The sequence below is a fragment of the Nicotiana tomentosiformis genome, chromosome 3 (genome assembly GCF_000390325.3).
Source record: "Nicotiana tomentosiformis chromosome 3, ASM39032v3, whole genome shotgun sequence".
Classification (NCBI taxonomy): Eukaryota; Viridiplantae; Streptophyta; class Magnoliopsida; order Solanales; family Solanaceae; genus Nicotiana; species Nicotiana tomentosiformis.
In genome coordinates this window covers 143,020,300-143,078,321 of record NC_090814.1, presented here as the reverse complement: position 1 = coordinate 143,078,321, position 58,022 = coordinate 143,020,300, and the positions used below count along the sequence as shown (strand labels likewise).

Sequence of the window (58,022 nt, the reverse complement as noted above, 5' to 3'; positions counted from 1 at the left end):
CCGCGCTATAGTCGGCCGGGTATAGCACCTATTGTGCAACCACTGATCAGTTGGGTTTTACCGAGCTCCACGTGGCCGGGTACGATTCTACCGAGCCCTATGATGGCCGAGTACGTTTTACCGAGCCTATTACGACCGGGTACGATATAATAATGGTGATGCCCACAAAGACGTATGTTTTAAAAGTTTATGTATATATATGTATGTATCATGTATTTCATGTCAGTAGCCCTCAGAGGTACCCAGATGTCACAGGTTGTATATTCTCTATCCCTGTTTACATTACTGTTCTTACTTATGCTTTCCTGCCTCACATACTCAGTACTTTATTCGTACTGACGTCCTTTTTATTTGTGGACGTTGCATGTCGTGCTGCAGGTCCTGATAGACAGGTAGACGCAGCTCCCCCACCACAGTAGGCTGTCCAGTTCAGCAGTTATTGGCGAGATCCCTTCTCCGGATTTGCCGTGGTCTTGGTATGCATTTTTGTTATAGACATTATGGGTATGTCGGGGCCCTGTTCCGGCAATGTTGTAGCACTTATGTTCCTTTAGAGGCTCATAGACAGGTGTCGACTTATGTATGGTTTAGAATGCCTTGTCGGCTGATTTTTGTTGTATAGTCTTTCATGGCAGCATGGTAGCTCGTACCTTATATATAGTTTCTTGACAGTCTTGTCGTCCCATGTTATATATGTTCATGACATTATCTTTCATTGTTGGATGTTCATGATCCATGTCTACTATTTATATTGATCTTGTCGGCCCTTAAAGATAATAAGGAAGGTTAGATAAAATGTACGTTGGTGCTCGGCAAGTATGGCCCGGGTGCTAGTCATGACCCTCCCGTTAGGTCGTGACAAACTTTATATCAGAGCAAGTCTGTCCTAGGGGTTGTCTATGAGCCGTGTCTAGTAGAGTTTTGATTATGGATGTGTAGCACGCCACATTTATAATCAGGAGGCTACATGACATCTAGGGTTGTTACCTTCTTCCTAAATCTAGATCGTGCGTAGAGTTGAGTCGTAAGTGTTCATATCTAATAATCACCTTATTTTCTTTCAGCGATGCCTTCGAGTAGGAAGCAAGCGATTAGTAAACGGCTTGATACAGCTGTGGGAGAGGGTAACATTCAGGTGCCTCTAGCCCGAGCAGGCCAAAGTGAGGTTCAGAGTGAGATGCCGTCTCATACTTCTCCGTCTCCTCCAGAGGATATTAGGAGGCACCCAGTACATCCAGTTCCTCCGTCTGGCACTACAATCCACGATATGCGCAGTGCGGTGCAATTGTTGACTAGCTTGGTAGCTGCTTAGGCTCAGAGGCATAATACCGGTGCTGCTGATAAACCGGTTAGTGCGAGAGTTTGTGATTTTATAATCTAGACCCTCCAGTGTTTACCGGATCAGACCCCAAGGAGGACCCACAAATATTTATTGATCAGGTTCATCGTACATTGCGGGTTATGCATGCTAGTGATACGGAGGCAGTAGAGTTGGCTTCTTATCGGTTACGGGATTTAGCAGTTTTCTGGTATGATAGTTGGGAGAGATCTAGGGGTCCGAACGTTCCTCCAACCGTGTGGAAGGAATTTTCTGAGGCCTTTCTTCGTCACTACTTGCCAGTTGAGATACGACGAGCTAGAGCTGATAAGTTCTTGAACCTTCGACAGGGTAATATGAGTGTACGAGAGTATAGTATACAATTTGATTCTTTATCATGCTCCCCATATGGTGGCCGAGATGAGTGATAAGGTGCATCTCTTCGTGAACGGGTTGGGACCACATCTGATAAATGAGTGCACAACAACCTCCTTGGTAGAGGGCATGGATATTTCCCGTATTCAGGCTTATGCCCAGACCCTAGAGGATCGTAAGCGCCAGCAAAGGGCAGATAGGGAGCAGGATAGGGGCCAGCATAAGAGGGCGAGATTTACAGGGTATTCTGATGAGTTCGTAGGCAGTATCAGGCCCCAATCTTCGAGGAGTTCGGCGCCACCTGTAGCTAGTGCTCCTCCACAGTTTCAGAGGCCTCAATATGATCAATTTACCTATTCTAGTTCAGGTCAGAGTTCAAGGGCATCAGGCTCACAATTTCATAGAGATACTAGTCAGACGAGACCCCCAACACCTCGTTGTGATCAGTGCGGCAAGGCCCACTTTGGACTGTGCCGTCGAGGTTCCGATGCATGCTATTCTTGCGGACAGCCTGGCCATATGATGCGGGATTGTCCTAAGAGAGGAGGTGGTGGTATGGCTCAGCCGACTGGATCTGTGTCTGGTTCTTCCTCATCAGTTCGACCTCCAGCACAAGGTTTTCAACAGTCGACAGGTCGTGGTAGAGGTAAAGGTTTAGTGTCGAGTTCGAGTGGTGCTCAAAATCGAACCTATGCTCTAGTAGGTCGATAAGATCTCGAGTCATCTCCGGATGTTGTTACAGGTATATTGTTTGTGTTTTCTTATGATGTATATGCGCTAATTGATCCAGGATCTACCTTATCATATGTTACAACCTTTGTGGCTAATAAGTTTGGCATTGAACCTGAATTGATAAGTAAACCACTTGCGGTATCCACTCCGATAGGAGATTCTGTGATTGCTAGAAGGGTATATAAAGGTTGCACTGTGATGATTTGTACTCGTCAAACCTCGGCAAATTTATTTGAGTTAGAAATGGTTGATTTCGATGTGATAATGGGAATGGACTGGTTGGCCTCATGCTATGCAAATGTTGACTGTCGTACGAAGATGGTTAGGTTTCAGTTTCCTGGTGAACCCGCCATTGAATGGAAAGGGAACATTGCTACGCCGAAAGGTAGGTTTATTTCCTATCTTAAGGCAAGGAAAATGATCTCAAAAGGTTACATTTATCATCTTGTTCGCGTTAGGGATGTGGAGGCGAAGCCGCCTACTCTACAATTAATCCCCGTGGTCCATGAATTTCCAGATATTTTCCCAGATGAACTCCCAGGCCTTCCTCCTGAAAGGGAGATTGAGTTTAGCATTGATGCATTGCCTGACACTCAACCGATCTCTATCCCTCCATACAGGATGGCCCCGACAGAGTTGCGAGAGTTGAAGGCGCAGTTGAAGGACTTGCTGGATAAGGGTTTCATTAGGCCTAGCACTTCACTTTGGGGTGTGCCAGTCTTGTTCGTGCGGAAGAAAGATGGGTCGTTAAGGATGTGTATCGATTATCGACAGTTGAATAAGTTTACAATAAAGAACAAGTATCCACTTCCAAGAATTGATGACCTGTTTGACCAACTCCAGGGTGCCAAGTATTTCTCCAAGATTGACTTGCATTCAGGGTATCATCAGGTGAGGGTTAAGGAGAAGGATATTCCAAATACGGCCTTCCGGACAAGATATGGGCATTTTGAGTTCTTGGTGATGTCGTTCGGGCTAACAAATGCCCCAGCAGCTTTTATGGATCTCATGAATAGTGTATTCAGGCCCTATCTTGATGTGTTCATGATCGTATTCATTGATGACATTCTGGTGTATTCTCGTTCGGAGGCGGAACATGCGGGCCACTTGCGGATAGTATTACAGACCCTTCAGGATCATAAGTTATATGCTAAGTCTCTAAATGTGAATTCTGGTTGAACTCAGTAGCATTCCTTGGCCATGTGATATCTGATGAGGGTATTAGTGTCGACACTCAGAAGATCGATGCAGTGAAGAATTGGCCGAGACCTACAACACCGTCAGAAGTCCGCAGCTTCCTGGGGCTAGCAGGATATTATAGGCGGTTTGTAGAAGGGTTTTCCTCTATATCAGCACCATTGACTAAGTTAACACAGAAAGCTACCAAGTTCCAGTGGTCTGATGCTTGTGAACATAGTTTTCAGGAGCTAAAGAATCGATTGACATCTGTGCCAGTGCTCACTCTCCCAGAAGGAACAGAAGGTTATGTGGTATATTGTGATGCCTCAGGTATAGGTTTGGGGTGCATATTGATGCAACGTGGGAAGGTGATTGCTTATGCATCAAGACAATTGAAGAAGCATGAAAAGAATTACCCGACTCATGATTTGGAATTGGCTGCAGTAATATATGCTTTGAAAATATGGCGGCACTACTTATAAGGCGTCCATGTTGACATCTACACAGATCACAAGAGTTTACAATACATCTTCAAGCAGAAGGAGTTGAATTTGAGGCAGCGTAGGTGGCTTGAATTACTGAAAGACTACGATGTCGAGATATTGTACCATCCCGGTAAAGCCAATGTTGTGGCAGACGCTCTCAGCCGTAAGTCAATGGGAAGCTTAATACATATTGAGGCAGGTAGACAAGGGTTGACCAAAGAGCTTCACCAGCTGGCCAATATGAGAATCAGATTGTTGGACTCTGATGACGGAGGTGTTACTGTACAGGATACAATAGAATCATCTTTGGTAGCCGAGGTAAAAGCACGGCAATATGAAGATCCTACCTTAGTAAGATTGAGAGAGGGAATTCAGCAGTGTAAGATTACAACTTTCAAGATCGGAGGAGATGGGACACTGAGATACTAGGGCCGATTATGTGTGCCTAGTGTGGCAGGGTTGCGAGAGAAGATTATGATTGAGATTCATCAGTCCCGATATTCTATCCATCCTGGCTCGACAAAGATGTATCATGACGTTAAGGAGCAGTATTGGTGGGATAACATGAAGAAGTCTATTGCAGAATTTGTAGCCCAGTGTCCTAATTGTCAACAAGTAAAGATCGAGCATCAGAAACCTAGTGGATTGATTCAGAATATAGAGATTCCGACCTGGAAATGGGAGGTGATTAATATGGACTTCATTATTGGATTACCTCGCTCTTATCATAAGTTTGACTCCATCTGGGTGATAGTTGATCGACTTACAAAATCTGCCCATTTTCTGCCAGTTAAGATAACTTACACGGTTGAAGATTATGCGAAGTTGTATATCAAGGAGATTGTTAGGCTTCATGGTGTGCCGGTATCTCTTATATCAGACCGAGGAGCTCAATTTACGGCTAACTTTTGGAGGTCTTTTCAGAAGGGTTTAGGCACACAAGTAAATCTCAGCACTGCATTCCATTCGCAGACTGATGGACAGGCTGAACGTACCATTCAGACGCTTGAAGATATGCTACGAGCATGTGTTCTAGATTTCAAGGGGAATTGGGATGACCATCTTGCACTTAATAGAATTTGCCTACAATAATAGCTACCATTCCAGTATTAAAATGGCCCCGTATGAGGCACTGTACGGGAGGAGATGTAGATCACCAGTTGGATGGTTCGAAGTCGGTGACACAGAATTATATGGGCCAGATTTGATTCACCAAGCCATTGAGAAGGTGAAAGTGATACAAGAGCGACTGAGGACGGTACAAAGCAGGCAAAAGTCTTATTCCGATGTCCGGCGTCGTGATCTGGAATTTGAGGTTGGTGATTGGGTTTTCCTGAAGATCTCGCCGATGAATGGTGTTATGCATTTTAGGAAGAAGGGGAAGTTGATTTCGCGGTATATTGGGCCGTACAAAATTCTTCGACGAATTGGACAGGTTGCTTACGAGTTAGAATTGCCATCTGAATTGGAATTTGTCCACCCGGTATTCCATGTATCTATGTTGAGGAAATGTATTGGAGACCCTTCTCGGGTCGTCCCTATCAAAGATGTACAAGTTACAAAGGATCTATCATATGATGAAGTGCCAGTGGCTATATTAGATCGACAAGTCCGCAAGCTGAGAACAAAGGATGTAGCTTCCGTCAAAGTATTATGGAGGAACAAGAATATAGAAGAAATGACATGGGAAGCAGAAGAGGAGATGAAGTCTAAATACCCTTACCTATTCCAGAGTGAAGATAACGAGGATGCCGGGGAAAGAAGGATGCATTATAAGGTGAAACAGCTCTATGAGGTAAGCAATAGCTTGTAAATACTCTTTTTTTTAAATATAAAATGGTGATATAGTGATATGCAGATAATGTACATATCCATAATGCTTTGTATAGTCTTGTAAGGCCATAGGTTGGGTTTAACTGCTTGCAAGTTTGGCTAGTGTCCATTTTATAGGGGAAACTCAGCCGGAAATCTCCGTCGGAATCCACGATGAGTTAGACACCCCATAAACCCTTACATTCGAGGACGAATGTTCCTAAGGGGGAGAGGGTGTTACAACCCACATTCGCGTACCTTAGATCACGTCATAAGTTAGTCGACGTAAATCGAAGAAGAGATTATCTTTGAGATGATAAGAAGTTAATCCTATTGGTCTTAAACGATACAAGGGTGTATAAGAGTGGTTAACAAGTATTTGAAGTTAAACGAATCAAGGATGTTGTAACCCATATTTTCGGGTAACACTAGAGGTGATTAATTGTCCCAAGAGGTCATGTTTTAATGTATTTGAATCATATAATATCCGTATCATAAGTCTTGAAATCAAGCGAGTTATGAAACAAAAGTCGATAAAAGTTGTCGCAACTTACGTTTATAATTTTACTTAAACTTTAGGTCAAATGTTACTACATTTTTCTCCCAATGTACTAGGAACTATGGGGTGATATACCTATCAAATTGAATATCTATGAGTCTAGTTTCCAACATATTAAACCGTTCGTCGATACGATCTCTGAATAGAGAGATATACGCGTTTTTGCGAGAGTGCGCCAAACAGCTCTCTATGGGGCCCACATAGGTGGTTTAAGATATATGGATATATATATATGATACCTCAACCCCATTTTAAGTCATTAGTTTTCAGTATATTCAGACCTTAGAACCCTAAAAATAGTCTCTCAAGGTTCTCTCATGATCCAAGACCCAAACAAAGGGCAAACAACACAAATCAAATGTCGGGAATCCCGTGGCGCTAGTAAGTTTCTTGTTCTTCTTGTTGTTGCTGATTTTTGTGTTGTTCCAGCTCGTGTGGGAGGTTGTTTTAAGTGTTTTATGTTCTGTAAATACACCTTAAAGTTTTTAATATCAACCCTAGGTGATTTCAAGTCTTCTAAAGTAATTCTAGTACCGAAAAACCCGAATTAATTGCTAGTTTCGCTTCCTTGTTCTTGTGGCAGAATTGGAGGGATATTTCGTGGAAAATTAAGGTCAAATTGGAGTTTTTCTTTCTGTTTAAAGGTAAGGAACCTCTTACTCTATATATATTTAAGATTATCCAAGTTGCGGCTAAGTCGTTGAAGCTAGAACTTGTGAAATATATATCGAAAGGATTGGTAGTAATGTTGTTGGTTGGTGGACTATTTTGGAGGCTCAATATGATTATTAATGATATTTTTTGGACTATTTGGTGATTGTATTGACTTGTGGGAAGTCTTATAAATAGGGGAGGTGCTGTCCGTTTCATCGTAAAATAGATTGCGGTCGATACATAATAGTTACGACGCTTAAACGATAATGATAGTGTCATTTGTCTTATTGTAGACTAAAGAGTCGTGACATTTGCATAGCTTGAGGTTGGGCAGTATATACAAGGTATGTGAGGCTATCCCCTTCATTCTTTTGCATGACTCCGATTGTACATAATTTAATGAACGAACTCCCAAAGATACTCTACTCTTAGAAGCTAGCAGTACTTACATTGCTGCCCCTTCTTATGAAACGATTGATATTGATGTTACTTCTCTTATTCTTATATTATCAATGTTGTTGGTAGTTCCTAATTCTTATAAGATTCTTGATGAAGAGTTAATCCTAATAACGTGTACGAAGGATACTGACCTTACATCACTCCGAAAGGTTCAAAATGTGATTCCAATGAGTCCAGCATGCATCATAGAGCCGCGCTATAGTCGGCCGGGTATGGCACCTATTGTGCAACCACTGATCAGTTGGGTTTTACCGAGCTCCACGTGGCCGAGTACGATTCTACCGAGCCCTATGATGGCCGGGTACGTTTTATCGAGCCTATTACGGCCGGGTACGATATGATGATGGTGATGCCCACAAAGACGTATGTTTTAAAAGTTTATGTATATATATATGTATGTATCATGTATTTCATGTCAGTAGCCCTCAGAGGTACCCAGATGTCACAGGTTGTATATTCTCTATCCCTGTTTACATTACTGTTCTTACTCATGCTTTCCTGCCTCACATACTCAGTACTTTATTCGCACTGACGTCCTTTTTATTTGTGGACGCTGCATGTCGTGCTGCAGGTCCTGATAGACAGGTAGACGCAGCTCCCCCACCACAGTAGGCTGTCCAGTTCAGCGGTTATTGGCGAGATCCCTTCTCCGGATTTGCCGTGGTCTTGGTATGCATTTTTGTTATAGACATTATGGGTATGTCGGGGCCCTGTTCTGGCAATGTTGTAGCACTTATGTTCCTTTAGAGGCTTATAGACAGGTGTCGACTTATATATGGTTTAGAATGCCTTGTCGGCTGATTTTTGTTGTATAGTCTTTCATGGCAGCATGGTAGCTCGTACCTTATATATAGTTTCTTGACAGTCTTGTCGTCCCATGTTATGTATGTTCATGACATTATCTTTCATTGTTGGATGTTCATGATCCATGTCTACTATTTATATTGATCTTGTCGGCCCTTAAAGATAATAAGGAAGGTTAGATAAAATGTACGTTGGTGCTCGGCAAGTATGGCCCGGGTGCTAGTCATGACCCTCCAGTTGGGTCGTGACAAACTTGGTATCAGAGCAAGTCTGTCCTAGGGGTTGTCTATGAGCCGTGTCTAGTAGAGTTTTGATTATGGATGTGTAGCGCGCCACATTTATAATCAGGAGGCTACGTGACATCTAGGGTTGTTACCTTCTTCCTGAATCTAGATCGTGCGTAGAGTTGAGTAGTAGGACAAGGTTTAGGAACCTTTTTTTCTCTTAGGCCAAATTCATCGCATCTTTTAAAATATTCTCTAAGTCTACTTCTACGGTTTGAATAAAAAAGCCAATTAAGAGCCATTTTAACCTTTTCAATTTCAACATTTAAAATTCGCATACCATCACCCACAATTAAATAGTAAATATGACAAATACATCTAACATGAAAAATGTTACTAAATGCAGGACTTAGTGTAGTGGTAAGCAAGGCTACAACATTTATGTTACTAGTAGCATTATCATTGAAACTGACATTATTTTATCACTAATGCAAAAATATCTACAAATATCCGTAATCGTGCTAGAAATAAACTGCCCTGTGTGACGTGAATTAATTATTCTATAAGCAATAATGCGCTTTTGCATTATCCAATCCTCATCAATCCAATGACTGGTAATAGTAAGGTAATCACAGTCATTACCACTTCTACCAATATCAGTTGTAATAGCAACACGACAATTTATATGAGTAAATAAATAGCGCAAATATTGTTCATATTCATGTTTATATTTATAAATATCACTCTTTACGGTTGTGCGAGGAAAACCTTTATAAGTAGGATTATAAACTTTTCTAATATAATGCACAAAGTGAGGGTTAGAAGGAAAACTATAGGGTAAGCACATAACAGTAACCATTTTTGCCAATTCTTCCCGATCTTTTTTTGGATCATAATATAAAATACCACCGGTAACAGTGTTAATTCTCGGTTGAAATTGATTTGACCCGGTACTAAGGTCAACCTGACTAGGTGCGCTTGTCCCCTCGGCCAAAGCTTTCATACGAAAATATCTAGCTTTATCTTGAGGGTGTAGCAATATGTGTCTAGTCAAACTCTCCCCCTCCCCCCCCCCCGACTTTCAACATATTTAAAAACTAACTCTTTGCCACAAGTTTTACACTTAGCCCTATTTTTTTCTCTTAGTTGAGTAAAAAATGACCAAACAAGAGATATTTTCTGCCCGTTTAGAAGGTTGTCTAGAAAAAGTAGGGGCAGTAACAGGAGGGTCAGACGGGGGATCATTTGGATTATTATTAGTTGGGTTAACTTCAAGAGCAGGACTAGTGGGTGTATCGTCATCCGGTTGCGTTTCATCAAAATCTATTTCTTCATCATCATTTTCATCAATAGTTGGATTACCATAAAAAGCATTCATATATTCATGGTTTAATTGTTCACCGGGTGCAATATTATGGCAAAATTGACTCTCGGTAAATTATAATAAACTATTATCGCTCTCAAGAATAGGAGGTGTAGGACGGGTAACAGGTTTGGGCCGGGGAGCCGGGGGAAGTGGAGGAGGAACAGATTGGCCACTAGATTCACCATTCTTGGATTTTTTCTTATTTTTACTAAATATTTTTTTTAAGGAATAAGCCATCTTAATTAATCAAGCAAAGTAAATAAAACAAACAAAACTATAATATTAAAACTTAAGAGTTGGAACGAGTTTACCGAATTGACGAACAACTTGTTGAAAAATAATTATCGTTGAAGACTTCAATTCACCAACTTCACAATTTTGCACAAATTGTAACAATTAAGTAAGCAATTATAGAAGAATATTAGAGAGAGATTGATGATTTTGTGAGAAAAATAAAAGAATGAGGGGGTATTTATAGTTGAAAATAGGAAAAAAGTATAATTATAAAAAGTTTGGGGTTAAAATAAAATTTGGGGGGTTAAATGGCTATTTTGGCAGACCAAACGGCTAGTTTTTAAATGGCCAAACAGTCATTTTTTTTTTTTAAAAAAAAATTTATCCGTTGGCCCCGGATAGGACTGTTTAGGACCACTTGAACCGGCCCACTTCTCAGCCCGTCCCGGTCCCAAACGGTCCCGGTCTCGCGGACCTCGCCTATGAGACCGGCCCACTACCCGGCCCACCACCCCACGGTCCCGGTCCTATCCGGTTAGGACCGTTTAGGCCCACCGCCTATGTGGACTTGCGGTCCTGGGCCGGTCTCGGACCTAACCGTCCCACATACCACCCTTAGTTAAGAGTAACAACAAAGCTCTCGTCTTTTTAAATCTCAAAAATCACACATAGAGATGAGCTGGTTCATAAGAGTTTAAAAAACCCTGCATTTTAATTGGTTGTTTACCATATATATATAGAAAAGGAATATTAACTAATGAAACAACTGAAGTAATAAATTAGAAACCCTTGGGTGACAACAAGTAATGAAACAACTGAAGTAATAAATTAGAAACCCTTGGGTGACAACAAGCAATACATGTATAGGTAATAAAAAAGGAGTTTTTTTTACATTATATGTTACTACCGAGAAGGGTAAATAACTTTTTGAGTCACTTTTTTGGTTTTCACCCGATATACAATAGACTTTAAATTAATTTAAATTCGCGGATAATCCCACTTTAGAAGTAAAACGTTCTATACCCAAAGCAATTTCTTACTCGGGACTTGAAGTCAAGGCATAGACACAAATCATAATTGGACGAATTAAGGACCAAATGTCATGACCCGCCACATCATCATGCTACGTAGGTGCCATTTGGCATATATTAATGTCATGTGAAAGCTTACATATGAAATAGACTAGCACATATGGGAAGGTTCTAGAAAAATATGAAGATTTCTCATGTAAGATCTTATAACCCTATGGAATTGTTAGAAAAGTCCTTAGAAGATTCTAGCTATGTAGAATATTCTAGAGAAGGGACTTACTTGTAAATAATAAGGGTCTTGTGTATAATTATTATTTACTCACTAGCCCCTATGAAACTAGTATATAAATGGGGTTATTCATTTGTAACTCATCAAGCAAAACAATCAAGTTCTCTTTAATATAAAAGCTTCCTTTGGCAATTCTCCCGTGTTCTAACATTCCTTATCGATCTTGAGTGTAGTAAGGCTAACTTGGCATAGCAAGAACGTGAGCAAGTTGTGCAAGATCGTGAGCGAGTTGTCAAGTGCCGCACGTGTACTTAGTTAAATACTAAGGGCGTGACAACGTGGTATCAGAGCCAGATTATGACTAAAGGAATGTTAGAAAGAATACAAGAGATTGCTAGAAGGAAGCTTTGTAGGGAACCATGGTCGGAATTACCAAGGGCGTGGTACTTGCAAAAGGGACAAATGTGAAGGTCCTTAAGCAAAAGGAGTATGAAGGTGCACGGGGCGCACGCGAGGTGGGTGACTTACTTTGGATGGACAAGTACTTTGAGGTAGTCAAGGAGGATGGAGAAGTTGTTAAGGTACGCAACGCTGCCTCAATGTACTTGACCGAGGTTGCCTATGGTGGCGTCGAAAGTGTGCTGACATGGAGAAGGGGCTATGCAAGTTTGAGACACGGGAGCAGTTCAAGAAAGAGTTGAAGAAGCAATTCTACTCGATAAATGTGGTGTACAAGGCTAGGCGGAAGCTAAGGGAGTTTTGACAGATGACCACAATTCGGGAGTATGTGTGCGAGTTCATTTCCTTAATGCTGCAAATCTCGTCGTTGTCCGAGGAAGATTCTCTCTTCTACTTCATGGATGGGTTGCAAAATTGGGCAAATCAGGAGTTAAGAAGACATTAAGTAGCAAACGTGGACAAGGCCATAGCGGTAGCCGAGTCACTCGTTGACTTCAAGATGGAGCCTGCCAAGTCTAAAGAAGGCAACGCCGAGAGGGGTGGGGCAGAAACGACAAGGGGCCGAAAAACAATAGCGAGTACGAGCCTAAAAGAAGGTTGCTACTTCTGTAAAGAATCACATCGGGCAAGTGAAGGTCCAGAGTTCGGGAAGCTTGCAGCAATGATCGGGAACTTTGCTTAGGCACATAAGAGTGATACAGGAGAAACCACCTGCATTGAGGTAATGCACTTGGAATCTAAGCCTAAAGAAGGGAATTCCAAAGCCTATCTTGGCGCCATGCAAATGGAGCATGGTGGCAACAAGAAAAGTTGCGCAGACATAGTTGAAGCGGATGGCGAGTTACAAAGTGATGGCACGCTATCGGACTTAGACAAAGCACCAAGCAGAGGGGTCAAGTTTGCCAGTAAAGCTGTGACTACGGAGGGCAGCTAAATAGGGAGTGGAAGTATGTACCCGATGCTTGAGAAGCTGCTAGACTTGGTCGAGTCATAGGGAGATTCAGGCCAAGAGCAAGGAGAGGCATCCGATGGGCGGATGATCGAGGCCATCATTGCTAGCCGTCCAAAGTACAAACATGGCAAGAAGAAAGGTGACTAGTACCTTATGACATGGGAAGACGAACCCCTCCATAGAGCATCATGGCTAATGGACAAAGATCTCCGACGACATTAAGGCGAGGTGCGTGCATACATGTCGATGCTTTGTGCCGAGGGCGTCACAAAATTGGGTGGGGGAGAGTGTCATGACCCGCCACATCATCATGCCACGTAGGTGCCATTTGACATATATTAATGCCATGTGGAAGCTTACATATGAAATAGACTAGCACATGTGGGAAGGTTCTAGAGAAATATGGAGATTTCTCATGGAAAACCTTAGAACCCTATGGAATTGCTAGAAAAGTCCTTAGAAGATTCTAGCTATGTAAAATATTTTAGAGAAGGGTCCTACTTGTAATAATAAGAGTCTTGTGTATAATTATTATTTACTCACTAGACCCTATGAAACTAGTATATAAAGGGGGTTATTCATTTGTAACTCATCAAGCAAAACAATCAAGTTCTCTTTAATACAAAAGCTTCCTTTGGCAATTCTCCTGTGTTCTAATATTCCTTAGCGATCTTGAGTGTAGTAAGACTGACTTGGCATAGCAAAAACACGAGCAAATTGTGCAAGATCATGAGTGAGTTGTCAAGTGTCATACGTTTATTTAGTTAAATACCAAGGACATTACACAAATGTGTACAAATAAGTAAACAGGGTGTGAGAAAAAATGAAGTAAACAAGGTGAATAGACCTCGTTTACATCTCCCTCTTGGACAGTGAGGGGACATTGTGTTCTTTTTGTAGTCCTTTCTGGCGTGACAGGGGCCCAAAAAAAAACTGCTTTCTAATGTTATTTTCATGGCCCCATAAGAACATTGAAAACCTATAATTTGTCACGTTCTAACACTCAATTTTTCGCCAAAAGTGTTTTTTGTCATAATTTTTTTTTTTTTTAAGTTAAGACGTTTGGCTAAAATTTTTAATGAAAAAAATGTACTTTTGGATAGAAGTAAAAATAATTTTTTTAAAAAAAAAAAAATTAATTTTTTTCAAAAATATTTTTTTGAAAAATATTTTTAAAAAATATATATTTAAAAATATTTTTTAAAAATTTAGCGCTCAAATTTTTTTTTTAAATTAATTAGTCAAAACGTAAACTTACTTTTTTAAATAGCACTCTTCAAAATAGGTCAATTTTATAAGTCAGCCAAAAAAAAAGGCTATAAATCCTGAATGAATATTTAATATTTATGCATGCCATCAGTAACAGCAACATCTGCGCTTATGAGTTCCTAAAACCAAAAATTTCTCTCATTTTCTGTTCCTTTAATTTTTCACATATGGATCTTCTACCGGGTCTTCCCAATGATATTGCTCTTGAATGTCTCATTCGTCTTCCTCTCGACCAATTCTTTAAAGCTGCTTCTGTATGCAGCAATTGGAAAAACGAGATTAAGCACCCTGCCTTTCGTCAACGACGAAAATCTTCGGGCTTTACCCGACCCGTTTTTGCTTTGGCCCAAGCCATGGTTACTACCATCAGAAAACCTCATGGTGTTACGACTCTCTCGTCTACCCAATTCTATCGCCTCTCTCTTTACGATCCAGAAAAAGGAAATTGGTACGATTTGCCGCCCATACCCGAGTTAGTCGAGGGGTTACCCATGTTTTGCCGGGTTGTCGGAGTTGGGTCGGATTTAATTGTGATCGGCGGGTGTGACCCGGTTAATTGGCGGGTTATGGACTCTGTGTTTATCTACAATTTCATATCAGGTTCGTGGCGTCGTGGGGCCGACATGCCCGGGGATCAAAGGTTGTTCTTCGGATGCGGTTCGGATTTTGAGAGATTTGTGTTAGTCGCCGGTGGACATGACGACGGGAAAAATGCATTAAAATCGGTTTTGTTATATGACGTGGCAAAAGACGAGTGGGTTACGCTGCCGGAAATGGCGATGGAGCGAGACGAGTGTAAGTGCGTATTTCACCGAGGGAAATTCCACGTCATTGGCGGCTATCCTACGCATGCACAAGGTCAGTTCCAGCGTAGCGCTGAGGTGTTCGATCTCGCCACGCAGCAGTGGTGCCTCGAAGAGGACTTTCTAGGTGCTGACACGTGTCCTCAAACTTGCTTAGAAGGCGATGATGGGAGATTATACATGTGCCAAGATGGTGACGTGATGGTAAAATGTGATGCCACGTGGAGACACGTGGCTGAATTGCCTGCTGAGATTTCTAACGTGTCATATTTGACAGCGTGGCAGGGCAAGTTGCTAACCGTGGGCAATGCCAGATTCGATGAACTCCACAGAGGTTATGAACTTCATTTGAGTAATATTAGTACTAGTAGTAAAGAAAAGACATGGACCAAAGTGGACATACCAGATGAATATTGTGGCCATATTCAATCAGTTTGTTGTTTAGAGATATGAAACTTTCAAAGAGCAACGTGTACTTCTCTCGTGTCTTTTTGTTTCGTTTGTGAATTTTTTTAGGTCAGGGTTTCGAGCAATAAATGAAGCTATTAATTTGTTTTAAGTTTGACTGTCTACGTTATCTTTTGGGGTCTGATTTTTTCTCTGATCTTGCCTGAACGTGAGATCCTTTGTGTATCAGATTGTCCGTTTTGTAGTAGACGTAAGCAGTGGCGAAATTAGAATTTTTTTTAAGGGTGTACAAATTTAAAAGATATAAATTTTTTTCCGATAAAGTGTGTTCAATATGTGTTAATATATATATATATATATATATATATATATATATATATATATATATATATATATATATATATATATATACTTCTTAAATGTAATATTTTACCTATAGGTTATATAACAGTTCAATATGTGAATTGTTATCCAAAAAAATTGATAACAATTAAATTTGTTTGTGGTTTTAAGGATATATGGGTTAATTCGACACAAATGATAAATTGCGATAGATTAAACGGATAAAGGAGGTAATAAATTATCAAATCACTTGAGGAGGGTGATTGCGGACTTAACAACAGCTTTAATAAAATATCCGTCATCGATCCCGGACTCACAATGACCAAGCACTGATGAACAAGAATAAAATTTTTAAATAATAAAAAAAATAATAGTATATTGCCTTGATATGTGTGTTACAGTGTCTAATGAATAATCAGATCCCTTTTTATATAGTAGGAGAGTCTTACCCTAGGTACAATTCCATAAAAGATAAAAATCTTCCGTTTAACTAATCACTCGATTTCTACTGGTATGTATCGAGATCCGCGCCGTGATACCCGGCTGGTCACGAATGCCACGACCTTCTGTTAATCGTGCTCGATTGCCTGACAACGCTTTCTGAAGTCTTTTGGGATTTGAACCGATCCCAAGGTCATGGCCCCGATATTCTCAAGGGAGGGCGTTGTACCCCAGACCCTGGCTCGATGAGAGTCTCGCCTCTATTCCGATTTCTTATCATCACGTTTCTTACTCGATTTGCCTTACTTGATTTACTTTATTAAAAATTATGGTGTCCCATGGGCCCGATTTCACCCGTATACTTCGTCACCGGATGAGAGTGAGCTCTGTTAGAAAATTGTTTCTCCTTTTGTCCAGTAGTGTTTTCTGTTTCATTACCATATGTCAGCTGCCAACGGCTTGCTACTTATTTTGGCGTTGTTTGTTTCTCCTTTTGACAAAGTCTTTCAGACGCATGGCCTACATTTGATTGGCAATTACGGTAAGCGTCAGACTTAATATATAGAATGTAATTAATCAGTGTATACATCATAATTTAAGATCTAACCATGTTATAGAATTCGTCGTTCTATTAGTTAACCCATATATAAAACTGATTCTTACATCTTCAACTTCAAGTAATATCTTATTGACATGTATTATACAAGCAAATGATACTTAGTACTTTACTTGAAAATGGAAGGTTTAGAGCAAAGAGGATCCACAACATCACTGCTTTGAGTAAATCAAGATATTCAGCGCTACTAATTAATTCAATTATTCTACTACAATATAACGTAAAGACTTGACTTTATATTGGGATAAAGACAAATATAAACACTCTTTAGGGGTCCAATGACATGATATACACATCCACAACGATGAGCAAATACAGGGCCAACAAACTATTTAATGCGGGAAGACTTGCACACCGATAAAACTAGCATTAATAAATACGAAAAGAAAATAAATTTGCATACTTCTGGAAAACAGAATTGACGTCTATATTTATGACTTGTTCTATATTTTGATTCTATTTTGTGTATCTACGTTACCTAAGCAATATTATCCACAATCATAATAATTTTATTTCCCTTTCAGTGGCTTAATTTAATTCAGACGATATCCTTAAAAATAAAAAGGAAACAAAACACCTAGCTCGTAGACCACAACTTAATCATATCCTCTTTAATTTCTATTCAGTAAACATCGTTCCCCATGCTTCTATCGGAAGTTTGGATGAATCCAAAACATTTATTAATGTACGTCGGCAGGAAAACTAACTCAAATTAGCCCATATTTTAGGTTGCGTTTTTGGATGTATTAGGCCATATTAGGTTTTAAAAAGATTAATTACTTCAGATTAATCTAGTTTAGAAACGACATATTTTTTTGTCTAGATAGTGAACCAATATCACTGTAGATGAGAGTATTTCCACAGACGTCACGATGTTACAAAAATGAAATATTCCTAAATAATTTGCAATCTCTTTCGACTTTCAATAACGTCAAAAAAGGTCGTTTTTCTCATTGACAGGTCCATATATCCATTTGATGCAATTTATACAATTCACAGTTTTTTTTTGCCATAAAAAACTTAACCTCTGATTCGTGGTTAGACATTGACAGCGTTAACGTTCCGTATCCAACTCTGATTCAGTTATTCGACTTTGCCAGACAACAAGGAAAGAACAAACACAAAATCTATTTAAAAAAGAAGAGGGAAAATTGAGAATTACTTGTCAAAAGGAGGGACATTTGCTTCCTTTCTCCTCTCTACTCAGCATTATTTTTTGCGCACTACTTGTTCTCAGCAATAAGATCATTTACTTGCTTTTCTTTACCTTCAGTTTGTCAATTCTTGCATATATAGCTCCTGTAATACGTTTCATCTTATTTTAAAACGCTTTATTATTAACCAGTGTAGTTCAACATTTACAGTATACTAAATCGATTTTTCGTTCAATATTTATTTTAGGCATGAAAACTCAACTAATCAGTCTAAAGCACAACAAAACAAAATAACAGCACATCAAACACACCCACAAACATTGTGTGATAGGTTTCTCGTAGACTTGTTCTCCTCCTTTAATTTTCCTTCTAGACTAGAACAACTCAAAAGTGGTCTATATTTAATACCATATATATAGCAGCATCAACTCAACAACGTATAAAGAAGGTAGCCGAACTCATTAGCTTTGGTCTAAATATAAACTTAATTTAAATTCATTATATACGTATAAATTTTTAATTTAAAACCCAATAACTTAAAAAAAATTATAATTATTTGTATACGGGTGAAACCGAGCCCATTGGATACCTCGATTCTCGATGGAGTAGACGGAGCATAGACATGAGCATAAGAAACCGGAATCGGGGCAAGGAGCCCCTCGAGTCGGAGTCCGGGCAAAACACCTGCCCTTGGAAGAATCGGGGCCACATCCCCAGGTCCGATTCGAATCCCAAAACTTCGGAGAGCATTACCAGATAATCGAGCACGGCTAGCAAAGGGCCGTGATATCCGCGCCAAGCTGGATGTCACGGCGTAAATCTCGGCACGTATCGACAGAAAATCTGTGATTAGCAATACAAAAGATTTTTACCTTTTATGAAATTGTACTTAGGGTAAAACTCTCCTACTATATAAAGAGGAGTCTGACTATTCATTAAACACACTGTAACACGTATATCAAGACAATATATTCTTATTTTCTATGTTATTCAAAGTTCTTATTTTTGTTCATCATTTCTACATTGTTGTGAGCATGAGATCGCAGGCAGGCAATACATTAAGCTGTTACTGAGTCCGGAATCACTCCCCTTAATTGGTTTGACAATTTATTACATCCTTTATCTGTTTAATCTAACGCTTTTTATTATTTGTATTGAATTAATCCACATATCCTTAAAAATTACATATAAATTCAATTGTTATCCGTTTTTTTAGGGTAAACAATTTGGCGCCCATCGCGGGGCTAAGGATAATAGTGACCATTAGATACAAATTTTCATAACACACTCTATTTTACACTTATTCTTTGAGCTTTTAATTTCAGGTCAAATTAAAAATGTCAAACTCCCAATCTGCCCATTTGAACGTTGATGCTGAGTCCGGCCACCACGGCGAGAACAACAATGTGGTGCCCAGCAACGAGGTGCCCCATGTTGACCCCAACGGAATCCCAGTCGTGGATCCAATTGATGCTAACTCACACGTGGCTATCAAAGCAAACCTTCCTACTACCCCGAAAACAGCATTCGCGAAGGAGCCTAGTCGATAGCCTGAAGTACACACGACGACAAAGGTGATGTGATCAACTTGCAGGTGATCTTCGAAATGTTACAGGCTCAACAGGTAGCGATAGCCTAATTGCAGAACCAAAGCCGCGCCCCCAGCAGAGTCGAGCCCGAACCATCCGGGGAAAGTGCTCACAGAAATGGACCAGCCACTGAAAGGCAGGGTGAAGCAGAATCCGGAACCAACCCCGAGATAATAAAGATGCTTGAGGAACTGACAAAACGGGTGGAATCGGGAGAAAAGAAAATCGAAGCCAACGACCAAAAATGGAGACCTATAACTCGAGGGTCGATCAAATACCAAGAGCACCACCGATACTGAAGGTCCTAGATTCCAAAAAATTTGTCCAAAAGCCTTTCCCTCCGAGCGCTGCTCTGAAGCCGATCACAAAGAAGTTCTGTATGCCCGAAATTCCGAAGTACAATGGAACAACTGATCCAAATGAATATGTGACCTCCTACACGTGCGCCATCAAGGGGAACGACTTGGAAGATGACGAAATCGAATCCGTTCTGCTGAAAAAGTTCGGAAAGACTTTGTCAAAAGGAGCAAATGCTGAAGTACGAATCGAACCCAAGCAACAAACTACAAGTCAAGTTGTGTCACTCCCAAATCGTCTTATACAACTACCTAAGCTAGATCTTAGAGTGTTAATTAAAATATGTACTCCACCTATTATTTATGATATATACACATAAATACATACTCTATATTTTTTGGGAATTTATCAGGGGCTCGTGACCCTTTGCCCAAAACCCCATAAAATGGGTTTATCATACACTTACTGGTCCATTTACTTCTAGAAGAACTCTAAAAGAGTGTTGTTTTCTATATAAAGCAAAACACCATATATATATTCGTCGATTCACCATAACCACTAGAAGCACTTTTTGCATCTAATCCTTTAAATTCTTCCACGCCCATAAAAAGGTTGAGCCAAATTGTCCATGATATTCCAAAGACGAAAGAAAAAAATAAGTCAAGGGTCCCTCCCTAAAAAGAATAGTCTAGTCCAAACATCAGTATCCTTCTAGAAGCTTGCATTCTTCTTTTGCTCGTGACTAGTTGTAATTCGAAATATCTAGCTAAAAAGTAATCTAGATTCCACATCCCATTGAATTCAGTTCACATACTCCATAATTCAAGATTACCATATATATATGTCAGCTGCCAACGTTTGTTATATATATTTAGTTTGGCATTGTCTGTTATCTCCTTTTGACAAAGTATTTGAGACGCATGTCCCACATATTGTCATTTGATTGGCAATATAAAGTCATTGCCGGTCCGACTTGCAAATTAGAGTGTATTTTTAATAAGTGCATACATCATAATATATGGTTCCAACTTATGTTAAGTGATATCTTATTGGCATTTAAAGTCATGGTGCATGTTTACTAGCAAACGATACTAGTACTATTTGAAAATGGAAGGTTAATTTAGAAGATCGATGATATCAGTGCTTTGAGTAAATCAAGATACTCAGCTCTTTTTAATTCAATTATTCTACAACAATATAACGTAAAGAGTTGACTTTATATAGAGATTGGCCTAAGATACACACTCTTTAGGGGGCTTGTCTATGTACATTACGTAGGTAATAAACCCCACAATCACATAATGAAGTTTTTCTCCCTTCTAGAAGCTAATGCCATGTCTTACGCCTTGTATATATCCAGTGAGTCCTATAGTCACTTTCAGTTGCCGATAGTCCTCGAAAAGAAAATTAAAAGAAACAATTAGCTCGTAGATCACGAGTTGATAGTTTGGATAAATTCCAAACATTTGTTAATGTATGTTAGCTTTGTAGATTAGCTTCTAGGTCGTGTTTTATATGTTTTTTGGCTCTCTCTTAGCTAGGCTATGTATATTTGGTCTTTAAAAGATTAATTCAGATCATATTCTAATTTTAAATAAATTTTTTGTCCAGAATAGTGGAATAATCACTATGTATTAGAGGCTTAGAGCTTTTCCATTGCCAAATTGCCATTGGCCAGAACCTCCAGTAGCCTATATTCCTGATGTGTGTATATGTGTTTTTTCTTCTTTCTTTATTCCCAGTTCTTCTCTTCTTCTCTATTCCAATTTATTTCGAGTGTCAATAACGCCAAGAAAATCATGCTTTCCTCATTGACGTGCAAATTATAAAATTCACAATTACTTTTGCTATTAAAAACTAATCGTCTGATTCTGTTTATAAGTGTTTATTAATTAGCTATTTGACGACGTTCCGTATCCAACTCTTTGCTTCAATTATTCGCCTTTGCTAGACAACAAGAAAAGAATAAACACAATATCATTAAGAAAGCAGAAGAAATTACCATCGAATGAATTCATCTTATGTTGAATTTTTGTTTTCGTGTTTTGGTTTTATTTTTATGACCAAAGTTATATTATTGAACTTGCAAAAACCAAGATTGATAATACTCCAATCACAGGATGTAGCAGTCCGTAATTAATTGGTACCTCTTAATTTAGCAATCCAAAAACCATAAAACTTTTTGTAGTACACTAGGTAGATTTTTCATTTACAATTTATTTAATTTGAAAATTGCCAAACTCAACAAATCCGTCGAAGGCACAAAACAAAAAGAACAAAATATTCTGGTCTTTTTCCTTCTAGAAGAACTCAAAAATATCCTATATAATAGTATAGTGTATGTATCGTATTGCAGCATGACCGTAACCACTAACCAGGCTTCTCGTCCTTCTTACGTAATTTTTTCACGCCCATAAAAAGGCTGATCCAAACTGTCCAGAAAAAGTCTAAACACTAAAGAAAAGTTGTATGAGTCATGGTCCCAAACATCACTTTCCTTCTAGAAGCTTGCTTTCTCCTTTTCCGAGTTCGGAACCAAAGTAACACGCAATTTAACTCGAGCAATCAAAATAATGTGAAAAAAAACATCTCCCTCCACTAATTCTTTATTCCTCGTGTCTCTCTCTTTCTCTTCTGCTTGTCATATAAAATCCACTTACTTATCTTAATTTCTCTGTGTCTCTCTGACTTAAAAACCATGGATCTAATTCCCTGTCTTCCTTACGACATAGGACTAGAATGTCTTATCCGAGTCCCCTACCACAATTTCTCGTCTGTTACATCCGTCTGCAAAAACTGGAAGCAACTAATTGAACTTCCACAGTTTTGGAAGCTAAGAAGAGCTACTGGCTTCACCCGCCAAGTAATCTTAATGGCCCAAGCCCGAATTGATGACCCGAAAATAAAACTCGGGTCATCCAAATACTCAGTTTTTCCAGTTTACAGGCTAACGCTTTTTGAGCCGGATTCGGGTTATTGGGCCGAATTACCACCGCTTCCTGGCAACTCCGATGGGCTGCCGATGTTTTGCCAGCTCGTCGGAGTTGGGTTGAGCTTAGTGGTAATCGGCGGCTGGAACCCTATTACTTGGGAGCCTTCTAACGCCGTTTTTGTTTATAACTTTGTGACTGCCACGTGGCGCCGGGGAGCTGAAATGCCGGGTTGCCGGAGATCCTTTTTTGGCTGTGCGTCGGATTCTGAACGGACGGTGTACGTTGCAGGTGGGCATGACAAGGAGAAGAACGCGCTTAAATCGGCCATGGCGTATGACGTGGCAATTGATGAGTGGGTCCCGATGCCTGACATGGCAAGCGAACGCGACGAATGTAAGTGCACTTTTTATCAAGGCAAATTCCACGTCATTGGCGGATATGAAACGAGCATGCAAGGCCGGTTCGGGACAACTGCCGAGTCATTTAATACTTCCACGCGGCAGTGGGACCAAATCAATGAACATTTCTTTGATTCTGCCACGTGTCCGAGAACTTGTGTTGAGGGTGGTGACGGAAAAGTGTACTTGTGCCCGGACGGCGATGTGCTGGCACTCCAAGATTTCACGTGGCAAGCTGCGGCGGCGATTCCGGCGGAACTCCGGAACGTAGTCTTTGTGACATCGTGGCGGGGTAAAATTCTGATGACTGGTTCTATGGGATTTAATGAGCCCCACAACACTTATATTCTGGATTTACAGAATTACAAGTGGACAAAAATGGATACTCCGGTAAACTTCTCCGGCCATGTTCAATCTGGCTGTTGCCTCGAGATGTAACATTTTTAAGGTTCTTCCACTTTGTGTTGATTGTACAGTTAGAAAATTAGAAAGATTTTGCATATAGTATTTCATTTGCCAACTTGAGTAAGTGTCAAATTTGCCACTATACTACTTGAAATTGAGAAACTTTGAACTGAGTAGCGGAGTCAGGATTTTCATTAAGAGGGGCCAAAATATAAAGAAATAAACTCACCAAAGAGTCAAAGGGTGTCAACATAGTATATATATTTAGATTAGTAGTTAGCTTAAAACAGCTTAGTAGCTAAACTCGGCAATTAAGTGGTTAGTTAGTTAAGTTGTTAGTGATTAGTTGACATCAGGATGTGAGCTGTCCAATTAGTTAGTCATTAGACTTAATTATAAATAGAGTTATACAGTAGTTCGTTAACATCAATATACAACAGTAGCTTCTTCTTCTGAACTCACTCTCTGCGCCTCCATGGATGAACTAAGATATGAAGCTCCATACAGTGAGAAAATCAACATGGTATCAGAGCGGTGATTCGATCGCATGCTCGTTGTGAGTTTTTCTTTCATTAATCAATTTCGTGGTTAGCTCGTCTTTAATTTCTTCTTCTATACGGGATTTCTCTGTTCTGCGGCAATGGCGAATGTTGATGAAGTTGGAGAGAAAATTGATCATACACATCCTTTGTATGTTCATCCTTCTGATACACCTGGTTCGATCCTAATTCCAGTGAAATTAACAGGATCTGAGAATTATGGGCTTTGGCGAAGGTCAATGCGAATTGCACTACAAGCTAAGCGAAAATTAGGTTTCGTGACTGATACATGTAGAAATGATCAATTTAGGACTGAATTGCATGAGGATTGGGAAACCTGTAACGCAATTGTCCTGTCTTGGATCATGAACACTGTATTGCCGGACCTCACTAGTGGAATTGTGTACGCATCTAGTGCTCATTTGGTTTGGAAGGATCTAATGGAACGTTTTGATAAGGTGAATTGTGTTCGCATCTTCCAATTACATAGGGAGATTGCCACAATTTTGCAGGGGACTGACTCAGTAACGACCTATTTCACCAAACTGAAGAAACTTTGGGCAGAGTATGATGCTCTTGTTCCTTCTCCTGGTTGTGACTGTCCTAATTCGAGGGACTATATTGAGCATTTGCAGCAATGCTTCAATTTCTCAGTGGTTTAAATGAGTCATATGAGCAGGCTCACAGACAAATACTTATGAAGACAATAGAATCCAACTTGAATCAAGCATATGCTATGATTGTAGAGGATGAGAGTCAAAGGTCACAACCTTTTCCACCTTTGACAGGGAAGATTGATCCTATGGCTATGCATGTAGGCCGCGGACAACCATATAAAGGAAAGAAGCCTTATATGCAATGTGAGTATTGCAATATGAAGGGGCATTTGAAGGAGAATTGTTACAAGCTGATTGGCTACCCGGCTGACTTTAAGGCAAAGAATAAGTTTGTTGTCAATAATACAATTGGGAACAATGTGGTAGACAAGAGGTCTCAGGCAGTGGAAGGTGAGGTTGCTAATGAACCTGCAAAAGGTGGATATTTCTTCACAGAAGAGCAGTACAATCAGATTCTTGACATGCTGAATGGGAACAAGGATGTTGTTGCACCTCAAGTTAATTTGGCAGGTATTGCCACATCTTTTATGGCAGATTTAGGCACTACTGAGTGGATTGTAGATTCTGGTGCCTCTCACCATATTATTGCTTCACATAACACCTTAACAGATGTTAGTGAATTGAGTTCTAAAGAAGAAGTTCACTTACCTAATGGAGCTAAATCAAATATAACACACATAGGAATTGTTGAATTCCTTGAAAGTATGAAGGCTAAAGATGTGCTATATGTTCCAGATTTCAGATACAATCTGTTGTCTGTATCCAAACTGACCAAAAAGTCTCTCTTGTGTTGCCATGTTGTTTCCTGATTTATGCATTTTTCAGGACCTCTTCACTGGCAACATGAAGGGGGTTGGTAAAGAGCAAGGAGGTCTATACATTGTGAGGCAAAGGAACAATCAAAACAGTGTAAAGAATCTAGTGAAGAGTGCAGTAGTACAAGGAAAACAATAGACAGTAGTCTTTGGCATCGAAGGCTGGGGCATGCTTCAATCAAGACTATGAAGCAAATGTCATTCCTACAGGATAAAGTTTTAGATGTAGCTACCAATAAAGATTGTTCTATTTGCCCGCTAGCTAAGAAAAGCAGGTTAATGTTTCCTACTAGTCATACTGTTAGTGAAAAGCCTTTAGAATTGATTCACATGGATGTAGGGGGTCCTTATAAGACACCTACTCATGATAGAAAGCATTTTTTCCTTACTATAGTAGATGATCATACCAGATTTACATGGGTCTACTTGTTACAAATGAAGAGTGATGTTGCTACTGTACTAAGGTTGTTTCTCCCATTAATAAAGACTCAGTTTTCTACTGTTATTAAGGTGGTTAGAACTGACAATGGAACTGAATTTTTTAACAAAGTGTGTACTGATTTGTTCAATTCATATGGTATAATTCACCAAAGCAGTTGTATGTATACCCCTCAGTAGAATAGGTTAGCTAAGAGAAAACACAGGCACATTTTAGACATTGCTCGAGCATTAAAGTTTCAAGCTCAAGTTTCAACTAGATACTGGGGAGAATGTGTCAAGGGGGCTGTCTACTTGATTAATAGACTGCCTACTAAAGTTCTACAAGGCAAATCACCTCATGAATTATTGCATGGAAGGCCACCATCTCTTGATTATTTACGAGTGTTTGGATGTCTTTGCTATGCCACCACTATTGTCAGAAATGACAAGTTTGGTGCAAGGGCAAGAGCAACAGTTTTCTTAGGATATTCCACTACTCAAAAGGGTTACAAACTCGTAGATCTCAGTAGCAACGGTTTTTTTGTGAGTCGTGATGTTGTTTTCAAAGAACACATATTTCCCTTTGCTAAGCCAACTGAAGCTCACTTGTTTGTTTCTGATTCTTATCCTGTCTTTGATGTAGCCCCTGAGAGGGGGAGATCTCTTGACACTCAGGTAGCTCATCAACAGAACAATCAACAAGCTCATGGGCATCAAGATATACACAGTATAGATGCAGATGCAACAGTAGATGCAGCAGATGCAAATTCACCCGCAGATACTGATACAGTTGCAGATGTTGATACAGTTCCTAATCAAGCTGATATTGATTATGTTGAATATGAACATCTTGACAATGCTGAGGTTGAAGAAATGGCTGAAATACTTGATAGTGTACCAGCAACTGATAATGCTAGAGATGAAGTTCATGATGCCAGCTCAACAAACACTAACCTGAGGAGGTCTGGTAGAACTACTAAAGCACCACTATGGCTTGAAGACTATGTTACAACAGGAAAACAGAAGGACATTGCATATCCATTATCAAACTACATTTCCTATCACAAGTTGTCTGCACAAGGCAGGAAGTTAGTAGCAAAAATCTCAACAATCATAGAACCACAAACATTTCAGGAGGCTTCAAAGGATGAGAGGTGGATAGAAGCTATGAAGCTGGAGATCAAAGCTCTAGAAGACAATAACACATGGGAGATAGTTAATCTTCCCAAAGGCAAGAATGCAATTAGATCAAAAATGGGTATACAAGGTAAAATACAAAGCTGATGGTGAAATTGAGAGGTTCAAAGCAAGACTAGTTGCAAAAGGCTACATCCAAAAAGTGGGATTGGACTATCATGAAACATTCTCACCAGTCACTAAAATGGTGACAGTCAGGTCTGTCATTGCATTGGCAGCCTCAAGGAACTGGAACATTTTTCAAATGGATGAGTATAATGCATTTCTACAGGGAGACTTATTTGAGGAGGTTTATATGGAGCTTCCTCAAGGCTTCAGGAGAAAGGGGGAGACAAAGGTGTGCAAACTAGTGAAATCTTTGTATGGTCTGAAGCAAGCTTCAAGACAATGGAACATAAAACTGCCAGAGGCTTGTTGATGCAGGCTACTGTCAAAGCTTACATGACTATTCTATGTTCACTAAGAAAGAAAAGGGTGACATATTGGTGGTGTTAGTATATGTAGATGATCTTTTGATCACAATAAGCAATGATAGTCTAATTCAACACACCAAGAGAGTATTGCATCAGAAGGTTAAGGTGAAAGATCTTGGAGAATTGAAGTTTTTTCTTGGGATAGAAGTGCTGAGATCACATAAGGGAATCCTGTTGAACCAAAGGAAATATGCATTGCAATTGATATCAGACTTAGGATTGGGAGGAGCCAAACCAGTCTCAACACCTTTGGACACAAATCAGAAGTTCACCTCAATAGAGCATGACAAATATTTGGGTGTTTCAAGGGATGAGCCATTGGAAGATGTGACAGCCTACCAGAGACTAATAGAGAGATTGTTGTACTTAACAATCACAAGACCAGACATCAGTTTTGCAGTACAAACACTGAGTCAATTCATGCAAGTTCCAAAAAAATCACACTGGGATGCAACATTAAGGATTGTGAAGTATGTAAAACTGGAACCAGGAATGGGCATAATGATGAATAATGGAGTAGCAGACAGCCTTACTTGTTTCTGTGATGCAGATTGGGCAGCATGTCCCAACACTAGGAGATCAGTCACATGATTTATAGTTAAGTTTGGGGACTCCATGATATCTTGCAAGTCAAAGAAACAACAAACTGTGTCAAGGAGCTCAGCTGAAGCAGAATACAGAAGTCTAGCTGCAGCAACTTCAGAAGTAGTTTGGCTCTTAGGGGTATTTGCAGAATTGGGAGTGCAGATCAAGTAGCCTGTGAACATATTTTGTGATAGCAAAGCAGCACTTCCAATTGCAGCAAATCCTATCTTTCATGAACGGACTAAGCACATAGAGATCAATTGCCACTTTATAAGAGACAAGATCAAGGAAAGAAAGCTGAAAATACATTATGTGGGGACTAGAGATCAACAGGCAGACTTGCTGACAAAAGGGCTTGGGAGAGTTCAACATTTGTACTTGTTAGGCAAGCTGGGAGTACTCAACATTTTATACCATCCAGCTTGGGGGGGGGGGGGGGGTATTAAGATTATTAGTTAGCTTAAAACAGCTTAGTAGCTAAACTGGACAGTTAAGTGGTTAGTTAGTTAAGTTGTTAGTGGTTAGTTGACAGTTAGATGTGAGCTGTCCAATTAGTTAGTCATTAGACTTAATTATAAATAGAGTTGTACAATAGTTCGTTAACATCAATATACTACAATAGCTTCTTTTTCTGAACTCACTCTCTGCGCCTCCATGGATGAGCTAAGATATGAAGCTCCATACAGTGAGAAAATCAACAATATATACATTTTTTTTAAAATTACCTAGCTAGACAGTATAATTTTCCGACTAATTGGTGGCCACTGTTTGACCTCCGTTACATTGAATGTAATATTGACCTGCCTTAAAGAAAAAAATCTGGTTGTGCTTGACCCCTAGTGGAGATCCAACTTAAAAGAATAACGATGATCTTAAATCATAGTAAAAAATAAAGCAGAAAATTTGAACAATTTTCGTTTAGGTATTTTGACACCTGGAGTACGCCCATTTCTCGCAAAAGTTCCATTAATGGCAAAAGCAAATTCAGAACGATTTTCAAGAATTATGATTTATGAATGGACCCAAACTATATTTTTATGGACTCGGGGCTAAAATTGAATGATTTCAGATAGTAGTAGAACAAGTTTAAACCTTTTTCCTAACGTTTATAATCTGATGGCCTTCAGAAAGCCAACCGATGGATATATTTCAACTTTCAAGCAAATTAGACAAGTTGGCAAAGTAAAATCTAAAAGAAGTCGGATCTCTATCAGTAAACACTAACTAAATTTCGTACTGTCAAAAGGCGTTGACTCTTAATCTGGTTTTCTCGGGGAAGAAGATAGTGGAAAGACCAACAGCAGTACTGGAAAATTGTACAATCGAAAAAGAATGAAAAATGCCCTATATCCGGTGCTATTTTATTCTCATGCAGTCGTATAATACTTCTCCGAATTTCTTGTACATATGCTTCTTTAGGTACATATCTTCTACCTTCTTTCTTCCATTACTTCCCATTCGCCGCCTTTCTGATGGGTTATTCAGCAAATGCTGAAGATTCTGGGTCAGAACTTGAGCGCCTGGACGTCCCAAAGGATGGAGAAGACCTGTTACGTTATGTTCAACGATCTCCTTCGTGCCCCCAGCATCTGTTCCCAGTACCTGTATCAAAATCATACGCCAAATCCACTTGCTTTAGCCCTATCTTTAATAATGAGGTGATTTAGCAAGTAAAATACAAAACAGTTTTAGATTCTGTGATGATTAAATCTAAGAATGCATGACGCAAAGAACTGCCAGAGATTCCTACTTACTTGAGATTCACAAATTTTTTGCAGTTTTATATCTCAGTGCAGGTTTTGTATATGCAACCATACCAACTAATTAAGCTCAGAACGCAGAGGATTCAGCGCGATTAAAATAACTCTTTAGTTCGACTTAGCTTCTTCCTGGTGTGTTTAAAAGAAACAACTAATTTTTGTTCCAAACATGACTGCTTTGATGGCATGCAAGTACATGCATTATCTAAAGGTGACCACAATATACTATTGGCAGTACGGGATTGAGAATCTTACAGGAAGACCAAATGCCATTGCTTCAATTGTTACTCTCCCAAATGTTTCTCCAAGTCCCTGCAAATAGTAAGCAATCATTGCATAAAAATGTGTAGCAAATGAACTAAGCAACTATCCCTCAAAATATAAGTGTGTCAATTGAAGTAAGCAACCATGCTCAAGAAACAGAAGTATCAACTGAACCAGTACATTCTATCTTCTTCCCTCTAGAGAACTAGTCGTGAACAGAAGATTTTTAAAAAAAATATCCATGCTCTTTAGCACGATACCTCATATACACCCAAGTTGAATTCATAAAGGGATACATCAAGCCAGCTAACCCAGTTTGTCAATTTCATTGGGAGGCCCACAGTTTATACTGCTCAAATGGCATGACTTGGTACTCATTATAGCAAAAAGATTCATGTTGCTACGTAATCTTTACATTCACTGAGAACTCTTTACAAGATAGCAGAGCCTTACTGTGCTGTCAATTCATTTCAATCTAAGTATCACCAATCATGAAGATAATTTAGATATGCGGAGCATAGATATAATAAGAAACCCCTGCCCTCTCTATCTATGTCTATTTACTTGACCTACATTTTTTTTTCTCTTCCAGTCTGATTTACTCACAGTTCTAGCTAAAATCAGAATCTCTTTTCTTAGTACGTAACTTTATTCATCAAAAAAGAAAATATACTGTTTCTTAGTTCTTCACTTCTCAAACTATATTTAACCTTTCTTTTTTAAAAAGTAAAACCATCATTCAATCGGTTATTTAATCTTTTTTTATGAAATAAGTTGTATTTCATTAACAAGAAGCATCCAGAGGATGCATAGGTTACAATCAGTTATTTAATCTTGACATCTGTATCCTCCTTTTTACGCCATCCATGTGTACTTGACCTATATTCTCTTTTTCTTTTTTATCTATCCAGTTCACTTGCCCTACTTTCTAAAAGCAGAAACTATATTTCTTACTTTTTCACCTTCTCACTGTTACATAAACTTCCCTGTTAAACTCTTGTTTAATATTAATATCTAACAAAAGCATAGCCATTCTACATTTCCTGAAACTGAACCGTAATTAAGTTAGATAGAGTAGTAAAGGCTCACCTGAGAATTCATTACATAAGCATCTGCAGCAGCATAAAGTGCAGCGACACGAGTGGTTGCTGAAGTCCATAGTACCGTGTTTGACAAGTTAGAATGCTGAGATAGAAAGTTGAGAAGCGCTTTAACATAAGGCACCTTATTGCTCTTGGATCCAACTGAGCCAATAAGAACCTTAAGCTTCTCTCCCTGCTTTCCTTCAGTCACCGAGAAAAGCTTCCGAGTTCTGCTATCTTCATCAATTCCAGCTTCATAGTTAACTCCCTTAATGAAAAGCTGTGGTAGCTGCATCACTTTCCTTTTCAGGTTATTTTCCAAGGTAGAAGATTCGTTTTCCAATTCACCAAATTGTTTCCAGTTATGAAGCAATGCCCTTTTCTGATAAGCTTGACTTTTAACAGCAGATCCTCCCTCAATCAGCAAACGTGTTGATTCAAGAAGCAGAAACTGACCCTTTCCAGGGTTTATACTACTCAAGGACATGACGAGCATGTCATCGTCTGTCAACCCGATCTCTTTCCTAACAAAATTTCTCAGTAGCTGCCTCTTTTCCAGCATCTTCTCAGGACTGAATAGCGGAGTGCTTAGTGAGCACGGGATGCCTGCTACAAAAGCCAGTTCATCACTAACGGAAAGTGGAACCAGCGCAGGCTGGGTTTTCAGCTTTATATGTTCTTCCTCACACCAAGCTAGCCAACGTTTAGACTGTGATTCAGAAAGAAAGACAAGCTTTTTCACTCGGTTGAAAGCTAGTTTTGCCCTATCAAAGTATTCCCGCCGGTTTTCCATGATCCACCAAGCAATTTGACTTGAACCTAGCACAGTACGTGCTGCATATTGTTCTGAAAGAGAGATATTAATTGTCAGAAGTTAGCCAAGGCATGCAAAGAAAGAAAAGAACAGAAGCAGATTCATAGAGTTTATTACGGCTAAATCAAGGAAATTAAGACTCTAAAGAAAAAAAAGAAAAAAAAAAAACACAGACTCTTGATGAAGCAAAAGAAGTGAATTGATCAATAAAGATCTATCAAGAAGATTGCATCGCAAACTAGAAAAAAAGGGATCTTTTATTCAAATAATGAGAATCGAAATTTTAGATTATAGCTAAGAGTGTGGTACTTAGTGGACCAAAATGTATAAGGATCATTAAAAGTAGCATTAGTGGAGTACGGTAAAGTGAATAATATGCAGATCTATCAATTGAACATGATATGCTGCAGCTGTTCTATCGGTGAAGAATGAAGATCACAATACAAGCACAACTTGCCACATTGGACTCTATAGCAGATAGATACAGTGATGATAGTATATGTGAAAGCGCTTACCTATCCATGATGCACACACTGCAGAGCCTGCAATAATAAGATCTGCTTTCATGGCCGTTTTGAAACTGAGGTCCGATTTGTCTTCTAGCACTTTGATCTTTCTTCTAGACAGTTCTGACATCAGACCACCCCTTCTGCTGAGAGGTACTACATAAACTGTGGCCCCACAGCTCAAAAGCTCAGTCGCCAATTCCAACATGGCAAGTGGAGCTCCAGTCATCGAGAGTTCATGGAGTATAAGCACAAACTTCCTAGACCAAACAAGACGTGCAAACTGACTTTTCCTATCGCAGGTTCCTGACCGCTTCTCAGGACTCCACTCCAAAATCTTGTCCTCTATTGACCCAAATGGACCAACAAGCAGGCCGTAGGTAGTATTTCGTTTTGGTATTTCCTCTTCTTCGACTTCAGCATTATCATTTTTGACTTCCGCTACCACCTTCTTCTTACCACGAGTCTTCCTACGAGAAGCACGTGTAGATTTCTTGGTCTTCTTCTTAGAAGATGCAACCTTGTCCGATACCACCACACTGTTTCTCTGTTTGGCCAAGACGACATCCATGTCCCTTGAATTGGCCTTTGTTTTATTACTTGGAGCCTTGATTGCTAAAGAATCCTCACTTGCAACTAGAATTCGTTCAACTTTTTCCTCTGGTAGAGAAATTTCATTTCCTACAGATCCTCCGAAGATGCCTTCCTTGTTGTCTCCATGGGCCCACCTTGACTGAACATAAAATCCTCCATAGGCCCAAAGAGTAATCAAAAGCAGCCAAAGTACAATGCGGTTACTTCTAAACCACTGAGAACTGAAGGAATTGCTTTTACCATCTCTTCGCGGGGTACGTCCAGAGTTCAATCTCCTGAAGGAAGGTGATCCTCGAGGAGTTGACCTTCCTGACAATGTGGACTTCACGGGACCAGTCCTCAAAGGCGACAGTCTTACTATATTCAGATCCTCCATTATTTGAACTATGTATGCTAAAAATGTTCATACAAGATTAATTGCATCAACACCGTCCCTAAAAATAGGTGCCAATTTCATGTACAACTATTGAGTTGAATAGCTTCTTCAATACCATACCTAAAAAGCAAACAAATTTCAGAGCCTTTTTGTGAATACAAGAATGGTTTCTTTAATTTGCAGAGATTAAAAGAACAGAACTTGTTACATAACTCAGAATACTAATGCACGACACATAAAATTGATTCAGAGAAGTATAGTACTAATTACTTGTTTTTTTGTGGTTCACTCGGCAAAAGAAAATAAACTACTAAATACTATACTAAATATTCCTAGCTAACACTTGGGCATTCAAATCTTGGAATCAAATCTCAATACTACTAAATAAACAACAAGTAAATGCTTCTTATGCAACTAAAGCAAACTCCTTCTTCAGCTCCTTTCGCAAACGAAATATAAAAAATAAAAAAAAACAAAATAAAAACTAAAGATTGGCAACTTCAAGAACATACTTACAAGATTACAAAATAAAGATTGGCAACTTCAAGAACATACTTACAAGATTACAAAATAAAATGCTTATACATCAACAATTAATCAACTAGCCTCAATTCGAATTAGCTAGGAAGATCAAAGACTTAGTGAAAATTGTAAAAATACTTACAAAATTGAAGAAAATGATGACGTGAAGCAAGACAGAACAAGTGCTCTTCTCAGCTGAAAATCCAACTAAACTCTACTCTGAAAAATAAACTTCTGTTTCAAGATCTCCGTTTGAATTGACAAAGAAATTGTTACGATGTGGATCTTCTTGATAAAACACGAAATAGTCCAAATGATTACTGTCACAGTGAAAGAGACTCACTCTTTGTATTCAAGAAAATGAAGAAAGTGGAGAAATGGCAAACGGGTATTGAAAAAGAGAAACTTAAGTTCAAGAGCAGTGCAATAAAAATGATGAGTACAGTCCCACAACAGACACCCAAGAAAGAAAGAGAGAGAGACCAATGTCTGAAGAAAACTGAATTGAAGATCTTCTAGTTGTTTATATTTTCCTTTTTTGGATATTTTTTTTCTGTACCTTTTATTCATTTAATGAGGTAAGTGCCACGGTCACCGACGTTTTATCTTTGAAATGAACAGTTAAGATATGTAAAAAAGACGTCACCCGCTATTTTTTCCTTCTTTTCTTAGACAATAAAAAAAAGATTTTTACCTTCCTATAATACATATAAAAAATTTTTACTTTCCCTAATCAAGTTTTAACTTAATTACATGATCATATACAATTTATCAATTATATACAAATTAATTTTAAATGGATAACCCCTTATATAAGAAATTGAATAAGGAATCAGTTATTTCCCATCCTTGTTCTCTCCTGCGCTCTCTCTCCGTCTCTCTTCGTCTCTCTGTCTCTTATTCTCTGTTCTTTCCCCAATTTTTCTTCCTCTAATATTCTCTATTTTTTGTCCTTTCATGTTGTATATATTTTTAATGGAATTCATCAAAAAATTTCAATCGTTTTACTATAGAGTTTTAACTTAGCAATTTTCTTTCATGTTACACAATTGGTGTTCAAATTGAAATTGTCAATTAATAAATTTTGAAGGTATTTGACTTTCCACCATTGACAGCCATTAAAAAGCTTTGAAACTTTGAATTCGAATTTGGGTTTTCAAAAATCATTATTTGTTTGGATTGTGTGTTGTTACAAACAATTGAGAATATTGTTTGGAGTTTATATCTCAATTTTGAGGGTGTTTGATGAAGATTAGACTTGATTTTGGTGAAGAAGAAGAAGAAGAAGAAGAACACATGACATACAATATACTTACAAAATTATAGTTAAGTTTGTATGTAAATTGTATTCAGTTGTAGTTATATATTTTTTATTTGAATATTGTATGAAAGTTAAAAAATAGCTGTATAATATATGAATCGTTGTATAAAATTTGTATTTAAGTTATCAATACTATCTTTTTTACATAAAGTTGTTGATGTGTATCAAAATTGTATTAAGAGAGTTTTGATTGGAATTTTAGAGAGGAAGAAGCACACACCACATACAAAATATATACAAAAGACATATTGTATAAAATTTGTATGAAAATTATATTTAAGTTGTATGATGTTGTAGTTGTATTTAACTGGGTAGAAATAATGTATGAAAGTTATAGATAAGTTGTAAGTAAGTTGTATACGATATAATTAGTTGTATAAATTTATTTTTACTATATATGTTGTTGTAGATATTTAAATTTGTAATAAATTTATACGAATTTTATTTTTAATTTGTATGTTGATGTACCATACATTGTTCTTTTCTCAGTTGATTTATTAAGGAAAGAAAAATAGAGAATGAATTCCAAATCGACTCATGTGCACTGATTCATATTTGTTTGAACAAAAAAAACTTGAATATTGATGGGAACTGAATGATTTTGGTGGAGAAATTTCGAATTTTACATTAAAAGCGCCATCGTCGCACTACGGAGAAACTGAGTTTTATGTGAGATTTAAATTTTGTGTGAGAAATTAATTGGGTAGCATAGATTCTTGTTGGAAATACTAATACAAAGTTGAATCCGAAGTTTGGAGGCGATTGAATTTAATTTGAAATTTGCTAAAGCTGTGAATCTGCTCAATTATGCTTTAAGTTGTATGATATTATATTTAAGTTGTATGATGTTGTAGTTGCAAGATCGGCAACCTAGGTCTACTTCTCCTAATAAAATTGGACCAAAGGAAAAAGAAGTTGGGCATGAATTACGCTGCAAATTCTAGTTACAACAAGGAAGTTGCTGGGATTTTGAATTGTTATGAGACCAGGTTAAATGAGGATGAATTGGGTAAAGCTATAAAGACAAGTAGTGAGAAAGGTTTAACTGTTGTGTCAAGCAATATTATTTCAAGTAGAGATAGAGAGTAGAGTTATTGTTTCTAAAGTTAGTACGTAGAGTTTTCCTTTGCATGTTCATAATTAGTAATTGATTTGCATGTTCATAATTAGTAATTGACCTAAGTCTTCTCAATTAGTAATTGACCTTGTAAGAAAAGAAAAATACAACAAAGCGCCTAATACATTAATCATCTGAACCAAACAAGAAATTCTTAATGATTTTATTGAACTTTCCTCTCTGTTCTAGTTGGCGTACATGAGAGGCATTCTTAATGATTTTCAATCTAGCCTTCTCTCCTAGAAACCTACAGTTTATGAATCAAATAACAATCATCTAAATAGGGGATTTTAGTTTTTCTATAGCTAATTACGGACAGGAGGAGATTGGGGTTGCCAATGATAAGGAAATGTAACTGAGTAGGTGGTAGAGAACATGGAAAGAAAAGAGGAGAGAAAATAGGAAAAAGATATAACTAAATCCCCTAATTTAAGGCATTAATAATGGATTGTATATAATTTATAAGTAATCCTTATTTAGGGCGGGTAATATACAAAATTAGGATAATTTTGGTAAATAAATTTTAAATATTGTATAAGAAAAAAAAAATCCCAAAAAATAACAAAGTTGAAATTGCTTGACTTTTGCGAGTAATCATTGGAAGGAAAAATTTCACATAAATGTCACGATCCAAATCGATGGGTCATGACGAGTGGCCGAGTCCTACCTGTCGAACACCCCTAAGCATACGTCTAAGATATAAACATGAAATAGGGTTAAGTCATGCATAACATGACTTTTATTTTACTATATATGTTGTTGTAGATATTTAAATTTGTAATAAATTTATACGAATTTTATTTTTAATTTGTATGTTGATGTACCATACATTGTTCTTTTCTCAGTTGATTTATTAAGGAAAGAAAAATAGAGAATGAATTCCAAATCGACTCATGTGCACTGATTCATATTTGTTTGAACAAAAAAAACTTGAATATTGATGGGAACTGAATGATTTTGGTGGAGAAATTTCGAATTTTACATTAAAAGCGCCATCGTCGCACTACGGAGAAACTGAGTTTTATGTGAGATTTAAATTTTGTGTGAGAAATTAATTGGGTAGCATAGATTCTTGTTGGAAATACTAATACAAAGTTGAATCCGAAGTTTGGAGGCGATTGAATTTAATTTGAAATTTGCTAAAGCTGTGAATCTGCTCAATTATGCTTTAAGTTGTATGATATTATATTTAAGTTGTATGATGTTGTAGTTGCAAGATCGGCAACCTAGGTCTACTTCTCCTAATAAAATTGGACCAAAGGAAAAAGAAGTTGGGCATGAATTACGCTGCAAATTCTAGTTACAACAAGGAAGTTGCTGGGATTTTGAATTGTTATGAGACCAGGTTAAATGAGGATGAATTGGGTAAAGCTATAAAGACAAGTAGTGAGAAAGGTTTAACTGTTGTGTCAAGCAATATTATTTCAAGTAGAGATAGAGAGTAGAGTTATTGTTTCTAAAGTTAGTACGTAGAGTTTTCCTTTGCATGTTCATAATTAGTAATTGATTTGCATGTTCATAATTAGTAATTGACCTAAGTCTTCTCAATTAGTAATTGACCTTGTAAGAAAAGAAAAATACAACAAAGCGCCTAATACATTAATCATCTGAACCAAACAAGAAATTCTTAATGATTTTATTGAACTTTCCTCTCTGTTCTAGTTGGCGTACATGAGAGGCATTCTTAATGATTTTCAATCTAGCCTTCTCTCCTAGAAACCTACAGTTTATGAATCAAATAACAATCATCTAAATAGGGGATTTTAGTTTTTCTATAGCTAATTACGGACAGGAGGAGATTGGGGTTGCCAATGATAAGGAAATGTAACTGAGTAGGTGGTAGAGAACATGGAAAGAAAAGAGGAGAGAAAATAGGAAAAAGATATAACTAAATCCCCTAATTTAAGGCATTAATAATGGATTGTATATAATTTATAAGTAATCCTTATTTAGGGCGGGTAATATACAAAATTAGGATAATTTTGGTAAATAAATTTTAAATATTGTATAAGAAAAAAAAAATCCCAAAAAATAACAAAGTTGAAATTGCTTGACTTTTGCGAGTAATCATTGGAAGGAAAAATTTCACATAAATGTCACGATCCAAATCGATGGGTCATGACGAGTGGCCGAGTCCTACCTGTCGAACACCCCTAAGCATACGTCTAAGATATAAACATGAAATAGGGTTAAGTCATGCATAACATGACTTTTATTTTACTATATATGTTGTTGTAGATATTTAAATTTGTAATAAATTTATACGAATTTTATTTTTAATTTGTATGTTGATGTACCATACATTGTTCTTTTCTCAGTTGATTTATTAAGGAAAGAAAAATAGAGAATGAATTCCAAATCGACTCATGTGCACTGATTCATATTTGTTTGAACAAAAAAAACTTGAATATTGATGGGAACTGAATGATTTTGGTGGAGAAATTTCGAATTTTACATTAAAAGCGCCATCGTCGCACTACGGAGAAACTGAGTTTTATGTGAGATTTAAATTTTGTGTGAGAAATTAATTGGGTAGCATAGATTCTTGTTGGAAATACTAATACAAAGTTGAATCCGAAGTTTGGAGGCGATTGAATTTAATTTGAAATTTGCTAAAGCTGTGAATCTGCTCAATTATGCTTTAAGTTGTATGATATTATATTTAAGTTGTATGATGTTGTAGTTGCAAGATCGGCAACCTAGGTCTACTTCTCCTAATAAAATTGGACCAAAGGAAAAAGAAGTTGGGCATGAATTACGCTGCAAATTCTAGTTACAACAAGGAAGTTGCTGGGATTTTGAATTGTTATGAGACCAGGTTAAATGAGGATGAATTGGGTAAAGCTATAAAGACAAGTAGTGAGAAAGGTTTAACTGTTGTGTCAAGCAATATTATTTCAAGTAGAGATAGAGAGTAGAGTTATTGTTTCTAAAGTTAGTACGTAGAGTTTTCCTTTGCATGTTCATAATTAGTAATTGATTTGCATGTTCATAATTAGTAATTGACCTAAGTCTTCTCAATTAGTAATTGACCTTGTAAGAAAAGAAAAATACAACAAAGCGCCTAATACATTAATCATCTGAACCAAACAAGAAATTCTTAATGATTTTATTGAACTTTCCTCTCTGTTCTAGTTGGCGTACATGAGAGGCATTCTTAATGATTTTCAATCTAGCCTTCTCTCCTAGAAACCTACAGTTTATGAATCAAATAACAATCATCTAAATAGGGGATTTTAGTTTTTCTATAGCTAATTACGGACAGGAGGAGATTGGGGTTGCCAATGATAAGGAAATGTAACTGAGTAGGTGGTAGAGAACATGGAAAGAAAAGAGGAGAGAAAATAGGAAAAAGATATAACTAAATCCCCTAATTTAAGGCATTAATAATGGATTGTATATAATTTATAAGTAATCCTTATTTAGGGCGGGTAATATACAAAATTAGGATAATTTTGGTAAATAAATTTTAAATATTGTATAAGAAAAAAAAAATCCCAAAAAATAACAAAGTTGAAATTGCTTGACTTTTGCGAGTAATCATTGGAAGGAAAAATTTCACATAAATGTCACGATCCAAATCGATGGGTCATGACGAGTGGCCGAGTCCTACCTGTCGAACACCCCTAAGCATACGTCTAAGATATAAACATGAAATAGGGTTAAGTCATGCATAACATGACTTTTATTTTACTATATATGTTGTTGTAGATATTTAAATTTGTAATAAATTTATACGAATTTTATTTTTAATTTGTATGTTGATGTACCATACATTGTTCTTTTCTCAGTTGATTTATTAAGGAAAGAAAAATAGAGAATGAATTCCAAATCGACTCATGTGCACTGATTCATATTTGTTTGAACAAAAAAAACTTGAATATTGATGGGAACTGAATGATTTTGGTGGAGAAATTTCGAATTTTACATTAAAAGCGCCATCGTCGCACTACGGAGAAACTGAGTTTTATGTGAGATTTAAATTTTGTGTGAGAAATTAATTGGGTAGCATAGATTCTTGTTGGAAATACTAATACAAAGTTGAATCCGAAGTTTGGAGGCGATTGAATTTAATTTGAAATTTGCTAAAGCTGTGAATCTGCTCAATTATGCTTTAAGTTGTATGATATTATATTTAAGTTGTATGATGTTGTAGTTGCAAGATCGGCAACCTAGGTCTACTTCTCCTAATAAAATTGGACCAAAGGAAAAAGAAGTTGGGCATGAATTACGCTGCAAATTCTAGTTACAACAAGGAAGTTGCTGGGATTTTGAATTGTTATGAGACCAGGTTAAATGAGGATGAATTGGGTAAAGCTATAAAGACAAGTAGTGAGAAAGGTTTAACTGTTGTATCAAGCAATATTATTTCAAGTAGAGATAGAGAGTAGAGTTATTGTTTCTAAAGTTAGTACGTAGAGTTTTCCTTTGCATGTTCATAATTAGTAATTGATTTGCATGTTCATAATTAGTAATTGACCTAAGTCTTCTCAATTAGTAATTGACCTTGTAAGAAAAGAAAAATACAACAAAGCGCCTAATACATTAATCATCTGAACCAAACAAGAAATTCTTAATGATTTTATTGAACTTTCCTCTCTGTTCTAGTTGGCGTACATGAGAGGCATTCTTAATGATTTTCAATCTAGCCTTCTCTCCTAGAAACCTACAGTTTATGAATCAAATAACAATCATCTAAATAGGGGATTTTAGTTTTTCTATAGCTAATTACGGACAGGAGGAGATTGGGGTTGCCAATGATAAGGAAATGTAACTGAGTAGGTGGTAGAGAACATGGAAAGAAAAGAGGAGAGAAAATAGGAAAAAGATATAACTAAATCCCCTAATTTAAGGCATTAATAATGGATTGTATATAATTTATAAGTAATCCTTATTTAGGGCGGGTAATATACAAAATTAGGATAATTTTGGTAAATAAATTTTAAATATTGTATAAGAAAAAAAAAATCCCAAAAAATAACAAAGTTGAAATTGCTTGACTTTTGCGAGTAATCATTGGAAGGAAAAATTTCACATAAATGTCACGATCCAAATCGATGGGTCATGACGAGTGGCCGAGTCCTACCTGTCGAACACCCCTAAGCATACGTCTAAGATATAAACATGAAATAGGGTTAAGTCATGCATAACATGACTTTTATTTTACTATATATGTTGTTGTAGATATTTAAATTTGTAATAAATTTATACGAATTTTATTTTTAATTTGTATGTTGATGTACCATACATTGTTCTTTTCTCAGTTGATTTATTAAGGAAAGAAAAATAGAGAATGAATTCCAAATCGACTCATGTGCACTGATTCATATTTGTTTGAACAAAAAAAACTTGAATATTGATGGGAACTGAATGATTTTGGTGGAGAAATTTCGAATTTTACATTAAAAGCGCCATCGTCGCACTACGGAGAAACTGAGTTTTATGTGAGATTTAAATTTTGTGTGAGAAATTAATTGGGTAGCATAGATTCTTGTTGGAAATACTAATACAAAGTTGAATCCGAAGTTTGGAGGCGATTGAATTTAATTTGAAATTTGCTAAAGCTGTGAATCTGCTCAATTATGCTTTAAGTTGTATGATATTATATTTAAGTTGTATGATGTTGTAGTTGCAAGATCGGCAACCTAGGTCTACTTCTCCTAATAAAATTGGACCAAAGGAAAAAGAAGTTGGGCATGAATTACGCTGCAAATTCTAGTTACAACAAGGAAGTTGCTGGGATTTTGAATTGTTATGAGACCAGGTTAAATGAGGATGAATTGGGTAAAGCTATAAAGACAAGTAGTGAGAAAGGTTTAACTGTTGTGTCAAGCAATATTATTTCAAGTAGAGATAGAGAGTAGAGTTATTGTTTCTAAAGTTAGTACGTAGAGTTTTCCTTTGCATGTTCATAATTAGTAATTGATTTGCATGTTCATAATTAGTAATTGACCTAAGTCTTCTCAATTAGTAATTGACCTTGTAAGAAAAGAAAAATACAACAAAGCGCCTAATACATTAATCATCTGAACCAAACAAGAAATTCTTAATGATTTTATTGAACTTTCCTCTCTGTTCTAGTTGGCGTACATGAGAGGCATTCTTAATGATTTTCAATCTAGCCTTCTCTCCTAGAAACCTACAGTTTATGAATCAAATAACAATCATCTAAATAGGGGATTTTAGTTTTTCTATAGCTAATTACGGACAGGAGGAGATTGGGGTTGCCAATGATAAGGAAATGTAACTGAGTAGGTGGTAGAGAACATGGAAAGAAAAGAGGAGAGAAAATAGGAAAAAGATATAACTAAATCCCCTAATTTAAGGCATTAATAATGGATTGTATATAATTTATAAGTAATCCTTATTTAGGGCGGGTAATATACAAAATTAGGATAATTTTGGTAAATAAATTTTAAATATTGTATAAGAAGAAAAAAATCCCAAAAAATAACAAAGTTGAAATTGCTTGACTTTTGCGAGTAATCATTGGAAGGAAAAATTTCACATAAATGTCACGATCCAAATCGATGGGTCATGACGAGTGGCCGAGTCCTACCTGTCGAACACCCCTAAGCATACGTCTAAGATATAAACATGAAATAGGGTTAAGTCATGCATAACATGACTTTTATTTTACTATATATGTTGTTGTAGATATTTAAATTTGTAATAAATTTATACGAATTTTATTTTTAATTTGTATGTTGATGTACCATACATTGTTCTTTTCTCAGTTGATTTATTAAGGAAAGAAAAATAGAGAATGAATTCCAAATCGACTCATGTGCACTGATTCATATTTGTTTGAACAAAAAAAACTTGAATATTGATGGGAACTGAATGATTTTGGTGGAGAAATTTCGAATTTTACATTAAAAGCGCCATCGTCGCACTACGGAGAAACTGAGTTTTATGTGAGATTTAAATTTTGTGTGAGAAATTAATTGGGTAGCATAGATTCTTGTTGGAAATACTAATACAAAGTTGAATCCGAAGTTTGGAGGCGATTGAATTTAATTTGAAATTTGCTAAAGCTGTGAATCTGCTCAATTATGCTTTAAGTTGTATGATATTATATTTAAGTTGTATGATGTTGTAGTTGCAAGATCGGCAACCTAGGTCTACTTCTCCTAATAAAATTGGACCAAAGGAAAAAGAAGTTGGGCATGAATTACGCTGCAAATTCTAGTTACAACAAGGAAGTTGCTGGGATTTTGAATTGTTATGAGACCAGGTTAAATGAGGATGAATTGGGTAAAGCTATAAAGACAAGTAGTGAGAAAGGTTTAACTGTTGTGTCAAGCAATATTATTTCAAGTAGAGATAGAGAGTAGAGTTATTGTTTCTAAAGTTAGTACGTAGAGTTTTCCTTTGCATGTTCATAATTAGTAATTGATTTGCATGTTCATAATTAGTAATTGACCTAAGTCTTCTCAATTAGTAATTGACCTTGTAAGAAAAGAAAAATACAACAAAGCGCCTAATACATTAATCATCTGAACCAAACAAGAAATTCTTAATGATTTTATTGAACTTTCCTCTCTGTTCTAGTTGGCGTACATGAGAGGCATTCTTAATGATTTTCAATCTAGCCTTCTCTCCTAGAAACCTACAGTTTATGAATCAAATAACAATCATCTAAATAGGGGATTTTAGTTTTTCTATAGCTAATTACGGACAGGAGGAGATTGGGGTTGCCAATGATAAGGAAATGTAACTGAGTAGGTGGTAGAGAACATGGAAAGAAAAGAGGAGAGAAAATAGGAAAAAGATATAACTAAATCCCCTAATTTAAGGCATTAATAATGGATTGTATATAATTTATAAGTAATCCTTATTTAGGGCGGGTAATATACAAAATTAGGATAATTTTGGTAAATAAATTTTAAATATTGTATAAGAAGAAAAAAATCCCAAAAAATAACAAAGTTGAAATTGCTTGACTTTTGCGAGTAATCATTGGAAGGAAAAATTTCACATAAATGTCACGATCCAAATCGATGGGTCATGACGAGTGGCCGAGTCCTACCTGTCGAACACCCCTAAGCATACGTCTAAGATATAAACATGAAATAGGGTTAAGTCATGCATAACATGACTTTTATTTTACTATATATGTTGTTGTAGATATTTAAATTTGTAATAAATTTATACGAATTCACACACACACACACACACACACATATATATATATATATATATATATATATATATATATATATATATATATATATACGGAATATAGTAGGGCGAGTTGATAAGGCTGCTATAGACAACTATATATCAAAATAGAAGTCGACAAGGCCACATATTATCCAACTATACATAATTGTCTACAGACCTCTAATAGAGTGTACAACTGTATAAAGGACGGGATTAGGCCCCGTCATACCTATATATGTATACAAAAATATCGTACCAAAATCTAATAGCAGCTCCGGATCAAATGGAGCACACCAACTCTCGCTGAGCAAGGACCCTGAGAAGGGAGACCGTCAGCCTGTCTACCTGCACCTGCGCGCATGAAATGCAAGCCCCTAGGCAATAGGGGTGTCGGTACGAATAATGTGTACCAAGTATGTAAGGCATAAAAATCAGTATATTAAAAACATGAAAGAAAAATGGAGTAAAGGACTCAACCTGTAAGTCTGAATAGCTCTGTGAATCATGAAACATTTTTAATGTCATGCATATGCGTACATAACATCATCAAGCCTCTAAGGGCATCCCATCATACCATCTCGGCCTCAGTGGACGAAATCATCAACGTATACCAACTGATCAGGTGGTGGTGTATATATAACATCGTAACCTTTCTCCATACCCCATATACAGATAATATACACGTATATAACGTCATCTAGTAATGGGTAAATGTACATGTATAAATGAATGCAATGCATAAGAAGTAAAAAATAAGACCTCTCGAGATGTCATAAGTTCAATATACCTTCGGTTAATATCACGAAATAAACTTTATCAACTTACGTATTTTCTGAGACCCATGAGCAGACGATATTATAATAGGACATGGGGAATCAAGAACATAGGCAACCCTAGTACTTCTAAGAATCGAGTCATTTGTGAAAGTTGCGTGTTTGTTCATTTCGTTGTATCATATGGATCATGCCAAAAGGAAAGAAGGGATGGCCTTAACATACCTTATAGAAATTTTTCTAATAATAATGCTAAACTCAACATTGCACTTTAATCTACAACAACAACAGTGAAGCTATTGTCAAGATACGAATGAGTCTCTCATTTATATAACGAAAGTAACTTAATCTGTAACAAAACGAACAGCATTTTCCCTGATTTTACTGCTTCCTCAAGCCTACTATAGCCGAGACAACAACACAATAAAATCAGTAACTCAAAAATAACCTAACTATAATTTGGGACCTTTACTACAACAAAAACCCCAAATATACCATAATACACTCAATCGACAAGTTATCAATTAGCCTGAAGTTGCAATGACGAGCGACCAGCCCACTATCCTACCACATGTGGCATTTCTCCACGCTATTTATCCTTCCAAACTTCATAAATCAGCAAGAACAAGAAGCCAACACGTGTGGACTACAAAACAGTCCACTACAAGTGGAATAAATCGAACTCATAATTTTCGATCACCGTCCCATGAGTTCTAACTATTAGGAAACGAATTTATCAATCTTTCTTGAGATTTAAAAGCTTAAATACAACAAGTAGGAATTTTCTTAACTATGAAGTACTTTTCAAAACTCAAACTACAAATAAAAAGAGAGGCGGTATAATGATACTTACGTTGTAGGGATCGTTCTTAAGTTATCACTTCTTGATTTTGTATCTGAGATGTTAATCCTTTTTGAAACTCTTGTAGAAAGCTTAAGGATAAGTTTATAGGTCTTCTTTTTTCGTGGCCTCTGGAAAAATGAAGAAAAAGAAGACTTAAGGCATATATATATATATATATATATATCCACTTTTGAAAAGTCAAAGAGGTGCTAGCTTGGCACCCTAGCATTGGCCCTTCTTCAGACGCTTATATCTTTTTATCCAGGCGTCGTATGAATGAACGGTTAAGATTGTTCGAAACTAAATTCCAAGACCTTCAATTTGGTATATAATATATCCCCAAAAGACCTCATATAGCACACGAAATGTATTTCTCAAAAAGTTTCGTTACAAGGCAAATCCTTAGTCGGTGTTTCCGCAACTTAAATCCAATTTTTTCCAAACTTTATATTTTATATATAAACATCATATATAGTCATATTATGACTTTACACTCATTTAAATCATAATTAAAAAATCTCATATTCATTATATGTCACCTAGGGACGCACATGATGTAACAATCTCCCCCTTTAGAAACATTCGTCCTCGAATGTTAAACTCCCAGAGATCTATAGAAATTTTGGCAGAGTCTCCTCTGTAATGGTACTATTACCAACCTGACACACAGCGAACCCAACAATACAAATCCACACAGGGCCACAATCATCAATAACACCATTGGCCTCACCCGACCAATGACAGTAACTAACATAAGAATCCAGTATCATATACCTAAAAGTTGTGATGTCTCAGTCTGATCCTCCTCCGGAAGCGGAAACAAGTGAGGATACCTAGACTTCATGTCTTCTTCAGCTTCCCAAGTCATCTCCTCCACATTCTTGTTTCTCCAAAGTACTTTAATCGAAGCTACGTCTTTAGTTCTCAATCTCCGAACTTGTCTATCTAGTATAGCAATGGGAGCTTCTGATCGCGTCCAATTGCACACATCAAAAGAGGTATGAAATGGTTATTTGCAATTATAGAAACCCAACTAAGAGTCGGGGTCGAATCCACAGGGAGCTAAGATGGGAGTTAGGGGTATATATTTCAATGTGCATGATTGAATTATCGAGAGTGCACTTCCACAAAAATATTGGTTTTCTATTTCTAATTTTACTCTATTGATTGCCAAATATAGAAAGAAAACTAGAGATAACTATTTTTGGGTTTTTTTCAAATTGATAAAAAGCCTAGGGCTGTGACCATTACCTAGGTGTTTGCCTAATGAGATAAAGACTTTAATGCTTGTTCTGTTGATTGTGGTGTATTATAGCTATCAACTCTAAATTACACACTTAATACCTCTCGGTCAGAGAGTGATTTTATCCAATTTGGCTTTCTCAAGACCAAATGAGTATCACACAAAATAATTGATAAAAGCTCAAGTCGGGTTATTACTATCTCTAGGTTGAACCCTTTAATTGGGTAAATCAATCTCTCAATTGACCCAATTTCTTGTTAGCCAAGTTATCCTAGACTAGGTCTCTCTTTCTCAAGAAGAGACTAAGTCAAATAGGCATGAACTAACGTTTGCAACCATTAATTCCTCAAAATAAAGCATGAACTAAGCTAAATAATAAACATCCAATTATAAACAAGCACTAAATTAAATACCCATAAGGTTTACATACTAGAGTTGGGTCACAACCCTAGTAAAAATCTAGCTACTCATACTAGGGATTGAAGAAAATGAAGAAGAAAGACTAATTAAACTCATAATTAAAGATTAAAATGACTAAATCTATTGTAAAATACACCAAAGAAAAACAAACTTCCAAAAATGGCAAAGAAAAACAGCTACAGTGATTGCTGATGTTCAAACTTGACCTAATTTCGAGAAACTCTTCTATTTATACAAGTCTAAAAATCTCGGACAAAAATGCCCCTCGGGAGGTTCTGCGGCCGCACAATTCCATGTGCGGTCCACAAACTTCTTCATCTGGCAGGAGTTGGGAGTCTACGGCCGTACAATTCTTCACTACGGCCGCGAGGCAACATTTCTGCGGTCCGCAGATTTAGAACCGTGGCCGCAAGTCACTCTTTTGCGGTCCGCAATAACAGGATTGCGGTCCGCAATAGTAGGATTGCAGTCGCAAGATAATTTTCTGCGGCTGCACAAATCTTGTGCGGTCCACAATTTTCTGAAGCTCTGGACTTGGTATTTTTGCAATCTCTCTAATCTTGACCTTTAGCCCATATTTTGCGGCCGCACAATTCAATTGCGGACCGCAATTTGCACAAATGTCTGCTGAGTTTTCCTTCTTTGTTTGCGGCCGCAGGTCGAATTCTGTGGTCCACAATTTCTTTTGCGGTCCCAGAATTCCTTCTGCGGACCGCACATTTTGTGCTTATGTGCTCTTTGTTGCCTTGTGCTTGGACTACTCATATTTGAGTCGAATTTCATCTTGGGAGCCGAGCTTCCAGCATTCCTGTAATTTTGTACAATTTCATTAGTTCCGGGAGCATAATTCAATGCTTTTGGACTAAAACAAAAGTTAAAAGGCGTTAATAAGCAGTCAAAATCCCCACGTATCAACTCCCCCAAACTTAAGTCTTTGCTTGTCCTCAAGCAAATAAATTAGTTCACACCCCCACAAGTTAAGGGTCATTTCAGCTAGTCGAAAGTAAGCCATCCATACATCAGTTGGGACCAACAATTACCCACACTACCTATGTATTATCAACAAGGCGACAAGTTAAACATTTATGCACATATAGTTCTAAAGTGACATTTGAGCATCAAGAGTTGACTTTACTCACCAAGGAATCTTTCTCTATCATATAGGTCATTGTGGATTCTAAATTCTTCCTCCTCTACTCTCCGGTTTGCCTGGCTCGCTTAAGAAATTTAACACTCAATCCAAAGATTTATGAAAGGTTCACTCATCTCTCTCAAGAGAATGTCACAAGTACGACTTCAAGTACTATAGACTTGCCCCTCATGTAGATCTCCACTAATGTAAGCTCACTCGGCTCAAAATCAAGTAGGAATTCTTTCGGGATATAATGAAGGCTTTTGGGTTAGGGTTTGATACAATATGGGTAAGTTGTTACACCTTCCTTAAGCACTCCATCATTCATTTCTCGGCTCACACTTTGCCAATTCTTTGAGGCACTTTCTTTTCCTTGGGGGCCTAGAGAGACTTAACATCACTCTTTCTTGATCATTACATTCATATTTCTCCATGTTTGTGCTCATTGCCTTTCTTTGAATCCCTTCAACTCTTCTACTTATTCATTTTGTTGCATTTTTCTTTTCGTTCTTTTCTTTTCTTTGTCCTTTTTTTCTCATCATTTCTTTTTCTCCTTTTGTGCCTTGATACCTTTTTTTTTTATTTTCTCGTCTCTCCCCCAAATTTACATATTTAGCCATTTGTTTCACATGAGTGTTAAGAAAATCTTGGGTGGCTAGAGAGGGTCACAATAGAATAGGTAAAGACTTGTAACATGATTTTCAAATGAGAAAGGCTAAAGGCTCGAAGAGGTTGACTAGGGATGACATCATTGGTAGGCAATAGAAAACTCAACAGGCCAAGGAAAGCCTACAATCACTTCTCAAGCCAAGCAAAATATAGGATTTCGCCTTGAAACACATTCGGGGCAAGTGCTAGACCTTTCGCATGGGTACTTGGACCTACAACAAAGCAACTCACCTCTCACGCAACTGGATTGTTAAAGAGGATAGAGTCGAGAGCCTACAACGACCACATTCAAGTTTGAAAATCACTATGGTTCAATTAAACCACTCGATGGTTGCCAAATTCAACACAATAGTCACAAAGTCACTAACTATAGCTATTTCTTTCAAAAACTTTGTTTTAACCATAAGCATGTAGTTAAGTGTATTGGTACCAAATGAAGCACGATTGACTCTTCGAGCATGACTCAATTAGGTTTTTTTAATTCATTATTACTACTATTATTACCTAAACACCAAACGGACTCATTCCCTTAAGAAGGTTATCACGCCATCCATCATTGAGAGGAGTCACCCTGTTCACTCAATAACTACCTTTGGAAAGAACCGTGGCATTAAGAAAACCAAAGGCTTATTATCTACTGAAACATAAAAAGAAGCTACTAAATAAAAAAGAAGCTACCAAATAAAAAAAAAAGCTACTAAATTAAACACTAACTAATAAGAAAACAAACATAAAGAAGCTACAAAGTAAAAACTATCGGAAATATAACGAATATACATGATGAGAGAGAAAGAGAAGATATATACGAAATGAGAGAAGAAGAAGAAAATAGTATCAAGTTATTACAAGCCAAATATCTCAGAATCATCAAATAAGATCAAATAAACTCTACCCTCCCCTCCCTCCTCCTCCCCCCCCCCCCCCCAAAAAAATAAATAAAAATAAGCATTGTCCCCAATGCTTAACAAAATAAGAGTAAAGGAAGGGAAAGAGTGAAGAAGACTCTCTATGGCTACTTGGACATCTCTGTGTCCCCAGCAATGTCACCACCCTCAGTCTCTTCCAATGGGATCTCATCATCCTCAACCTTGGGAGTGACTGGGTTGGGGAATATCTAACGCACTGCCTCGACAATGTCGGCAGCAGAGTCTAGCTCCTCAAACTAGCCAGCTGGTGCTACCGTTGCTAATGGTGCTACCAGATCTGGGCCTGAAGGGTGTGGTTCAATCAGCATGTCGAAAGGGATATCGCCGGCTACAACAAGCTTTGTAACATGTCTCTGGAGCTTGTCTACTGATTTCTTGCTAGCCCTGGGACTTTCTCATTTTCATGACTTCTTTGCCCAGCTCTTCGATCACTGACTCGTGCTATACCAAGATAGCCATGATGGTGTTCTGATTCTCCAGGAGCTTCTTCAATATTTCTTCCACAGTCGGGGGAACCTGAGGTATTTGAATAGAAGATTGTGCTACAACAGTGTTGGATAAGTCAGACAGCTTTCCAGTGACTGTCTGCATCTAGTTGTTGAGGCTCGCCAATGTCTGGGAGACTCGCAGTGCAGAAAGTGGAGCAGTAGGCATGGGCACCGGCTTCAAAGTCGAGGTGGAACCTATGGCAGGAACTGCAGTGGGAACTGAAGATGGTGGTGGAGGCATAGCTGCGGCACTAGATGAAGGATCGATCGAGGTGAATGGAATATCAATTGCCTCTGCAACTACCACCGATGGCTCATCAGACTGGCCTGTGGTGGTAGACGACTGACCCTTTCTCTTAGGGTTGTGTGCATCCATCAGTAAGTACTATGTGAAAGGCTTTTTCAGTCGCACATTTGTATCAAAGTCCCTCAGTTCTACCCTCGTATCCATGAGATACTTTGTAATAGTGTTGGGATACGGGTAGGACGTGTTAGCTTGCCGAGCAATCACAGAGATATTGGCCGGCATCACGGTACCCACATTGATAGGGTACCCGGTCATGATAGAAGCAACTAGAACTGCCCGAGGGATCGGAAGATAGGTCTCATTCTGGCACGGTTCTAGTCTGTTGCAGACAAAGGTTTGCCACCATTTTGCCTCAAAGCTCAAAGTATTCCTGTGAATATAAACCTCTGTTATGATCCATGGTGGTGGTGGCCTAGGAGTTGCTAGAATCTCTGCTATCCAAGGACGAGCTGCATCCCCAAGTGCACACTTCTCTAAGTACTTTGTGGGATCGACATCATCAAATCCTAAGTATGTGTTCAATGTGTGCTAATCAAATCGCACTTTGAGGTTTCTCACTTTCGTCACATTTGTCCCTTTATTGATATGCGCCACATTGGCATAAAATTCCCATATAAGGCAATCCTTAGCATCCACCACGCTCTGGGCAAACCACATCCACCCTTTGCATTCTCTAAACTATCTTAATACGGCAGGGTTATACCTCTCCAGATCTTTCAACTGTAATTGTCGCTCAAGAGTGAGCGACCTCACTGGCCACCATTCACAGAAGCTGGAGAATGCAGCCAAGATGACAAATCGGTCCTCCCATACCTCTTTCTTCTTTGACCGTTCAAGGCCGGCAACTGTAGCATCTCTACCTCTACCATCATCGGGGGTGTCCTGAACTGATGTCTCTGGTGCCTCAAGGACAGGTATAGTGGAAGGCTTAGAAGCCTGACTAGAATTTTTCGAACCCTCAGAAGTGTTGTGTGATAATGACGGCTCGTCCCTCAATTGAAACCTCCCTAATGACATGGACTGTACTGCTGGTTGTTCCTGAACAGAGGTCGAGTTGCCCTCTGATACGTCCCTAGATGGGGCATAAGAACTGGTCTCAGAAAGGTCTGCATCTCTTCCTCTCCCGGTTGTTGTTTTCTTTCTAATTTCATGCTGCTGGGTACTAGGTAAGGGTCTCTTCCCTCATCCCCGAGAAGGGTAACCTCTTCCTTTCAAAGTATCGCCTCTGCCTCTAGATCAAACCATTTTTTGTACCAAGTAAAGGCGATTGTTAATTGTAATTCGAGTTCAGATATATAATGAATATATGGACACACCAGAAGATACAGTGAGGAACACAGTTGAAACATGCTTGCAGGATAGGGATCTGCGGTCCGCACATTTTCTATTGCGGCCGAAGAATATGAAGTGCGGTCCGCACATTTTTCATTGCGGCCGCAACTCATAAACCACAAATATGCCAACTCTCTGATGATAAAGAATTGGCTTATGTGTGGCCGCAATATGTTTTTTGCGGACCGTACATTTTGTCGTGCGGCCGCACAATGAATCACAAATATATCACTTTGCTGAAGACAGTAAAGTAGTTGCTTTGCAGACGCAATGGAAATTCTGCGGTCCGTAAAATTTTCCTTGCGGCCGCAGACCTATTCATTCCTAGAGTTACCCTAGACTTAACTTCTACGGACCGCACAAGTTCTTGTGCGGCCACAGATTTCAAACAATTACGAACGGTTAGTACTTTTATATACGGCTTACAATATTTGCACATATTTTGACATGAAAATAGCGTACAAGCATGAAAATCTATTGACCCATTCCCTATAGAGCATGTACTAGATAACCCACTACATATTTACCCCCACATGGTTGTACAGTTGAATTCTACTCACAAATGGTCTAAAATTTGACTAAAAATCTAAAACTTAAAAGAAAAATATTAACAAGATTGTGAAGCATACCAAATAAGTGAGTGTGATGAGTGATTGATCAAAGATGTTGTATGAATGCACAGGTAGACTCAATAAGAAACTTCAAAAGAGTATGTTATTTTTGCCCAGAGAGGGAAAAGGGTAACAGTTATCCTAGCCCTCTATTTATACGTATCGAGTCTCTAAGGGAAAGAAGAGTGACTGCGGCCGCAGAATTTCAATTGCGGATCGCACTCTGTTACCTGATAAGCTAACATATCATTTTGTCGGCGGTCCGTAGATTTTTGTGTGCGGCCGTAGATTCTTGTTGCGGACCGCAGATTTTGTGTTGCGGCCGCAGATCGGCCATTTTTCTGACAGGCCAACTTCAGAGAGCTGTCATTTTCTACCTTCAATTTGTGCGGTCCGCAAGTTAATTATGCGGCCGCAGAGCACCTTTCTCTACAACAACCATAATTGTGCGGTCTGCACAATGCAACTACGATCCGCAATTCTTTCACACTTAACCAGATGTCTATACACAATTCCTGTAAAGCACACTCATCAATGTAACACACTTCAAATCAAGTTAGCACAAACAATAACACCTAACTACAAAAGAAACAAAGAAAAGGAAAAGAAAAGGAAACATGGGTTGCCTCCCGAGAAGCGCCTGATTTAACGCCGCGGCACGATGCAGAATACCATCAGTTGAAATGAATCACCGCCACGATGTGGCCATATCCAACTTTTCCCAAATATTGCTTCACCCGGTGACCATTGACTCAGAATACCTCATTGTTTTGTTCTTCAAGTCCAATGCACCAAAAGGTGTCACACCCACAATTTCAAAATGATCACTCTATTTAGACTTTAGCTTTCCGGGAAACATCCTCAACCTCGAGTTGAACAACAATACGAGATCGCCCACTTTGAACTCTTTATTCCAAATTTATTTGTCATGAAGGTATTTCATCTTTTCTTTGTACAAGGACGAACTTGCATAAGCATGATGCCAGAACTCATCCAATTCATTCAAATGTGCAACCCTCAAGTTAGCGGCTACATCCCAATCAAGAATCAACTTCTATAGAGCCCACATGGCTTTGTGCTCAAGTTCCACCAGAAAATGACAAGCTTTTCCGAACGCCAGCCAGTAGAGCGACATTTCGATAGGTGTTTTGTAAGTCGTCTAATAAGCTCATAATGTATCATCGAGCTTCTTGGACCAATCCGTCTGGTTAGCATTCGCTGTTTTGGACAAAATACTTATTATCTCCCGGTTGGAGACTTCCACTTGACCGCTTGCTTGTGGATGATAAGGAGTCGTGACTTTATGAGTAACACCATACTTACTAAGTAAAGTGTCAAAAGTCTTGTTGCAAAAATGCGACCCCCCATCGCTTATGATAGCCCGCGGAGTGCCAGACCTTGTGAAATATTCTTCTTCAAGAACGCCACCACATTTCTCACCTCATTGTTGGGTATAGCAACGACCTCAACCCATTTAGACACATAATCAATCGCGAGCAAGATGTAGGTGTTTTTACAAGAACTCACAAAAGGACCCATGAAGTCAATACCCCACACATCAAAGATATCAATCTCCAAAATAGTAATGAGAGGCATTTCATTTTTCTTCGAGATTCCACCGGCCCATTGATATTCATCACATCCTTTCACTACATCACTTGCATCCTTGTAAAGAGCGGGTCAATAAAAACTGCAACTTAGCACTTTGGCCGTCGTTCCTGCTTTACCATGGTGACCACCAAATGGAGAAGAATGACAAGCCCCAAGAATATCACCTTGTTATTCTTCCGGTACACATCTTCTAATCACCCCATCCGTAAAAATCCGGAAAAGGTATGGTTTATCCCAATAATAATCTTGACAATACCGTTTGAGCTTCTTCCTTTGGTTTGAAGAGAACTCATCTGGGATGATTCCACACACAAGGAAATTTGCTAGATCCGCGAACCATGGCACCTCCTTCATTGAAATAGCCAAGAGTTGCTCATCAAGGAAGGAGTCATTGATTTCAAGGCCATCATACAGCCTCCTCTCCTCCTCCAAACGAGACAAGTGGTCCGCCACTTGGTTTTCACTTCCTTTTCTATCTTGGATGTCAATATCAAACTCTTGCAATAAAATCACCCATCTCATCAATCTATCTTTGGAATCTTTCTTGCTCATAAGATAATAAAGTGCCGCATGATCCGTGTGGACAATAACTTTTGCACCGATCAAGTACGGGCGGAAATTCTCAATTACAAACACAATGGCAAGGAGCTCTTTCTCCTTAACGATATAGTTGACTTGGGCACCATTCATAGTCTTGCTAGCATATTAGACCGGATAAAAAATCTTATTGATGAATAGCCCCAACAACTGCGTCACTAGCACCACACATGAGCTCAAAAGGGATACTCCAATTTGGAGCAGTGATGATGAGAGTGGTTATCAACTTGAACTTTAAAAATTCAAAGGCTCTCATTCAATCATCATTGAAGTAAAACTTAGCATCTTTCTCAAGAAACTTGCACAACGGGTTCACCACCTTAGAGAAATCTTTGATGAAACGCTGGTAAAACCCCGCGTGGCCTAAGAAACTCCGCACACCTTTCACCAAAGTTGGAGGTGGAAGTTTAGAAATCACCTAAATCTTTGCCTTGTCAACTTCAATTCCATTCTTTGAGATCTTGTGGCCAAGGACAATGCCTTCCTCGGCCATGAAATGACACTTCTCCCAGTTGAGCACCAAATTCGTTTCTTCACATCTTGCCAACACTTTATCTAAATTGGCAAGACAATCATCAAAGGCATCCCCAACCATAGAGAAGTCATCCATGAAAACTTCAAGGTAATCATCCACCATGTACGTGAAGATAGCCATCATACACCTTTGAAAAGTCATCGGTCTATTACACAAACCAAATGGCATCCGCTTGAAGGCAAAAGTACCATAGTGACATGTAAAGGTTATTTTCTCTTGATCCTCCGGTGCAATAAGGATTTGGTTATAGCTCGAATACCCGTCAAGGAAGCAATAGAAAGCACGGCCGGCCAACCTATCAAGCATTTGGTCAAGGAAGGGAAGTGGAAAATGATCATTCCTTGTGACTTTGTTGAGCTTGCGATAGTCTATAGACACTCTCCAACTGGTCACCGTTCTTGTAGGAATCAACTCATTCTTGTCATAGGTGACCACTGTCATGCCCCCCCTTCTTTGGGACACATTGAACCGGAGAAGTCCATGAACTATTGGAAATGGGGTAGACAACCCTGGTATCCAACCACGTGATAATCTCCTTTTTGACAACTTCTTGCGTAAATTCATTTAGTCTCCTTTGATATTCAATAGATGGTTTGTTACCTTCCTCTAACTTGATCTTATGCATGCAAAATGCAGGGCTTATCCCCCGAATGTCCGTCAATGTCCACCCAATAGCCTTCTTCCACTTTTGTAGCACCACCAATGTAGAATCTACATGTATGTTAGTCAAACAAGAGGAAATAATAACCGGTAAAGTAGAACAAGGACCAAGAAATTCATACCGAAGATGTGGAGGCAATGGCTTCAACTCCAATGGAAGGCTTTGTAGGCAGAGTTTTCCTATTTTCAAGATCCAAGGATAGTTTTCGGGGTGGATAATTATACGACCCCATTCCTTGCAAAGAGTTCACACATTCCATGAAGTCATCCATCTCGTCATCATCAAAATTGAGCAAGACGGCCTCCAACATATCACCAACATTGATTGTGGCACTTGTATCATCAACAATAACATCGGTCACCAAGTCCACAAAAGAACACACCTCGTTACTATTTTCTTGCCGCATAGACTTGCACACATGGAATACCACTTTTTCACCACACACCCGGAAAGTGAGTTCTCCGACTTTCACATCACAAAGAGCCTTACCCGTAGCAAGGAAAGGTCTTCCAAGAATAATCGGCACCTCATAATCAACTTCACAATCTAGAATGACAAAATCTATCGGAAGAATGAATTTATCAACACAAATCAAGACATCTTCAATCACTCCCAAAGGTCTCTTCATGGTACGATCGGCCATTTGCAATCTCATAGAGGTAGGTCTTGGTTGCCGAATTCCCAAGGTCATGAAAACCGAATATGGCATCAAATTGATACTTGCCCCAAGATCACAAAGAGCTTTAGTAAACTCGGCACTTCCAATTGTACAAGAAATTGTGAAAGCACCGGGATCTTCCAATTTAGGGGCCATTTAGTGCACGATTGCACTCACTTGATGAGTGACCTTGATAGTTTCAAAATTCATTGACCGCTTATTTGTCACAAGATCCTTCATAAACATTGCATAACCGGGCATTTGTTCCAAAGTTTCAACTAATGGCACATTTATTGAGAGACTCTTTATCATTTGAATGAACTTTTTGAATTGATTCTCGCCATTTTGTTTGGCAAGTTTTTGAGGATATGGAGGTGGAGGCATAGGCAATGGTGCCTTAGCCTTTTGCACTACTGGTTCCGGTATGTCAATAACGTGATCCCTAGATGGGTTCACATCCTCTTGAGTCTCTTCCACATTATCATCAATATGAATCTGAACTTCATCATTTGCTTGCACC

The 58,022-nt window shown here is 38.1% G+C and overlaps 4 protein-coding genes across 4 annotated transcripts; 3 read left to right on the top strand and 1 right to left on the bottom strand.

Annotated features, from left to right (window-relative positions):
• Nucleotides 1-14,308: 14,308 nt before the first annotated feature.
• Nucleotides 14,309-15,397, top strand: LOC104097742 (F-box/kelch-repeat protein At1g80440-like). Its single transcript, XM_009604359.4, has one exon. It carries the CDS (start codon nt 14,309-14,311, stop codon nt 15,395-15,397), a length of 1,089 nt encoding a protein of 362 aa, XP_009602654.3.
• Nucleotides 15,398-22,156: 6,759 nt separating this feature from the next.
• LOC104097740 (F-box/kelch-repeat protein At1g80440-like) lies at nt 22,157-23,642 on the top strand. The gene has a single exon (XM_009604357.4). It carries the CDS (start codon nt 22,490-22,492, stop codon nt 23,558-23,560), a length of 1,071 nt encoding a protein of 356 aa, XP_009602652.1. The 5' UTR covers nt 22,157-22,489; the 3' UTR covers nt 23,561-23,642.
• Nucleotides 23,643-24,167: 525 nt separating this feature from the next.
• On the top strand, nt 24,168-24,728 carry LOC138908610 (uncharacterized). Its single transcript, XM_070199287.1, has one exon. The coding sequence runs from the start codon at nt 24,168-24,170 to the stop codon at nt 24,726-24,728; it is 561 nt and encodes a 186-aa protein (XP_070055388.1).
• Nucleotides 24,729-29,363: 4,635 nt separating this feature from the next.
• Nucleotides 29,364-34,628, bottom strand: LOC104097741 (uncharacterized). The gene is made up of 5 exons (XM_009604358.4): nt 34,234-34,628; nt 32,609-33,689; nt 31,287-32,125; nt 30,189-30,245; nt 29,364-29,775 (listed from the first exon to the last, which is right to left on the bottom strand). Exons 2-5 carry the CDS (start codon nt 33,567-33,569, stop codon nt 29,530-29,532), a joined length of 2,103 nt encoding a protein of 700 aa, XP_009602653.1. The 5' UTR covers nt 33,570-33,689; nt 34,234-34,628; the 3' UTR covers nt 29,364-29,529.
• Nucleotides 34,629-58,022: the final 23,394 nt, after the last annotated feature.

What these genes read in the sequence shown, in the direction of transcription:
- LOC104097742 (XM_009604359.4), top strand. Translation starts at nt 14,309, where the DNA reads ATGGATCTTCTACCGGGTCTTCCCAATGATATTGCTCTTGAATGTCTC.
- LOC104097740 (XM_009604357.4), top strand. Translation starts at nt 22,490, where the DNA reads ATGGATCTAATTCCCTGTCTTCCTTACGACATAGGACTAGAATGTCTT.
- LOC138908610 (XM_070199287.1), top strand. Translation starts at nt 24,168, where the DNA reads ATGGCGAATGTTGATGAAGTTGGAGAGAAAATTGATCATACACATCCT.
- LOC104097741 (XM_009604358.4), bottom strand. Translation starts at nt 33,569, where the DNA reads ATGGAGGATCTGAATATAGTAAGACTGTCGCCTTTGAGGACTGGTCCC. An exon ending in AGTGTGTGCATCATGGATAG is followed by an intron (nt 32,126 to 32,608) that starts GTAAGCGCTTTC and finishes TCTCTCTTTCAG; the next exon opens with AACAATATGCAGCACGTACT. An exon ending in CAATGGCATTTGGTCTTCCT is followed by an intron (nt 29,776 to 30,188) that starts GTAAGATTCTCA and finishes ATTTTGATACAG; the next exon opens with GTACTGGGAACAGATGCTGG.